Genomic DNA, 72,089 nt, shown 5'->3' on the forward strand with positions numbered 1-72,089 from the left:
GATTTCGCTGCCGTCTGTGATTCCTTTCCGGATGAGCAACTCTTCCAGACTTCTCATACAAATCTTCCATGGTTTGCAGATATTGTCAACTTCCTCGCGGTCGGTAAAATCCCAACTCATTGGTCCAAACAAGAGAAGGACCGGTTCTTCTCCCAAGTCAAGCATTTCTTTTGGGAAGATCCGGAACTATTCAAATATTGCCCAGACCAAATTATCCGGCGATGCATTCCTGAAACTGAGACCACAAGCATCCTCAATTTCTGCCATACTCTTGCTTGTGGAGGCCATTTCAGTGCCAAAAAGACCGCTCACAAAGTTCTTCAAAGCGGATTCTTCTGGCCCTCCTTGTTTCGAGATGCATATAATTTCTGTAAATTATGTGAAAGATGCCAAAGGCTCGGATCCATGTCCCGAAGAGACATGATGCCCCTCACTCCCATCTTAATAATTGAAATCTTTGATGTATGGGGAATTGACTTCATGGGACCATTTCCACCTTCTTTTGGCTATGAGTACATCCTTGTAGCAGTGGATTATGTTTCCAAATGGGTAGAAGCCGTGGCTACCAGAACAAATGATCATAAAGTCGTGATCGCGTTCATTCAATCTCACATCTTTAGTCGTTTTGGTACGCCCCGAGCAATCATCAGTGATGGCGGATCACATTTCAGAAATCGTTATCTTAAATCAGTCCTTTCTAAATATTCCGTTATTCATAAGGTTGCCACACCTTACCATCCTCAAACGAGTGGTCAAGTAGAGGTCTCTAACCGGGAGATTAAGCACATTCTGGAAAAAACGGTTCGGCCGGACCGCAAAGATTGGTCGCTAAGACTAAACGATGCACTTTGGGCTTACCGGACAGCTTACAAGACACCCATTGGCATGTCGCCATACCGACTTGTCTTTGGCAAAGCATGTCATCTCCCGGTAGAATTAGAGCACCGTGCTTTTTGGGCCATAAAAAGGCTCAATTTTGATCTCAAACAGGCCGGCTCTACTCGTGCATTACACCTAAATGAACTTGAGGAAATCCGAAATGCTGCATATGAAAGTGCAAAAATCTACAAGGCGAAGACTAAAGCCTTCCATGACAAACACATTGTCAACAAGTCTTTCGCCCCGGGACAAAAGGTCTGGCTTTTCAATTCCCGCTTGAAACTCTTTCCCGGTAAACTCCGGTCAAGATGGGATGGTCCTTACCTCATCAATACTGTTTTCCCTCATGGTGCAATCGAAATTCAGAATCCGACTGATGGATCCCTATTCAAGGTCAATGGCCACCGGCTTAAGCCTTGCATTGACGGCATAGTCCCAACTCGAAAAATTGAGAAAGTCCTCTTGACGGACCCAATTTATAAGGATTAATGCCTGCTCTAGCTTCGTCTAGCTATCGACTTTAAATTTAGCAAAGTAAGAGAAGCAATTCTTTCTATTGCCCAGCTTTTCTTCTTCTCAAATTGCTCGTGCCTTGCAATTTTCTGGAAAACGGTTGAGAAAGCCAAAAATTTAATTTTTCTTTGGGGACTAACTTGAATTGTGCTCCTGCAATTCCAAGTGGTTGTCTTAGTCATTTTAAGCCTTTGCTTTCATTCTCGGAGATTTTCAGCTCTATCCGGCAAATTCATCGGTCCTTCAACATGGTACTCTTGCGCATAACCTCCTTCTTTCAATACACCAAATGTTCAAGGTTTTCCAAGTCCATCCGAGTGTTTTAATCCCTACATTGACTCACCCGGGGACTTTGTTGTCACTACCATGTAGCAAAAAGTTCATTCCAAGCTTTTAGGGGACCTAGGAACATCAATGCCCTGAAGTTCAAGCCTTAAGGAGCCTACTGCCAGAAGTTCGAGCGCTCGAAAAAGGGCCTTCGAGCGCTCGAAGCTTTCAAGGAGCACACTGCCCAGATTTCGAGCGCTCGAGGAGCCTCCTTCGAGCGCTCGAAGCTTCCCCTCGCAGCCACGCCACCCCACTGCCCAAATCTCGAGCGCTCGACGCCACCCTCGAGCGCTCGAGGCAACCTGCACCCCTCACTGCCCGAATCTCGAGCGCTCGAAGCGCCTCCTTCGAGTGCTCGACGCCTCCTGATGCCCCACTGCCCAATTCTCGAGCGCTCGAAGCGCCACCTTCGAGCGCTCGAAGCGCCCTCTCTCGACCACATTGCCAGAAGCTCGAGCGCTCGACGCCACCTTCGAGCGCTCGAGCAGCTTCAGTTTTTTTTAAAACCCACCCTTTCCCTCTCCCAACTGCCTAACCTCTCCACTACCCCACCACCTCTCCCACTCCCTCCATGAACTTCCTCCATAACTCCCCACCACCTCTCCACTTCCCCCATTCCAGCACCCCCATTCATGTCTTCCACCCCTTTAAATACCCCTCTTCACCACCCTCCTCCCTCAATCCATCCATCATCTTGCTCCCAAGCTTCCTCTCACTGTAAGTATCCTCTTCTTTTTCTTTTTCAGTTCATTTCTATTGTGCCATTTTGAGGAGTGTGGGGATGATAATTTTGGAGGAGTGTTGGGTTTGTTGATGTTGCTCTAGGATAGAGAGCATAGGTTGTTAAAATTTTTTTTTGGGTTTTTCATCCATTGCCATCTCTTACACCTTCTTCTTCTTGTAATGCACGCTAGGTGTTCGCTGAAATTCCCCATCCACGTCCGCCTCTCCAAATGTCTCGTGCCGGCCCTTCTCGTCATTCTAGACCATCTGTGGATGCCCCAATTGCTGCTCGTGAGCAGCCCCAGCCCCCTTGGCTCGACAGAAAGCTCAATTATGAGCTTCTCTTTCCGCTCACGGATGTCTTTGCCGCTCTTCCCACCACCTCTTGGGCAGTGTCCGACCTAGCCAACCGGCGCATTCAGCACATTTGCCGGCCCTTCGCTAGGACCACCTATCCTCGAGTGGTGCAACTCTTCTACCAGAATCTCACTTGTCCTGAAGAGTCGCCCATCATCTCTCTCGCCACATCTATTGATGGTGTTCCTTTTTCGTTCACTTTGGCCGACATTGTTGACATTTCCGGTTGTCCTCTGGAATGTCCCGATGACCTCTTAGACCCCACAGGCCGGCCATTGTATGAGCAAGTCGATGATTTAACTGTCGAGCAAGTGGTGGCTGCCATTTGCAATATTGATGACCCTCATCGACCCCGGAGCTTTACACTCAAATCCACTCTTCCGGAGCGAGTGTGGTTCCTTGACTCGGTTCTCAAGCACAATGTTTGCCCCTTGGTGCACAGCACCGAGCGTCGAGGCTTAATGTTGCAAGCTTTGTATGCCATGGACCAAGGCCAATGGTTCTCTATCCCGGAGCTCATTTGGGACACATTTATGCGGTTTTGGGACGAATGTATCAATGCGCGGCATCAGCGCGTTCAAAATCGGCCATTGCCATTGCCTTTCTTCATCATCCGGCTCTTGAAGCGTAAAGGTTTCATTGTTCCCCCTCATGAACCTAAAGGCAAAAAGATTCAGACTTTTTCTCTCCGCCGGTGGACCAATGTTCTTAGCCATTCTCAGCCACTTCAGCTTGCTGACCTTCCAGTCCCCCGCTCTCCATCTCCTCCTCTTTCCGGGGATGATCCCATGGCTGAGGCTGCTGGCATGGAGGTGCCCCCTGTTGACCCTCCACCTGACTATGCTTTTCTACAAGCCAGCATTGCCGGCATCCACACCCGCCTGGACCATTTTGAGGCCACCCTTGCTGACTACAATCGGACCATGCGTGAGGACTACCACCGTGCAGAAGAAGACCGCCGTATTGCTACTGAAGAGCGTCGCATAGCTCAAGAAGAAAGGCGTGAAACCAACTCTCTCCTCAATGCTATCCTTGCCCGTCTTCCCCCTAGCTCGTAGTTTATTATTATTTTTTTTTTTCCAATTGTGTATGTTTGTTTTTATTTTGAACTTGGCAAGTTGTTTTTGTCTTTCTAGATCTGGTTTGGCATGCCCCCTTTTTAGTTCTTTTTGTTCTTTTGTCCACCTGCTTTTCAATACATATTTTCTTTTACTGTTTCATTATTTTTGTCATGTTTATTCCCATCTATCTTTCTAACTGTTTCTTGCAGCTTGCACAATTCAAGTTTGGGGGCTTGTTTTTGTGAGACGTCGCATGGGAGCTTTTTGTCATCCCGTCATGCTCTCTCCTCATTCTCATGGTATTGTTGTTCCTGTTTTTGTTTTTCACTTTTTGTTGACGTCACTTGTCTTCACACATTGAGGACAATGTGTCATTCAAGTTTAGGGGTGCAATTGCATTTTTGGTATTTCATTTTTGCCTGCATAATGTATTTTGATCCATGTAAAGCAATAAAGTCAACTTTTGTAAAACAATGATATGACAATTTGAAACTTGTCGGAGATGATGCTCATGTTTAATACCTTGTGTATAAAAGCAATTGTTAAGTCTGGAAAATAAAGAAAAAATTTTTGAATTTGAAATGATCATGCGGATGCAATTCAATCTGTATAAATGCTTTAATTAGATTCTCGTTGGATCTTATACTCTTGTATGCTTCACAATGCACAGATGCACACCGGAAACTTGACTGTGAGGCATGTAACTGGATTGACCTTGTTCTTGACCTAGTTAATCTGAATTGATGAACCTAATGGATGGATACCTTTGGCATGTTAAAAAAAAAAATAAAAAAAAAAAAGAAAGAAAGAAAAAGGAAAATAGAAAGATAATGACTAGCTTAAGTTCGTAGCCTTGCTGACTCGAGTTATTAAGCCCTAGGAGTGTTCTCTCACTTAGCACCCTAAAACCGTCCGGTTTGGGAGTTGCTGGCCTAACGCTTGCTACATGGGTTGGTTAGAAAGCTTAAGGGACTTAGGCATTGCACGGTCATTCACAAAAATAAGAATAAATAACTGTGGTTCGTTGGAGTTCGTAGCCTTGCCAATTCGAGTTATTAAGCCCTAGGAGTGTCTTTTCACTTAGCACCCTAAAGCCGTCCGGTTTGGGAGTTGCTGGCCTAACGCTTGCTACATGGGTTGGTTAGAAAGCTTAAGGGACTTCAACATTGCACAACCATATTATGTATCGTTTTTTTGTTTTAATAAATTGTCAACAAGCAACAAAAGTTGTTTTGTGAATAAATTCGTGCCTTAGGGACTTCAAAAGTAAGGGAATTCAATGATTTGAAGACTTGTGTCTTGGAATTGGAAAAGAAAAGGTTAAAGCCACATGTTAGGAAATCCGGTTCACTTTCACTGAAGTTAGAGTTGATTTCCATTCAAGAGATGACAATTGAATTATTTATATTGACCACGATGTTGATGCATGTATTTGAAAATGTGTTTAGCAAATTTTCAAATCAATGCTTCGTATATGCAAGGTAGTCTACCTAATGATAGCATCTCTGACCTTTTGTCTGTTTCAAGTTGTAATTAAGCTATGCATGTTTCCTTTTCACCATGGTTGATGTCTATGGGAAGCATTTCATTGGTTGTCATTTCATTAAGTTTTTTTTTCATTCTAGTTTTGCTAAGGGACTAGCAAAATGTAAGTTTGGGGGTGTGATAAGCGCCGAATATTACATATTCAAGCGCCCTTATTTGCATTAGTTAAGTCCATTAGTTGTTTATTTTATTTAGATTGCCTTCATTTGCATGTTCATATTTATTTTCAGGTTCATTGGCCAAAAAGGAGCAAGAATGAGTTTTTGTTGAAGCCTTAAATGTCATGGTGCTCATTAAGGAAGTTCTGGCAGCAGTGGGAAGTGAGTTTGATCGCCATTTTTGACCTAGCAAACTCGAGAACTGGACTTTCATCAAAACATATAACATGAAGAGCTATGAATCAGCTTTCCAAAGACATAAATTTTGCTTCATTTGGAGTTCAGAGCAAAGAGTTATGCTATTTTCACCAAAGGTGCGCAGAACAGCCTGGCAGCAATGGATTTCGACCTTGCTCCTCATTTTTGACCCTCCAACCTTCAGAACTGGACTTTCATTATAACATGGTTTATGTAGAGCTTTGAATTAGCTTTCCAAATCTTCAAACGGTTCGTCATTTGGAGTTCGGAACGGGAAGTTATGGTCATTTTGCCAAAGTGGCTCAAGCTGGAAAGTAGCTTCGAGCGCTCGAAGAGCCACCTTCGAGCGCTCGAAAATTGGGCAGAATGCCCTCCGGAAGTCCTCATTTTCAGCCCACTTGTGCCTTGTCACCCTCATCTCTTATTTCCTCTTTTTGGAGTTGGTAGAAGATGTGTGGAGGGCCTTGTTTTGAGGGGTTTTGGTTGGTTTTCTTGCCTACAAAAGCTAAAGGAGCATTTCATTATCAAATATCTTGGAAGGGCAGAATTTCTAGAGAGAGGGAGGAGAGCAAGAGAAGGTTTTCTTGAAGCCACAAGAAGGGAGCTCGAAAATGGAGGGAAAAGGCATGGTTTTTCCTTCATCTAAAGCTTCTATGGGTAACTAACTCACCCTCTAGGGAGGTGATGAAGTCCCTCCCTTGTAAGCATGATCTAGTTTAGCTTTATTTTGGGGATTACAATGTATATGCTATGGTCTTTTCATAACCAAGAGCACTTCATTTGTTGTAATGAATGTTAATATTGCTATGAATGATTTATTTGAGTTGTTTATCTTGTTTTAGATGACCTCTTACATTAATCATGTTGCTTGAGTTTTCATGGTGAGAATGGAAACTAGGTTATGGAATGGTTTAATGACATGTTGATAGGTGACTTTGATAGATCATTGCTTAGGGAAGCCCTTTGATGGTGTATGCTTAATCCCTACCTTCATGTGCTTCATCATTGTGTCAAGGGCTTGATAGTCTTTCATTTAAGTATATGTGTTTAAGCTACACTCTAGTTTAGGTAGTCTAAACATATTCACCTTTGATGGATTATTCTTGTTTGTGATTCAATGTACTTCTTGTTAATTATATGGCAACCATGAGTTGCTATATAATTCTTGGCCATTATAAATTGTTTTTCCCCAATTTAGCTCTAATCTAGCATGTGTATAGGGATGGAGACGGATTCACTCCCCTAGTTGTCTTTAATCGAATTTCATCTCATTTAAATTCTTGCAAGTTTTTAGTTCATGCATCTTAATTTCATAACTTAAGTGACAACCAACAAATCCTCTATGAACACTCCATATCACTCTAAAATGATTCTAGATACTTAGGTTGCCGTAGATTAGCGCAGTCCCAGTGGTTCGACTTACCCGACCAATAGCCCTATTTTACAATGATTCGTGCTATTGCGAAGGTTGATTAAATTTAGGTCATATTATCAACCGATCAATTACTGAAACGTTAAACAATCTTCTGAAATTGTTTTAGCAATTTATTGTCATTAATAGGATTATTTAACCTATTCACATGCATGATAGAGTCCTTGACATATTAAATTTGGTCTATGCATGCTCTGGATGTTAGTTATTGATTTATTAAATCGTCTCCTGCAACTATATGGTTAGATTCTTGGATTTAAATTGCTGAAACTTTAAATACTTTTCTGCAATTATTTGGATAGTGGTTTTGGACTGTAGATTACTTGTTCATTATGTATAAATTGTAATTTACCTGGATATGGAGAATGGTATATGCCGGTATGGGACAGTGACAAACTAGGAACGGTTTAGCTCAAAACGCTTAAACCTAACCTAACGGATTAAAGGAATGGATTTATAAATATTGAATCCTAATTTTGGTTAAGATATATCAACTGCAACTAAGTTGAGTAGCTTCCTGGATTAATGGACGGTAGTTGTCTTTTCCCGGTTTCGTCTTTTTCCCGTTTCTTTCATTTTTCCTTGCATAACCTTACTTGTTGTGCTCGGATTTGATTCCGCTTTTGCATGCATTCATGATATTTAAATTCCATGACATCTACATTTTACTTTTGTAGAAATGCATATTAAATGCTTACTTTCTTTGTAAAAGCCATGAAAACAAGACTTTTTGTAATTATTCATAACTTGAGGGGTTTTTGGGTAATTAAGTAAAGTAATTATTTTTCGTCTTAGGGACCATTTTGTAATTTAATTTGGAAGATATTTTCAAAAAGGACTTGTTTGCAATTTCCGGAAAGTGTAACAAGTGTCACACTCTCATTGGTCCACTTGTTGACATTTGTGTGGAAACACTTTGATGCGTTGGATGATGACATATGGAGGGTGGAGATTCACCCACTTGTTAGCCTAGGATTGGTACACTTGTTGGTATGGATGGTTGATAAATGTAGGTTCAATATTAAGTCTTGGAAGTTCACATAGGATGGTGACAAGTGTAGGCTTGAGATTAAGCCAAGGAATGAACCATAGATTCATGACAAGTGTAGGTTCACCATTTAGTCTTGCATTATGTGTGTGAGAGAGGTAGTGTAAGAGCACATAGTGAGTGGAGGATTTCTAGCCCTTCCACTCACCATTTAACACTTTATCATTTTCATTTTCACTTGTCTTCAAGAACCATAACCTAGCCACCATTGGAGAAAAGCTTGGTTAATAGTTTTTTTCTTCATTTTGGCCTCCTTCCACTCACCTTAGACATAAAACCTTGGAAGACAAAAGCTTCCTCTCACTCCCCTCTTCATTAACCCTAAACTTGTTTTCCATTTTGAGCTTGGTTGCTTGGATTATAGAGATTCAATTCTCTATTGAGGTAGGGGGTGTTATCATTTATCTTCCAAGTGATTTTATTTGTTCCTATAGTGATATCTAAGTTATATGTTTGTCTTGTATTAAAATGAGAAATAAATGATTAATTGTGACTTGTATGTAATTCACTTTAGACTTGATAAATAACATGACCATGGCTTGATTATGAACTTATGTTAATTTGAGGTCATTTAGAGTTGTTTTAAAATCTAGAGGGATTAATGAATTAAATTTTTATTTATATGCTCCCATGACTTAAATCAAGTTTTGAAGTGATTTATATAATAACCATGACATGTACTACAACATATATTAAATTGAGCATGTTTGGATGAGAAGTGAAATCTAGGGAATTTAGTTGTTTTATTAAATTGTTTAAATTATGATTTTTAACTTATATCATACTTGTGAGGTTATGTTCTTGTTGTTGAATGATATTATTGTAATTAGTGGCAAATAGCATAATGATCATTCAATGTTCTTCATACCATTTTAGTTGAGAACTTAAGGCATGTATTGTGTTTCCAAAATTGATTTGTGCATGTTGATGGCTTTACATTGTATATATATATGTTATGTTGATACATATATGTAATGTGCACAAAATGTTGATTTTGGAAACTTGGGGTTGTCATTGTTATGACTATGACTAGGGCATGGTTCTAGTACGGGGGAAAGTCCCTCTACAAGTCTAGTGCGCACATAGGGAGGTTACCCATGGGCTAGTAACCCTAAAGTAACCACATTGTCAGTTTGATCCGGCGTGACATCCAAGTATCCACTTTGGTTTGATTTTGCATTTAAATTCCAAACTTTGTAAAATTACATCTCATTGTGTTATGTTGAAAGTTCTATTGTCACTTGATAGCATAAATTAAATGGTATTGGATTGTAACTTGGTACAAAGATAAACCCATGCATTCCCTATGAGTAAACTTGTTTACTCACCCCTAAGTTAATGGGTGTTTTGCAGGTAAAGAAGCCTTAGTGTGGGATGCACAGCATTCTTTGACTCACTAGAGTTCTTGAAGTATATTTTGATGACATAGAGTATGCATATGTTAGCATATCTTGTCCTACTTTTGCTTACTTTGATAAAACTTGTACTTATTGTCTAAGTTATGTAATATGCACTTAAGTGCACCTTTTGACACTCTTAGAATGTGGTTGTAATGAGGCCAAGGGCCAAATACACTTATGTGAAATGTATGCTAACTTTGAACTTCATTGTTACCTATGGAAGATATGTGGATTAAAGCATTGAAGGGTTCTATTTTGCATATGACATGCCATGAGGCCATAGGCCATTGTAACACATCTATTTTATCACATTACATATGCTTGCATGCTCACTTTGGCAAACAAAACCATCCTTGATGAAACAAAGACTCCAAGTAGCATTTTTAGGGAGTTTTACCCTATTCTGTTCTAGGGGAATTTCGGGTATTTCAGAATGTGTTTTTTTCATTTTTCTTTGCGAGTCACATAGAAAACTCAATTTTGAGGGGGGTTTCTTCTTTGTGTTTTTCCAGAAACTGCCATCTTGGGCCTCAAAAATCGATTTTTTTCGGAAAAATCATTGCTGCCAGGTTTTTGCTGACTTTAGTGCAAATATACTTGGTACTATTCATCAACTTTTTTTTGAAAAGCGTGACGACCGATCCAAAACTTCTGGGGGTCTTGTGGGTGTATTTTAAGATTGTATTTTCAATTTAGGCAATTTAAAAACCTTCCGAAGCCCCATTTCCTTTCTTTGGGCAGTAGCTTGGAACGATTTTTGACCTCTAGACCTGATTTTCTTGAGGGTATTTTGGACCTTTTGCAATGCATTTTTTTGGTTTCAATTCACGTGTCACGTAGAAAACTTGATTTTATGGGGGGTTTCTTCTTTGAGTTTTTCCAGAAAAGTCCGTTTAGATGCCCGTTTTTACTCTCAGTTGCAGCAGTAGTGACGGCACTGTAGCTGTCACGGCCTTCGTCGGGCCGCCGCGACGTCGATTTTGTTTTTGACCTTTCTCCCTCATCCGGACTCCAAATCAAGTGAGTTTTTTTTTTAAATTAATTTATTTTTCATTGTCTTCCCAGTGGTGTGCTCGATAGCACTTGAATCCATTTTTTTGCAAAATAACCATTTTGCCCCTAGGTTCCTTTTTGTCCGTTTTTGAAACGACTTTTCCGCATTGGTTTTCCTTTGGGTTCCATGACCTCATTAAGGGTCACATTGGTGTCTTAGAGACGTATTGTATCTCTAGAGACCGTTGTTTCACCTTTCGCTTCCGCATTTCGGATCCGTTATCGGGTCATCTTTTGGTCATCATTAACGCACCGGGTTTACAAAACTTGGGCCGTCACAAGTGGTATCAGAGCTCCTAGGTTCGAAAACCTTAGGACGATGGGTTTTGGGTGCATAGCAAGCTTTCGTTAGTGTACTTTGATTTATTAGCATACATTTGATAACATGTTTTTGGCATTATAACATGATTACATGTTTCTTGGTGACATACTTGTTATTATGATATGTCTCTATGTTTGTATGCTTATATGTTTAAGAAGCATCCTTGTTTAACATATTGCTTAAGTGCTTAACTGTTTAAACAGCCTTCCTTGATTGCCTTATCATGACCGTATGTTACATACCTCATCTTGCTTCATATTTCTTACTTTCATAGTACGAGTTGCATTCGATCATAATAACTTGTGTTATTGTTGACCTCTTTCATTGCATATGCTTAGCATCATGGTTGTCACACGTGGGGAGTCTTCGCGTCAGGGCGTTGAGGAACAGGTGGATGACACCGAGTTTACGAGGGGTCCAGGGAGGCCTAGGATTCCAGCTTGTGGCACGGGTCTAAATCCACCACGAGCTCCGACTTACGAGGAGCAGATTGCACAGGGAGTGGCTCTGTGGATGTCAGAGTCCATTCAGGCGATGTTTCGCCAGCAAATGGCGGGGATACAAATTCCAGTACCGGCACCAGTTGCTAACGAGGCATTGGACTACTTCATGAAGTTACAGAGGGTTAAGATCGACCAGTTTGCAGGGAGTATGGATCCGCTTGCTTCAGAGGCATGGTTTGATATCATGGTACGCAAGCTCGATAGCATGGCAGTACCTACAGACCGATTGAGGATCTCCTTGACAGCCTCTATGTTCATGGGAGATGCCGATATCTGGTGGAGGTCTATGACCAATATCCACGATGTGGAGGTGATGACTTGGGAGGAGTTCAGGACATTGTTCTTTGACCGCTTCTTTCCAAGGGCTATGAGGCATGATATGAGAGTACAGTTTACAGGTCTCTATCAGGGCAGGATGAATGTCATTGAGTATGAGACACGCTTCACTTCTCTTTCCCGCTATGTACCAAAGATGGTAGCCACCGATGAGCTCAGGGCGAAAAAGTTTCAGGATGGGCTACATCTTGATATTAGGCCACGAATTTCAGTATTGGATCTGAGGACTTATGGGGAGGTAATACAGAAAGCTATGCTAGTTGAGGCAGAGGACCGAGATCAGCTTAGGATCAAGGGTTCATATAAGCAGCCACGTAGAGAGGCTTCATCAGTATCCGTTGGGGGTCAGTGGAAGAAGGCTAAGGTTGGGGACAGTTCACGCACTCAGGGACAGTCACAACAGGCTCGGTCTACATCTGTAGGTCTAGTATCTTCGGGGTCAGCCCGGGGAGTCATTTTTCACCACTGTCAGCAGCCGGGGCACATTAAGCCTCGTTGCCTACAGTTGCAGTCTCAGGGCAGTCGTTCTCAGACTAGTAAGTCTTCAGCTTCGACGCAGGGACTTCAGGGGGTTTGCAATTACTGCAAGCAGCCTGGATATTTCAAGAGGGAGTGTCCGCGCCTACAGAACAGGGCACAGAGTGGCGCAGGCCCATAGGCCACACCGGCACAGTCGATAGTTGCACAGTAAGGTTTCAGGGTGCCTCAAGCACCACAACCAGTTGCACCAGTTAGTTCGTATCCGGGTAGGAACCTTACACCTACTGCTTCGGGACATCAGTCAGCTCAGCAGGGCAGTTCACAACAATCAGGGGCTCAGGGACGAGCTTACGCACTGCCACAGGCCGATACCTCCGCAGGGACTTCTACAGTTCGATGTATCTTTCCAATTTTCAGTTCTTGGGCTAGAGTTCTTGTTGACACAGGTGCATCACATTCATTCATATCTGCATCATTTGCACATTCTTTGGGTCTAGAGGTCACGCAGCGGGATGGTTTCCTTTGTGTTAACACATCAGTTGGTGGTCCAGTGTTTTTGGACCGTGTTTGTCGGGGTTGTGCTATCGAGATAGCTGGACGGACGTTGGAGTTTGATTTTATTGTTTTCGATATGACGGGTTTTGACGTCATTCTTGGGATGGACTGGTTGTCATTCTTTCGTGCCACGATTGATTGTTTCCGTGGGCGAGTGTCTGTTTGCACTCCCGCGGGGGATTGTTTTCACTTCGTGGGAGATCGGAGCAATTCCCACCCGACGATGATTTTCAGTATTGGTGACTGGAGTCGCCACAGGTCCTACTTGGCTAACCTGTTAGTTGACGAGGGTAGCAGTCTGGGCCGTGTTTTTCCGACAGTTGTAGACGAGTTTCTGGATGTCTTCCCGGAGGAGTTGACAGAACTCCCTCCTCTTTGGGAGGTTGTCTTTGCCATTGATGTCATTCCCGGTACTGCACCTATTTTTATGGCACCGTACCGTGTGGCACCGGCAGAGCTTGATGAGCTGAAAGCTCAATTGGATGATTTGAAAGCTAAGGGCTTTATTTGTCCTAGTGCTTCACCCTGGGGAGCACCGGTTCTTTTTGCGAAGAAGAATGATGGGTCTTTGAGACTTTGCATCGATTATCGTAAGCTGAACCATGTCACAATCAATAACAGGTATCCTTTGCCTAGGATTGATGACTTGTTTGATCAGTTGAAGGGAGCGACATGCTTTTCAAAAATTGATCTGAGATCGGGTTACTATCAGTTGAGGGTTAAGGATGAGGATGTATCCAAGACCGCTTTCTGCACACGGTATGGCCATTATGAGTTTCTAGTAATGCCATTTGGTTTGACCAATGCTCCAGCAGCTTTTATAGACTTAATGAACAGTATATTTAGTGACCATCTTGATCAGTTTGTTGTAGTCTTTGTTGATGACATTCTTGTATACTCAGCTTCGGTGGAGGAGCATGAGTATCATTTGAGGACAGTGTTGCAGATCCTTAGGGATAATCGGTTGTACACCAAGTTCAAGAAATGCAAATTTTGGCTACCAGAAGTGAAGTTCCTTGGACATGTTGTGTCAAGGGGCGGTGTTACAGTGGATCCAACGAAGATTGAGTCAGTGATGGATTGGGAGCGTCCAAAGACAGTGTTTGAGATTCGGAGTTTTCTTGGCCTAGCCGGCTATTACTGGAGATTTGTTCGGGATTTCTCTCGTTTAGCAGCACCTATGACTTGACTTACCCGCAAGGGGGTCAAGTTCGTATGGAACGAGGCATGTGAGTTTGCTTTTCAAGAGTTGAAGGTCAGGTTGACATCGGCTCCAGTTTTGATCATTCCTGAACGTGGTTTAGGTTATGTGATCCTTTGTGATACTTTACGAGAAGGTTTGGGTTGTGTCTTGATGTAGACAGAGCGGGTGGTTGCTTATGGGTCTCGACAGTTGAAGACTCACGAGTTGAACTATCCAACACATGATTTGGAGTTAGCAGCAGTTATCTTTGCCCTGAAGGGGTGGAGACATTATTTGTACGGGGAGAAGTTTGAAGTTTTCTCCGACCACAAGAGTCTCAAATATCTTTTCTCTCAAAAGGATTTGAACTTGAGACAGCGCAGATGGGTTGAGTTTATGGAGGATTACGATTTTGAATTACAGTATCACCCGGGTAAGGCCAATGTGGTGGCCGATGCATTGAGTAGGAAGTCACGGGGAACTCTTGCTAGCATTTCCCTTCATAGATGGAAGATGTTAGAAGAGCTTGCAGATCTTGGTTTACAGTGTTATGAGGATGTTTCACTAGCTATTTTGTTTAGCCTTGTGGCTCAACCGGCACCTGTCAGCAGAGTTATTGAGGCACAGTTGGAAGATGGAGAGATGAAGGCCATCCATGTTCGGATTTCAGGCAGCGAGAATGTAGAGGGTTGGACCTTACATTCAGACGGTGGTCTCAGGTACAAGGGGATGATGTTTATTCCATTGTCTTGTCGTGAGGACGTTCTTCGGGATTTCCACCACTCTAGGCTCGCAGTTCATCCTGGTGGTACAAAGATGTATCACAATCTACGACGACAGCTTTGGTGGCAGGGCATGAAACGGGATGTTTCACAATTCGTGGCTCGATGCCTTACTTGTCAACAAGTGAAGGTAGAGCATCAGCGACCGGTAGGATTGTTGCAACCATTACCAGTAGCTGAGTGGAAATGGGAGCATATCACTATGGATTTCGTAACGGGACTTCCGAGGTCTCAGGCAGGGAATGATGCCGTTTGGGTCATAGTTGACAGGTTGACTAAGACGGCTCACTTCTTACCAATGGCAATGACAAATAGTGCAGAAAGATTGAGTGGACGGTATGTAAGATTGTCAAGCTTCACGGGGTTCCTATATCCATTGTTTCGGATAGGGATCCGCGGTTCACCTTTTACTTTTGGCAGAGTTTTCAAGAGGCTCTTAACACGGGGCTTCATTTTAGTATGGCATTCCATCCTTAGACTGATGGACAGTCGGAACGCACCATTCAGGTATTGGAGGATATGTTGTGGGCTTGTATCTTAGATTTTGGGGGTAGTTGGGAGGACTACTTACCTTTGGTTGAGTTTGCCTATAACAACAGTTACCAGGCCAGTATTGGCATGGCACCTTTTGAGGTGTTATATGGTAGACCTTACAGATCTCCAGTTTGTTGGACCGAGGTCGGTGATACTGTTGCCTTGGGTCCCGACATTGTTATTAAGACTACAGAGAAGATCAAGTTGATTCGGCAGCGGTTGGCTACCGCACAGAGTAGACAGAAGAGTTACGCTGACAGGAGGAGGCGATCATTGTCTTTTGAGGTAGGGGATCATGTCTTTCTTAAGATTTCTCCGCGTAAGGGGCTCCTGAGATTTCGGCAGACTGGCAAGTTGTCGCCTAGGTTCATCGGACCATTTGAGATTTTGGAGCGTGTCGGTGAAGTTGCTTATCGTTTGGCATTACCGCCAGACCTAGATAGGGTTCACAATGTCTTTCATGTCTCTATGTTGAGGAAGTACGAGCCGGACCCATCACATGTTCTGCGGTGGACTGATGTGGTTGTTGATGAGGATGTGACCTACGAGGAAGGTCCGGTCTAGATTCTTGATTCACGGGAGCAGGTCTTGCGGACTAAGACCATTCCATTGGTTAAGGTCTTGTGGAGACATCACGGTGTTGAGGAGGCTACCTGGGAGCTCGAACAGGAGGTTCGCTCACGGTATCCCCATTTGTTCTCCTTTTCAGGTACGACTTGATTTCGGGGATGAAATCCTTTTAAGGAGGGTAGGTTGTAATGACCCAGCCTTTTTCCTCATTTTCTATTTTTGGCGATTTTCTTTTTTCGTCTTTTTCCTATTTTGTCTTTTCCCTATTTCGTCTTTTTCCCGTTTCTTTCATTTTTCCTTGCATAACCTTACTTGTTGTGCTCAGATTTGATTCCGGTTTTGCATGCATTCATGGTATTTTAATTCCATGACATCTACATTTTTACTTTTGTACAAATGCATATTAAATGCTTACTTTCTTTGTAAAAGCCATGAAAATAAGACTTTTTGTAATTATCCATAACTCGAGGGGTTTTTGGGTAATTAAGTAAAGTAATTATTTTTCGTCTTAGGGACCATTTTGTAATTTAATTTGGAAGATATTTTTAAAAAGGACTTGTTTGCAATTTTCGGAAAGTGTAACAAGTGTCACACTCTCATTGGTCCACTTGTTGACATTTGTGTGGAAACACTTTGATGCGTTGGATGATGACATGTGGAGGGTGGAGATTCACCCACTTGTTGGCCTAGGATTGGTACACTTGTTGGCATGGATGGTGGACAAATGTAGGTTCAATATTAAGTCTTAGAAGTTCACATAAGATGGTGACAAGTGTAGGCTTGAGATTAAGCCTAGGAATGAACCATAGATTCATGACAAGTGTAGGTTCACCATTTAGTCTTGCATTATGTGTGTGAGAGAGGTAGTGTAAGAGCACATAGTGAGTGGAGGATTTCTAGCCCTTTCACTCATCATTTTACACTTTATCATTTTCATTTTCACTTGTCTTCAAGAACCATAACCTAGCCACCATTGGAGAAAAGCTTGGTTAATAACTTTTTCCTTCATTTTGGCCTCCCTCCACTCACCTTAGACATAAAACCTTGGAAGACAAAAGCTTCCTCTCACTCCCCTCTTCATTAACCCTAAACTTGTTTTCCATTTTGAGCTTGGTTGCTTGGATTATAGAGATTCAATTCTCTATTGAGGTAGGGGGTGTTATCATTTATCTTCCAAGTGATTTTATTTGTTCCTATAGTGATATCTAAGTTATATGTTTGTCTTGTATTAAAATGAGAAATAAATGATTAATTGTGACTTGTATGTAATTCACTTTAGACTTGATAAATAACATGACCATGGCTTGATTATGAACTTATGTTAATTTGAGGTCATTTAGAGTTGTTTTAAAATCTAGAGGGATTAATGAATTAAATTTTTATATATATGCTCCCATGACTTAAATCAAGTTTTGAAGTGATTTATATAATAACCATGATATGTACTACAACATATATTAAATTGAGCATGTTTGGATGAGAAGTGAAATCTAGGGAATTTAGTTGTTTTATTAAATTGTTTAAATTATGATTTTTAACTTATATCATACTTGTGAGGTTATGTTCTTGTTGTTGAATGATATTGTTGTAATTAGTGGCAAATAGCGTAATGATCATTCAATGTTCTTCGTGCCATTTTAGTTGAGAACTTAGGGCACGTATTGTGTTTCCAAAATTGATTTGTGTATGTTGATGGCTTTACATTGTATATATATATGTTATGTTGATACATATATGTAATGTGCACAAAATGTTGATTTTGGAAACTTGGGGATGTCGTTGTTATGACTATGGCTAGGGCATGGTTCTAGTACGGGGGAAAGTCCCTCTACAAGTCTAGTGCGCACATAGGGAGGTTACCCATGGGCTAGTAACCCTAAAGTAACCACATTGTCAGTTTGATCCGGCGTGACGTCCAAGTATCCACTTTGGTTTGATTTTGCATTTAAATTCCAAACTTTGTAAAATTACATCTCATTGTGTTATGTTGAAAGTTCTATTGTCACTTGATAGCTTAAATTAAATGGTATTGGATTGTAACTTGGTACAAAGATAAACCCATGCATTCCCTACGAATAAACTTGTTTACTTACTCCTAAGTTAATGGGTGTTTTGCAGGTAAAGAAGCCTTAGTGCGGGATGCACAGCATTCTTAGACTCACTAGAGTTCTTGAAGTATATTTTGATGACATAGAATATGCATATGTTAGCATATCTTGTCTTACTTTTGCTTACTTTGATAAAACTTGTACTTATTGTCTAAGTTATGTAATATGCACTTAAGTGCACCTTTTGACACTCTTAGAATGTGGTTGTAATGAGGCCAAGGGCCAAATACACTTATGTGAAATGTATGCTAACTTTGAACTTCATTGTTGCCTATGGAAGATATGTGGATTAAAGCATTGAAGGGTTCTATTTTGCATATGACATGCCATGAGGCCATAGGCCATTGCAACACATCTATTTTATCACATTACATATGCTTGCATGCTCACTTTGGCAAACAAAACCATCCTTGATGAAACAAAGACTCTAAGTAGTATTTTTAGGGAGTTTTACCCTATTCTGTTTTAGGGGAATTTCGGGTATTTCAGAATGTGTTTTTTTCATTTTTCTTTCCGAGTCACATAGAAAACTCAATTTTGAGGGGGGTTTCTTCTTTGTCTTTTTCCAGAAACTACCATCTTGGCCCTCAAAAATCAATTTTTTTCAGAAAAATCATTGTTGCTAGGTTTTTGCCGACTTTAGTGCAAATATACTTGGTACTATTCATCGACTTTTTTTTGAAAAGCGTGACGACCGATCCAAAACTTCTGGGGGTCTTGTGGGTGTATTTTAAGATTGCATTTTCAATTTAGGCAATTTAAAAACCTTCCGAAGCCCCATTTCCTTTCTTTAGGCAGTAGCTTGGAACGATTTTTGACTTCTAGACCTGATTTTCTTGAGGGTATTTTGGACCTTTTGCAATGCATTTTTTTTGTTTCCATCGCGGGTCGGGTAGAAAACTTGATTTTATGGGGGGTTTCTTCTTTGAGTTTTTTCAGAAAAGTCCGTTTAGATGCCCGTTTTTACTCTCAGTTGCAGCAGTAGTGGGTGACGGCACTGTAGCTGTCACGGCCTTCGTCAGGCCGCCGCGACGTCGATTTTGTTTTTGACCTTTCTCCCTCATCCGGACTCCAAATCAAGTGAGCTTTTTTTTTTTAAATTGATTAATTTTTTATTGTCTTCCCAGTGGTGTGCTCGATAGCACTTGAATCCTTTTTTTTGCAAAATGACCATTTTGCCCCTAGGTTCCTTTTTGTCCGTTTTTGAAACGACTCTTCCGCATTGGTTTTCCTTTGGGTTCCATGACCTCATTGAGGGTCACATTGGTGTCTTAGAGACGCATTGTATCTCTAGAGACTGTTGTTTCACCTTTCGCTTCCGCATTTCAGATCCGTTATCGGGTCATCTTTTGATCATCACTGAAGCACCGGGTTTACAAAACTTGGGCCGTCACAGTAGTTAAGTCACATCAACTGAATAAGTTGAGTGACTAACTAGTTGGTTTGTTGTATGTCTTTTTATTAAATATTTGAACTACATATCCTGGATTTGGACGGACTTTATATATATGTTTATGGTACCACGAGCTGAGTTTGAGTCTCATACTCGTTGGTTAGGGTGCGTATATGCGGTGGATGCATAGCTGGTTATAATAGGTTGAGGTGTACCCTGTTAGGTTTAGGTACTCATGCCCACCTTTGGGTGCGTATTCGCATGTTGCCTTCTATTCAGGTTGAGACCCCTATTATTGACTAGTGAATGTCCCTTAGTGTGGATATATTTATACGTATGGACTAGATAGATATTATGAGATGTCTACGGTGTATCTGCGTATCGGGTCACTGTATGGATTGCAGTTAGATTAGAACTTGCTCGTGGGTCTGACCCACTCCTTTATTATTCTTTTCAGGTACTTAACTGTTCCAGCCTTAGAGCTTGATCGTGCTTGTCGAGGACAATCTCACATTTATCTGATTACGTAGGACTTCTCTCGATGTTTCTAGCATTATCTATTTTCAGTTTTCAGTTTCAGTTGAACTTTTAGTTAGGGGTCCATCAGTGGATTTCCAAGTTGTAACCTTGAAGTTTTGGAGGATTGGAGTTTCAATTTTCAGTTACACATGGAGGGTTTATTATTATTATTTCTTTCAGCTTTATTCTATCTTTATTGTTTCTTTTTGTCATCTGTGTTCATTTTAAAATACTTTAATTGTTTGATATTCCCTCGGGTTTGGGCCTGGGCCTGATCAACCCGTGTCTCGGATCCGAGGGGTATCACAACAAGTCAACAAGGTAAACATGATTGTCAACTTGGAATTGAATGCGAAAGCAAATAGTGGAAGACTTGGACATCACGCTCAGAATTCTGCCGAGACCTCAATGGTTATTCCGGGCACTAACCCGCAGGGAAGACCACCCTAAGTGCGCACTATCTCAATGACTTAGAGGACTCACGTCTCCATACTAGAGCCAAACCCTAGCCATCTCAGCTCAACAATGTTCCAAGATTCCAAAATAAGCTAAATAAGTTCATAACTTATACATATTACTACTACATAGTAACAAGTTAGCAATATAACTCTCAATTGTGCATACTAAGCATTTCATATCCATAATGCTATGAAATCACAAGCCAACAGTATATTCATATTAGAAACATACTCTCATGAATATAAATATAACAACAATGCCCTTCAATGCATATAACACAATCAAGTGAATACTTCACAAGTCAAAATTCATGTTCCTAAAATAAAAGCGACTTCTAAAACATTATTAGATCCATGGATAAACAAGATAGAATTTAATTACATCAAAATAATTAAACTCTCTAGATTTCAAATCATTTCCAAATAGTCTCAATTTAATATATGATAAAAGACATATCATGGTCATTACATATATTCACACAAAAGCTTAATCAAGCCCATGAAACCATAAAATAGATTTTAATTAATTCTCTTAATTAAAGTCTCTAGATTTCCAAACTCAACCAAATGCTCTCAAATTAAAGTATGTTAACAAACATGCCAAAACTTAATTTAGAAGAATAATACAACTCAATTTCATGCAAGGTACGGCCATGAACTTTAATCTTTCACAAAAGATAAATATTAATTAAAAAGAGCAATTCTTATTTAATTAATCCAAATTTAATATATGTTAACCAACATATTAAAATAAGATTTTCTACCATGCCACAATTCAAATCAAAGTTATATATCATCATGAATTTTAAATCTTATACAAAGAATTAAAAATTACTAACTTTCTATATTTGATACAAGGTACACATATAAGTTGTATAATCATACTAAATACTCAATACAACACACACAAAAGCCTAAAACATTCCCTACCTCCATTTGAGCTGAAATCTCAAATCCCCATTTGAGATGAAAACCCAAATCCCCACCAAAATAAATCGGCTCTGAATCCGACGAAACTCCTAGGTTTTGTCGGGGACAACACCACGAACATGAATCCCAAGGAAGCCCCATCAAAAACACAACTTGACTTCAAACCCGAACTCAAGAAATGGCCAAAACGAGATTCCAATCGGTTGGAATCGAAGGCCTCGCCGAGGGGAACAACAAACATAAAGGCATTACCACTTTTTAATGAAGGGAAGAAGTTCAAAAGAGGAGAGAAAAGGTGGCAGCCATGGGAGAAGCTTGGACTGGCCATAAGAGAGGAGAGAGAGAGAGAAAAATCTGATTTTTCTTTCTAAGACCTCCTATTTATAGGAAAACTCAAAAAGTGCCCCGAACGGGCCCCGCCGGGTCCAGAAAAGTGAAATTCGAGCAGACGCACTCAAACAGCAAAACTCTATGAACAAAAAAGATTCCAAATGAGATAATATGAACAACGGAAGAAACGGCGTCAAAAACCGAGTCCCGTGCAGAAAGTTATGACCAAAACAAGTTTGGCACAAACTAGGGCCAGAAACCCTGAAACTGGAAAACATCGTCCAGGAGAAAATTCTAAGAGTTCACGACTCAACGAAATGTGAAAATGAATCCCATACAAGGATCCAGGCTCAAAACAAGGCATTGAGTAATAACTTTCATTAATTGCACAATGGCCCCTCCAAAAAGTGAAAATTACAAAACTGCCCCAGAATGAAAATATCTTCCAAAAGATATTTTCTTAGATACCCCTGAAATAAAATATCTTCAAAAGATATTTATAAAAAATACCCCAAGAAAAGAAAAAGTTTCCAAAGAACTTTTCATTTATGCCCCTATGGGTACCGGGAGCAACCAGAGTACTTTCTTACAAAAGTAAATATACGTATTTCGTGGAAACTACTTAAAATGAAGATATGTGAAGTCAAAAACCAACTCCAAACACAAGAAGTATGGTTATGGAAACGGAGTGACAAACGAAGAAAAGACGAAATAGGGAAAATGACGAAAAATGAATAGTATCGAAAAACGAAAAATGTGAAAATGACTCGGTCCTCAAAGGAAGTTGTCAATCCAAAGAAAAGAGTCTCGGAAATCACTTCAGAGCACTCGAGACGACACTAATCGACAAGAAACTAAACTCAGAAATGAAAAAATTTATCCAAAAAATCCGGGTCATTTCAAAACCCTTCTCGTTGCAATACGAGTCAGAAATCATTGATCGAAGACATCACCGACAAAAACATCATTGCTGACCATAGGATGAAGAGTACAAGATTAAAGAAAAGGGGAAAAGGGATGTGCACAAGGTTGTGCTAATCAACGGCTGACACGTGTTTAGTCAGTTTTTTTCAGGTGAACAGTATTTGGGCCATGTAGCATCACTCTATATTATTTGGTCAACTTATAAATTACCTTTTTGGTAATTAATTATTGGGGAAGTGTTTTCCTATTTATTCCTTACTTTGATGGAAAGTGGAATTAAGGTTACTAAAAGAAAAACTGGTCCTCTCTCTACCTTTAAAAGTGCATACATCCCATCAATTATGTATACTAATGAAAACAACACGTATAATATGTATGTGTGCAAAAGGCTTAGAGAAATAAATTGGTTTCTATGCTTTGGCTATTATTTGAACTTGCAATTTAGCACGTTGTTTATTCCGCAGAAAAGGTCTCGACGTTTGGCTTGATCTCTACGAGATTTGCAATTACAGATTGAGGTATTTATATTTAACTATTTGTTTATACATTATAGATATGTGAACATAATGAAGTTATAAGATCTTAAGATTCATATTTATTTGTAATTAATGTTTGGCACGAATAATTATAGTTTACAATATATATATATATATATATATATATATATATATATTGGCAGCAAAGCTACCGTTATTTGCGAGTTGGACTGTTTTTTATAAAAGTGAGCTCTTTCCGGGTTAAAAACAGTTTCGTCGAAATCATCCGAAAAACTGGTGAGCCCGCCTGTTTCAAATTGATTGTTCGTTACCAACAAAAAAAAAAGAGAATCGTGTATTGTACAACATTTTAAAACTAGAGGGAGGTTTAGTGCACTAAGGCCTATAAAAAATATACATCAATTCTTCTCTCGGGTTAAAATCACAAAACCCCCCTCTACTTTCAAAATCACATATAAAACCCCAATAAAATTAAGGGTTAAAATCACAAAACCCCTCTCTACATTCAAAATCGAGTATAAAACCCGAGTAAATTTAAGGGTTAAAACCATAAAGCCCCCATCTTGTTTCTAAAAACGTCATATTACCCCCTCAATTATCAAACAACCCCCTAAACTAACAAAAACTATCACATTATCCCATTTCCGTGACGAAACCGTTAACTTGTTGCAAAAAGGTAATAATGCCCTGGATAACATATTACTCCCTCCGTCCCATATTAATAGCCCATTATATTATTTTTTTGCTGTTCCATTTTAGTTGTCACATTTCAAAAATTAATACACTACTTTTTATTACATTCCCAATTGACCTCTAAAAGATTAAACTAATTAAAATTTCAAAATAAGTGGACCCCATTAAAAATAACTTTTCTGTACTACCAATGATAAATCTATCATTATGCATCTTTTCATACACTACTTTTTAGAGAAGGTCAAATTTGGAAATGCATCTTTTGCCAATCTAATAAAGTATAATAAAAGTTGTTGCCTTAAAAACTGTGAAATGTGGAATTGGACTATTATAAAGAGACAGAGGGAGTAATATTTTATTAAATTGAAATTATAGTATAAGATGGGAAATTTTGTCATTACAAATTACAAGGTTATTTTGGTCAGTAAAATGATGTGCACGTGATTTTCACGTGATAAGATCCCGTTAGTTTTAGACAGGAAACTAATGGGAAAGGGGCGATATGATAGGAATTTTTTTAAAAAAAGGGGTAATATGATAGTTTCTTTAGTTGATAGTTTTTTAAAACAAGAAGGAATTTTATGATTTTAGCCCTAAAATTAAAAAAACCATCTGAACTAACAAAACTTATCAAATTACTCCCAAACTTGTTACCGGCCATTTAAATGGGTTATGAAATGTCAAATTTGACTTTACTTTTTAATATTAAATTAAAAGGTACAATTATTATTTTAAAATATCAAATTTGACTCTGCTATTTTCTTAAATTTTATATTATTTTTTTAATTAACCCTTGGATTGCATTGAAAGTGTATCTTTGCCGTGTCCCAATTTATTCGGCCAGCAAATAAAATATTTGCTATTTCAGATACGTCTAGCTCGTATTCACATTTCTAGTAGGTGCTCGGTATCATTATGATATCTTCAGAGAAGTATTCGTGCTTCCTAGTCGATATGTTCAAATGTCCGATACTCTCACCACACATTCAGAGAAGTATGTGTGCTTCCTAGTTAAATTTTATAATATTTTTTAATCAACCCTTTGATTGCATTGAAAGTATCCAAATCATATCTTTACCGTCTCACAATCTTATTCGGTGAGAAAATAAAATATTTACTATTTAGGATACTTCTAGCTAGTATTCATATATTTAGAAAATGTTTGATACCATCACGACATCTTGAGAAGCATATCTATACTTAGTTAACATATTCGAGTGACCAATACCGTCACCACAGGAAAGATCCCTGCTTCTAGTTTCCAAATTATATAAATAGTTGGTTAGTTGGTAAAAAAACAAAAAAACAATTGTGGATCAACATTTGCCACGTGACAGAATGAGAATCATTTGATTTTTTTTATTTTTTTATTTTTTATTTTATCTATTTGTTATTATTATTATTATTATTTTGGAACACATATAATGGAATGGATAATAATCCAAATTGTTGGGAGTTTGGGTGGTTATGAATCGTAAATCACATGAAAGATTTCGCGGCTAACACGCGAGATAACAGCTTATTTCCCAGTGTTCTTAAATCTTGGCTATCCATGGCTGTCCAATGCAATTTTCTTCCCTCCTGTTATACCTACAAACGCACAATCGAATCCATGCCCTCATTATCGTCTACCCATTTCACCTCAATCCACAATACTCCACTTTGTATCAATTCCAATTCATTGCAGCTTTCAACACAAAGGTCCCTCTCCGTCTCTCTCTCACACACACACATAAACATATAAACATGTATATAACTAATATATTTTTAGCATTTGTGTGTGTATATATATTATACTCTGTGACACTCATTTACAGGTTGGGTAGGGTGGTTTCTGCTGTGATATCTGAAGAAAGCCCCCTGGGTTCGAGTCTTTCTAACACTGATCTGTTCGCACTCACTTATTTGGAGGTGGGTTTTTAATTAATCTCTTGTTCTGGGTTTTAGTTTCCCTTTGATTTTCTTGTATATTTTTATTAGCAAATTTTGGAATTTTGGTTTAGGGCAACAGTTGGCTGTGGGAGGTGGGTGGGTTGAAAATTTTGGTTGATCCAATCTTGGTGGGCAACTTGGATTTTGGTATTCCTTGGCTTTATGATGCTGCCAAGAAGTTCTTAAAGAATTTTCAGGTACTTTTATTGTTATATATGGATTTTGACTAGTGCTTCTGATGTATAATATATAGATCTTGTAATTGGCTTTCTTTTGGAAATTGTTTAGCTTTTCTTGATCATGATATGCGATTTCTGTTTCAGCTCACTGATCTTCCTGAGATAGATTGCCTATTGATTACACAAAGTCTAGATGATCACTGCCATATGAGGACATTAAAGCCACTCTCTCAAAAGCTACCAAGTCTTAGAGTCATAGCAACTCCCAATGCTAAGAAACTGTTGGATCCCCTTTTCAGCAATGTAAGTATTGTTGAAATCTACTTCTTTCGGCAATGTGATAGTTTTTGAGTTTTGCCTTGGATCATGCATTATGAGCATTCTCTGGACATACCCATGAATTTTTTTTAGAATATGCACATTGGCATGATGATGGACTCCACAAGCACTTTGATCCGTAACTAGTCGTCCAGCTCAGTTGTTTGTTTGTTTGGAACTTGATGCAGCATTGAAATCCTTGAAATTGATTTTATGCTTCAACATTCATGAACACTCACCATCTATGTGCATGAATGATGAATAAAAGAAAAAGTCTAGCAATTGGTTTACTAGGATGCATTTTAAAATTCTCACATAACTACGATGCTCAATATATGCTCTCTGTCGTTACTGTAGGCTTGCATCAGCTTTTTGAAAGCATAGGTCTTACTTATATAACTTGGAGGTTGGATAACTTTAGGTTTAAAAGAGTTCAAATCAGATTTCGAAACTGTTTTTTTGCAACTCTTGATGATGAAAGCTTCGATTGATCGAATCTAGTCCAGTGAGTCTCGATCAATCGAACTCCTAGTCCAATAAGGATTTAACTTTCTAAAATAGATTCATGCATTCCAAAACATGTTTTTACGGATCAAAACATGCGATTTAAAAACCCTAACATGTTTCATAATATAAATGAATGCATATGAATCCCAAATTGGTGAGTGCACAATATTGATAGTTGAATTTACCCTGTTGCCTTTGTTGAAGTTTTGAATTGTCAGATTTGCTCTTGGACAGAGGTAACTCTATTAACTTACCTAACTTTTAAAACATAAGCAAAAACTAAAAATCCAAAATAGGAACTCCCCTTTGAACGAAATTCGCCAACCAAAGTCCTATTGACCTCACATCCTTAACACTCTATACATCAGTTTGTGTATCCAACTGATGGAAGATAAATTGGCAATTGTGCTTTTGGAATTTGGGTTATGAGGAGTATATTGCGTACTGTTCCAGTATGTCTAGTACTGGTTCTTTAGCCTAGGAGGTAATATGCATGGACTAACATATACTTGGAGAACCGGGCTGCGCTCAGGGGTGTGTGTGTGTGAGAGAGAGAGAGAGAGAGAGAGAGAGAGCTGCAGCATCTTCAAGGATTCATGGTTGTTCACCTTGTATAGCGTTCCTAGAGACATGATGATCAATTGGCAGGCTCAAAGTCGATCACAATGCAGTGAGGCCTGCCAGCCCGCAGGTTTGAATCACTGGGCTTGCAAGCTGTGGCAAACATTGTGTCATAAACTGGCAATCCGTCTACAAGGATATATGCCCTATGCAATCCCCATGTGCTGGAGATAAGGTAGGCTCTCTAATTTCTAAAAATGTAGGATGCGTATTATCATCCCAAAAGGATGGGATGTGATGACTCCCAACTTCAGTCACCAATGTACTATGAGTTCCGAGAGCCAATACTCTGGTATGGTACCATAATGCCAATAAGCACCAGGCCATGAAAGATTCCTGGTCCTACTCCTGACCTAAGTAGGGCTAAGCGTCAAAATGTCGTCCCAGTAGACAGGCAGCAGTCCCCATCTTCCATTTAAAGGTTATGCAGTTTCGGCCCTTGCCCCCACAGTGATCAGTGTGCCTTATATTTATTTTGTCGAGGGATTGTTATGGTGAATGGACCAATGGCCTACATAATACCTGGGACATGTGGATGAAGGAGACACTGAATCATCCATGTGGTTAGTAGTCATTGGGAATTTAGTCAGTACACCCTAAACACGATGTCAATTCTTTCTTACGAACTGGAAAAATATTCTTAAGGTTGAGGACAATGGCAGGTAGACTCACGACTGCCATCTGCATGTATTTTGTTTGCTCTCCCTCACTGAATATAGAAATTCTTCTGGTTTGGTAATTCCATTTGCTACCTAAAATGTTAATTATAATTATCAATAGATGTTACCCCATAATAATCTGATTTCTTTCTGCTAAGATTTCCTGTTTATCCCCGAACTAGAAGCATGATGGACAAAAATCTCTTCTGGTGGGTATATGCTTAGATTTTAATACGTTGAGATATCTTCCATATCAGCCCAAACTTAGTATTGAAAATTTACAGGTCATATATTTAGAACCTGGTCAGAGTTCTGAAATTGAAGCAAACAATGGTTCTCGAGTTAAAATTCAGGCTACTGCAGGACCAGTTCTGGGTCCTCCTTGGCAGCGCCCTGAGAATGGGTACAGTTTTGTGCTACAATTTGCCAATGTAACACTATTTTTATCCCCGTCTCCTTCATTTCCTGACAAATATTTATTTCCCTTTATCAAATACGTGCTCCAGGTATCTTGTTGTTTCTCCGCAAGGCCAGTTGACACTTTATTATGAACCACATTGTGTCTATAACAAGAACTTTCTGGAGAAGGAACGAGCCGACATTGTAATTACGCCTGTTATAAAACAGCTTCTGCCAAGTTTTACGTTGGTTTCTGGACAAGAAGATGCAGTTCAACTTGCAAAGATGCTCCATGCCAAGTATAGTACTTTTTCCTTGATGTCGGAAGCTAAGTCAATATATTTTATAGAATTGATATTTAAGTGATTAGCTTTCTTGTAGGTTTATTGTGCCCATGAAAAATGGAGACCTTGACAGTAAAGGGCTTCTTGCAAGTTTAATTCAGTCTGAAGGAACAATTGAATCATTCAAGGTTTGATTTCTGTTATCAGTAAAAATAGGTTCAGGTTAGATTTCTTTTAATTGAAGTATAGGAGTACTATGTGAACATTAATGCAGTATAAATATCATAGTTCCTTTAATCTGACTAATGCATACAATGTGATGAGGTATGTTGAGCCACCTTATTATAAAATAAATGAATAAATAATTCTTGCACAGTATGAAGGAATTCATATAATTACTTATCAAAAAAAAAAAAATAAAAAAAAAAAATGAAGGAATTCATATAATTAAGTTTTGGTGAACTTTCGAATGTGTCATTACAAAAGTATTGCATTTTTCTTGTGTTTAAGACATTGTGGTAGTGAATGCTTTCTAGAATCTATTCCCTATATTTCTTCATCTTCCATAACAAATAAAAAGAAGTTAAAACTTTAAATTTAATTTTTTGCACATGCAGGACTTCTTTTTTAAGTATAGCCTTGGTATAAGCCCATCAATTACAATTTATGACTTGAATACAAAAATTACAATGGGAATGTATAGTATAACATGACAGTTTATAGATAAGCTTGATGCAAAAGAAATAATTGGTAAGAAAAAAAAAAAAAAAAAATTCTAGGCTGAAACTTTGCCCTCTAGCTCTTGGGTTGGAAAGAAAATTTCTAAAGCTGAAACAGTGTCAGTGACAGAATCAGATGCCATGTTGGAAAATGGTAAACAAAATCTTATTCCTTCTGATGCAGTCAATAAGAAGCTTAAGAAAAACAAATTCTAAAAGGAAGAAAGTATGGAAAGTTGCTCTGTCTAGTGGACAAGGTTTTGAATGTTCTACTTCCTAGATTCAGTGTGAGGAAAAATATTGTTGGCTGGGAACTAGTAATGCGCCAATCTCTTATTAATTTACTACTTGGAAATAACAAGAATATACACGAGTTCACCCTTCTCATATTGGTACTAACTACTAAACCAGTCCCTATAGAAGATAACTTAATCGGCTTTTATTAAGGAATCAGTTGTCTGTAAGGAGCTAAGTAACAGGGGGTTGACCATTCTAAGAATGTGACATTTGTGGGTATAAAAAAAAGAAAAAACGAAGGAAAAAAAAAAAAACAAGAGATTTTACTTTGAAGTCCCAAGCTTTTCAAGTTCTTTCATGGAATAATTCTTGTCCATGCCCAGATCAAATTCTGTAATAATTGGCTAGTGATTGTTTAAGTCATTAGGAAGAGTGAAGATCTAGTGGATCTGAATTCATTTAAGGATAGTTCATATGCTTCCACAAAGGCTAGAAAGAGGACAAGCGTTCTTAAGAATTCTACGTATTCAATAGATTTGTAAGGCCACAGTTACAATGCTCTAGAATTACTTGCTGGTACACCTTAAGATAGTATGAAGAGTTGGAGTGCATTTGATGAGATCCTGTCAATGAACCATGGGGACAAATTTGACACATTGGTCCAAATCAGAAGTGGGAATAGTTTGTGCAAGTTTTTGTTGGTATCATAACAAGGTCAAGAGCTGGTTTTCATCAGGCATAGTGTAGGGGATGTTAAGGTGTTCACATCAAGTATATTACAACCAGAAAAATGGGTTGTCTATTAGGATCTCTCTCTTTTGTTTAAGCACATTGACAGGAAAACAAATGAGGCAGTAAATCTGTTGAATATTTGGGACATTGAGCAAAGGAAAATGTTGATGTAAAGGGAAGGTCCAGAAAATATCATAAGATAAGGGGAAAGTAGAGTTAAGGGTATTGTAGTTATTCGGGTAGGAGTCTGATTTAGAAGTTGTCTAAAAACATAATTATGTTTAACACCATTCTATATGGTGAATAAGTAGGGGTAATGTTCAGAGGTCCTGGTAGTTGGAAGTATTGGCATTGCACAAGGGAGGTCTTTTCCATTTGAGTGAGTTGTGGGTTTCTTGCTCATGGATACACAGTCCTGCAAAAGGTAAGGTCTTTCTCTGGCCATACACCATCCCCGCTATAGACGCTAGGGGAAATTTCCATCCTCCTTTGGTAGCTTTCCTCTGCTTGTTTAATTGGTTCAGTTTTCCATTTTGTTTGTGTAAAAATGGAGATTTGTATAGAAAGAGAAGAGAGAGAGAGAGAGAGAGAGAGAGAGAGAGAGCTTAGACCAGAGAGTTTGAGGCGCAGCCCACATTTCTCATTTCTTACTTTAACCCTAAAACATAAAAGGGGGTTATATACAATACAAGAAAGGCCTATTTACATAATGGCCACAAACCCTATATCTAATTACAATAGGACCCCAGCATAAATACATATATACATATAAGTGTTTTAACACTCCCCCTCAAGCTGGAGAATATATATCATATAATCCCAGCTTGGAACAAATCGTTTTTAACCGATTATGACCAAGAGCTTTAGTAAACATATCAGCTAATTGATCTTCAGACTTCACGAATGGAGTATAAATGTTTCCACTCAATATTTTCTCTCAAGTGAAGTGACAATCAACTTCAATGTGCTTGGTTCTTTCATGAAACACCAGATTGGATGCGATGTGAATAGCTGCTTGGTTATCACAGAACAGTGGAATAGGAGTCTTGACTATTAACCCAAGTTCTTCAAGAATGTTGTATCCACGTTAACTCACTAAAGGTATGGGCCATCGCCCTGTACTCTGCTTCAGCACTAGACCGTGCTATAACTGTTTGCTTTTTACTTTTCCATGTAACAAGATTTCCACCAACAAATGTACAATAGCCTGTAGTAGATTTCCGATCTGAGGGAGAACCCGCCCGGTCAGCATATGTGAAACCTGTCACATTAAGATGACCATTAGGTTTATATAGTAATCCAAAACCTTGAGCTTGTTTGATATATCAAATAATTCGAAGAACAGCATTCCAATGTGGTACTCTAGGAGCACTCATGAACTGACTTACAATACTAACTGCATATGAAATGTCAGGTCGGGTGATAGTGAGATAAATTAATTTCCCAACTAGACGTCGATATCTGCCATGATCGTCAAATAAATCACCCTCATCAGGTAATAATTTTATATTTGGGTCCATAGGAGCATCAGCAAGGCAAGTACCTAACATACCTGTTTCTTTTAACAAGTCCAACACATATTTCCTTTGAGATAGACTTGTACCTTCCTTGGATCTAGCAACCTCAATACCTAAGAAATATTTGAGTTTACCTAGATCCTTTGTGTGAAATCGATTCTGTAAGAACAATTTTAACTTTGAAATGCCGTCAGAATTATCACTTGTTATAACAATATCATCTACATATACCACAAGAAATATAAAGCCAATTTTAGTATGTTGGTGAAATACTGAATGATCTGTCTGGCATCTGTTAAGGCCAAAGGAGAGTACCGCCTCGAAGAATTTTCCAAACTAAGCCCTTGGAGATTATTTCAATCCGTACTGGGCCTTTTTAAGACGACATACAGCATAACGAGACTCCCCCTGAGCAACAAATCCAGGTGGTTGCTCCATGTAAACCTCTTCATGTAAGTCACCATGTAAGAAAACATTTTTCACATCGAATTGAAACAACGGCCAATTACAATTGGCGGCAATGGAAATAAGGATTCGGATAGAAGAAATCTTCGCAATAGGGGAAAAAGTCTCATCATAATCAATACCATAGGTTTGTGTGTATCCCTTTGCAACAAGGCGAGCCTTCAATCACTCAACAGATCCATCATGGAGATATTTGACCGTGTAGACCCACTTACAACCAACCGTTTTGGAACCGGGAGGTAAGCGAACAAGGTCCTATGTCCCATTATGATGAAGAGCATCTATTTCATCTATCATGGCTTTGCACCAAGCTGTATTAGATAGAGCATCCTGCACAGTTTTCGGAACAGCAGTAGCAAATAACGTGGATAAAGGTGGGGGGGGGGGGGGGGGGGGGGGGTGGGGTACTCATGATCGACGACTATACACTTGAAGTGGCGGTGGCACATGAGGTGGTTGTGGTGGGTCACAGGGTAATGAATGTGACACAACAGGCAACGGAAGCAGCAGCTCGGTATCTAAAGACAAACTATTTGAATAAAAATAAGGAGTATCCTAAAAAAAAGGTAACGTCCATGCACACAAAAGTATTACGAGTGCTAAGATCCTAACATTTATAACCTTTTTGAGTCTGAGACTATCCAATAAAGACACACTTAATGGCACGAGGAGACAATTTATCAGTGCCAGGGCGTAATATGTGAGCAAAACACACACACCCAAAAACACAAGGCGGCAATGCAAATAACGATCGAGTAGGAAAAACAAAGGAATAAGGACATTTTCAATTAAGAACGGAAGATGGCATACGATTAATTAAATAACAAGCAGTTAAAATAGTATCGCCCCAAAATGCTTTTAGAAGATGCATATGTATCATCAATGTCTGAACTATTTCAAATAAATGCCTATTTTTCCGTTCGGCTACGCATTTTGTTGAGGAGTATAAGAACAAGAAGTTTGGTGCAAAATACCACAAGAGTCGCAAAAACTAGAAATAACACCTTTGACATATTCCATAGCATTATCAGATTGTAAAGTGCGTATAACACACCCAAATTGGACAATTTCTTTTAAAAATATTTGAAATATGGAAAAAATTTCAGAATGGTCTTTCATTAAAAACAACCAAGTCATCCTTGAATAATCATCAACAAAGGTACCAAAATAAGAAAAACTTAAGTGACTAGTGTGACGAGCAGGACCCCAGTTGTCCGTATGCACTAATTCAAATAAATAAGATTGACGATTAACGATACGAGGAGGGAAAGGCACTCTATAGTGCTTACCCAACTAACAAGACTCATAATTTAAAGTAGGCACCGACTCAAGGAAAGGCAAAGCAGACTTCAAATACTACAACGAGGGATGACCTAACCGATAATGCCACTGGTACACAGACATCTGGGAATGTAAAGCAACAGTGGAAGGTTTGCAATCCAAATAGTATAGGCCATTTCTGTTATGCCCCCACCAATCGTCTGTTTCGTGTTGAGGTCCTAAAAGACACAAAACGAAGAATAAAATGTGACAAAACAATTCAGTGCTTGAGTCAATTTACTTACAGATAATAAATTAAAGAGAAAATTTGGAACTAATTGCACAGAGGATAAAGAAATGGATGGAGTTAATTTAATTGTTCCCTGGCCAATAATGGAACATGTCCTACCATCAGCCAGAGTAACAAAAGATGAGGAACTAGACTTCTGAAAATTAAAAAATAGAGAGGCATCACCTGTGAGATGGGTAGAAGCCCTAGAGTCAATAATCTAAAGGGATGTTGAAGTCTGTAAATCGGACAAGCATGCAATATTACCTGATTGCGCAAAATTAACCACATCAGTAGAGTTAGGACGTGTCCGGTTGACCAATGCACTGAACTAAGCTCGTGATAATGATAGTGTCACGGTGTCACTAGTAGATACAGGTGATGATAATACAGAAGTCTGACCAAGAGCGTGATGAGACCCCGCAAGGGCAGAGGAAGACACTGCTTGATTTACCCATGCTGGTTTCCATAAAGAGTCCAACAGTTCTCAACAAAATGGTTAGTACCCCGACAGTGGCTGCAGATGCAAGTATCACTACGTCCACGACCACGGCAACTGAGACGAGAACTACCCTAATTTCCACCATACCCTCTGTTGCCACTAGGAGTATCACCTGAATTTCCACCATACCCTCTGTTGCCACTAGGAGTATCACGACCTCTAGAGGACTGTGGAAAAATAGAAGGAATCATCATAGCTGAATTTTCTTTCACTCCAGTGGGTGTCACATGTGATTGTTCTGAAACCTGAAGTAAGCAGGAATAAATGTTACCCAAAGATGGGAGTTCTCCATCACCGGCAAGGATCCGATCTCGAATATTATGAAGGCTCGGGTGCAAACCAGCAAGAAAAATGGAAACAGAAAATTCCTCACATTGTCGCTTGAGAATGTCAGGATCAGTAGTCAAGGGATGGTACTGATTCAACTCATTTAACAGGCTTTTGAAAGTACTGTAATACTCACCGAGGCTTTGACCAGAGAAGTCAGATTGACGAGAATGGAATATCTTTTCATACAATGAATATATGCGAGAAACATTCGTGTCCATAGAGTAAGTTTCTTTAACTGCATCCCAGATTGCCTTTGCAGTGTTGACAAACATAAAAGTGGATGCAATGGAAGGTTTCATACTGTTCCACAACCAGGACATAACCATATAGTTATCAGTTTCCCAATCCTCATATGTTGCTGATGTTTTTGATGGAGGATCAGTTGTAATAAACTTCAGCTTTAGTCGCGCACCTAAAGAGAACTTTACTACTTGAGCCCATAGTAAGTAATTGGAATTACTTAATTTCATAGATGTAATTTGCAGCCCGACAGGATCAACATGTGTTGCAGAAGATTTAACTCCAGTAGACCCAGAAGCAACATTTCAATCATCCAACATGGATATATGAATATGTAAAAAAGAAACTTATTTGCGTTGAGTTAAGATGCCAAATCTATATCAAAGAACCAAAGAAACTGTTGCACCCGAGAAGGCCAGAACAGAGTTGAACCGAGAACAGAAGAAGACTCGGAGCAGAACAGACCCGGTCAGTAAATCGGGTCGAACGGGCCGGACCTTAAATCGGGTTGAACTGTAAATCGGGTCGGAACAAATCCGGTTTATGTTAACCTGGATTGGGATAGCGAGAACCTTGTAGCCAAACACCGTTGTTCTTTACAAAATCTTAGTTCTCCAGCAAGCACGCAGCGGCAGCGGCGACGGCAATGGAATCAACAAGTTGTGACACAACTCGCGACAGCCGCCGGTGACCAAGCAACGAGCAGCGACGACGAGAGAAGGCGGTAAGTTCAATGAAACGGCAACAACGCGAGCAACCAAAATGGGCTTCAGATCTGAGACAAAGCAACGAGCAGCGACGATGAGAGAAGGCAGCGAGCTCGTCGACAACCAAAACGGCAACAACTTCACCACCGTCACGAGCTCTGAACAGATCTATACAAGAACTATACAACTGCAATTTCCCACACTCACAATTTTGATCCGCTCTGATACCATGTAAAATGGAGATTTGTATAGAAAGAGAATAGAGATACAGAGAGAGAGAGAGAGAGAGAGAGAGAGCTTAGACCAGAGAGTTTGAGGCGCAGCCCACATTTCTCATTTCTTACTTTAACCCTAAAACATAAAGGGGGGTTATATACCATACAAGAAAGGCCTATTTACATAATGGCCACAAACCCTATATCTAATTACAATAGGACCCCATCATAAATACATATATACATATAAGTGTTTTAACAGTTTGTGAAGGATAGCTCGTCTTTACCTTGTACAACTTCCTTATCTTTATAAGTTATCTTCATTTTCTAAAAGAAACAACAATTATTATGTTTAAGCTTTTCTTGTTTTTGTTTTATTAACAGTTTATGCTTTTTTAGGTTTTCCGTATCAAGAGTATGTTAGTAATTCTGTTTTAGGATGTTGAGTATCCTGCCATTATGGTTTTTTTTTTTTTTTTTGTAGTCAACTTATGTATAGAGGAAGTATCCATTTGCATGTGGTTTAACATTTTGTTCTTATATTCCTTCGTATTCTTTTCTGTGATCACATTCACTGAATTAACTGCTCTTCCTATGAAAATCATATTTGCAATGTTTCAAGTCAATTGAAGATCAACTGATGTGATATTTATACACTTGAAATCATATCAAAATATAATTATAATCTCAAGCATGACATGGATGCTACTTTCCAACAAACTTGACATTTGTTGAGCAGAACGACTACAGGAAGAACATTCAATCCTAGCGAAATGTGAGTCACACAAAAATTACATGGATTGCCATTCTACTAGTGAACTTGCTACCCATCTGCGAATCAATAAAACATAGATTTTTGATGCTCTGGGTCATTGGATGGGTCAAAGTCAAATTCAGTTGGTTAAGTGTGTAGACCATAATAGACGTGAGCGCACAACGTTATTTCACCCTCTTGAAGAGCAAAACTAGTGGCGCGTCCCCAATGCTAAAATTTGAAGGTCATAATATGTGAACCTAAAACAATGTTGGAACACACCATCTAAGAAACTACAACCTAGTTGCATCAATTGGATGCTTTAATTTTTACTAATTTTTTAAAGTCAGACCATTTTTATTAAATACATATTTCCTTCAAGTCAGTTGTTATGCATATATTGGAAGCTGTGCATCCCCAAGTAGTTGGGAAATGGCTTTGTTTATTGTTCATTTTGTTATTAGTTAATCTATGTGTATTTAGATATTATGTGTGCGTGTTTATAGGCACTCTAATGATACTCCTTCTCTTCTAAGTTTTAAAATATTATATATTCAACGGTCTCGCTCTTGCTTCCACTTTTGTTCTGTGCTCTAGTTAATTAAGAGTGTTCCACTAGGTGTAAACCCTTATTATGAGGTTTTATTTAATAGCTGGTCTTGTGGGTTAAAATAAAAGTCCATGTCGGATTCCTTGGCCACCAAATTTCCTTGGCTTCCAAGATAGAGCCCGACGTATTAGCTGTTTTTGGAGCAGTGAATGAAGGCATGATTTATAGCCTGTTCCTTGTGATGTGTGATGTATCTTCTTCTCTTAGGCATGTCAGCATAAGAATCTAGGTGCGATTGCCTTGGACTTTCTTTCTTATTGTCTCCTTCTCTTATCCTCAAGTTCTCAATCTTTCAGTAGATATGTCATAATCCTTTTAAGATTGCCAGATTGATGAAAATGTCTTATAAATATAATTTACATAGCTATTGAAAGCAATCAGATTTGTGTGCAGCGTTGTGAAAGGCGCACCTAGGTGTGCGCCTAGGCTCCAAGCTCATACAGGCGCAACACTCATGCCTGTTGTGTGCCTAGGTGCGCCTTTAATATGGAATATGATTATGCTTTAATAGTAATTAAAATTTTCCATTGTGCGCCTTGCTTCACTCAGGCTCGTGCCTCGCCTTGCACCTAGGCTGCAAAGGACCTCTAGCGTCTTGAGCCTTTGATAACACTGTTTGCGTGCGTGTAGTGATAAACACTCAATTATAGTAAAGATTCACTTATAATCTGTCTCCTGCCAAGCTAGTTTGCGTTTGGGCGTGCTGACCGTCTGTCTCTACAGCTTCCATGGGATAATTTACTTCCTCTTTCTTTTATCACAGCAGGCTCTTAACATAAAATTTTTACGAAGTGATTCGTGGAAAAATTGAATGCATGTCCTTGTTGGCCCAAAATTTTACCATCACATCAAACAATGATCCCTTGATAAACTACTTCTCTTACTCGGAATTACTTGCGGATTTAAGTAGTGTTCCAGATTTCTTGGTTATTGTAAAAATGGCTTGTAGAAGAAACATGTTTAAGCATGATAATAGAATCAATAATCTATATTAATTTGTTCAACAATCCATTTGACTTGCTAATGTTTTACAAATAATTGCGAATTCATTGTTTTGTTATGCAGGAGCTTTTGTTGAAGGAGCTGCCAGATACAGAACTACTGGCGCCAATCCCTGGTGTACCGGTAGATATTTCAGCTTCTTTAAATAGACCATAGTGCAAAAATTACAATGTTTATGGGAATACAAATTTCACCCATATTTTGTATATTTCCATGTCAGCTTAGATATATGATGTGGACAACATTTTAAGTTCAATAAGTCCGTTTTCGACCAAAAAGTATTTTTTTAATTTTTTATTTTTTGTGTGGAAATGGCCCACACCTTGCATTCGATATAAAATAGTTTTATAATAGGGAGTTGATATTGGCCCTCCACTATAATTTTTAGGCGCTCCACTTTCTCTTTCTTTTAAAATGGAATTACAAAGGAGCCCCTACACCATAGAAGGTTTGGTTCTTACCTTTTATAATACGATAATTGCCCTCTTCGTTAGGGTTAGGATTTATAGCACCAAATATAGATTTTTTTCAACTTCTCTCATTCCATCTCTCCGTGCAAAAGCAAAAAAAAATTGGTAGATCTCGCCCATGAAACTCAAATTCTGTAATTCAACCCTTCTAATGAATCACGAACATGCATATTTATTTGGACATTGTTCAACTGTCTCACTTCTGGGATGAGGTCTGGTATCCAAGAACATGCAGTTCGTGGCAGATTTTATATTATAATATTTGAGAATGGATTTTGGAGTTTTTTTATTTTTCCTGGCAACACCAACACGAAGGAAAAAACAACAAAGCTAACAAACACTATCAGCAACATCGAACTCCAGAAGGCTAAAGAGGCAGTGAATGAAGCACCAAATCCGCGTTCATATCATGCCTTGAGAGCCGCGCAAGAGCATGCGCCACCCGATTACCTTGCCGTCGACCATGCGAAATCGAGAACCCCAAAAAAAGTTGAAGTTCATTACGGATATTAGGTACCATTGAAGCATTTGCAACATCACTATAGCCAGCCCCTTCGATGGAATCCACCACCAATTTAGCATCCGACTCAAAGCATACAACTCGAAAATTAAAAACTCTGGCCCAATAAACAGCACGGCAAAATCAAAAAGTCTCTACCTCCAGCATAGACGAGGAAGCAAAAGGATTAAATATCACCGGTTGAAGAACAGAGCCAGATGAGTTCCGAAACACCGCACCTCCACCTCCCAACTGAGAAAGTTTCAAAAAGCTAGCATCAACATTGCATTCAATAACACCGTGCAAGGGACAAGTCCAGCGAGAAGGGGATTCTATCTGCTGCGATTTGGAAAGGAGCTGCTAGCATTTCTTCTGCACATTTACAAATTCCCAAAATCGACTCGTAGCTAAACTTGCGACCAATAAAGGAACCTATTATGAGGTACGTGGTGAAGTCAATCCCTAAGATCTTCTCTCTCTAATCTCATTCCTTTATTTAGTTTAATTTTATTTATGCTAGTGACACACACCAAATCAAACAATGTTCTTCTCTAAATTAAAATAGAATTAATTGAAGGCTTGATAATCTACCATAGTCCCTAAGGTTCGACACTCTCTAAGTAGTCCTACCCTGCAAGGGATTCGTTCTATTGTGAGTGGTAAATAAATAGACAAATTAGTGTGATCTTCTTATTGTTGATTTTTGGGGTTTTTGAAGATCCAAACAAAGCTTTCTCAAGAACATAGTTCAGGGTGCACGCCAGGTGTTCGACAAAATTCCCGAGAGAACTTAAAAGCTTCAAACCAAAATTCTTTGTGAATCAAATGGCCCCGAGAATCTCTAAAGAGGCCAAGGGAAAAGGAATTGCGGTTCCAAGGGCTCCAAAGAGAGCGAGAACCGGCATCTCTATCCGTGAACCTCAAGAAGGTTCAAATGCTCCTAGGGACACTCCATCGTCTCCAATAAACTCGGGCTCTCCTATTATTGAGGTACCAGTTGGGTATCCATCAGTTTCTGCTACCGGGAAGATAGAGTTCACCCGTGATCACTTCTATAATGAGCACCCTTAGAAGGCGTACACAAAAATATATGCCACTAGTGTGAAGATAAATGAAACCATCCCACCGAAAAACCACTCGGAGCCTAAAGAAAGAAGAAAACTTAGTCTACAAGAAGCTGGCAGAGCTTTAGCCATTGGACCACAGTAATCTATACACAATAAGCCTTTTCTTTTTCTTGTTCGTCTGGGAGAAAGTAGCTGGATGGGGGGTTCCTTATTATAACCCTTTCGAGTTGTTAATAAGCCAAGGGAACATCATATCTCACATCTGAAATGGATACGTGATTGAATAATGATCCGGCCTATTCGGACCAATCCACAACTGACCTATAGTACCTTACCAATATAGGAATAGCTATGTCTGCAGAGAAGGCTCAAGCTTCTCTTCCTATCTTTCCGTATTTCTTTATATAGATCTAATTCTTCATAAGTGAATGAGCACTTAGTTAGCTTCCCTTATTTACGGTGAATTTCTTGCAAGAATCTTCATTCAACAAACAAGATTCTATTATTGTTCCAGTGCACCTTAGCACAGTATCTCAAAAGGCGATCAAATCCGAAAGGAATGTGAATTTGAAGAAGCTCAGGAATAGTACGAGACATAAACTTGTGGCATACATTGAGAAGAACAGTTGGCTTTCCTTCACTACCATGGAGCACAGCTTCTCTCCTGACATGGTACACTATTTCTACTCCAATATCCGTCGAGTTCATGATGATGGATATTTTGAGATTTCTATATTTGGGACTGACTATCGCGTGAATGAAGATGTTATCTATGGCATCTTAGGCGTTCCAAAGAGGGTGAGTAGTATTGGCTATATCCTACCTCTTATTGAGTTAGGGCCTAAATGGCAAGAGATCTATGACACTTTGTGCATTCTAGGTCCTCTGAGATTTGCTGACCACATCCCATCTCATTATCTCACTGATGAGGCAGCATTTCTTAATTTGTTTGACATGGCCAATCTTGGATATTTTGGGAAGAATGACGCGATTGCTTTATATCGGGCTCAGGTATTGTATCTTCTTACTATTAGAGCAAAGATTCATATTGCCCTTTCTATTTTGAATTTGATGGTTGCTCACTACAAGAGCAATACCAAAAGGAAGTCCTCTTCGTTCCCTATGATCATCATGGGACTTTATAGGAAGTTTCAGATTATGCTTCCCACAGAATTTTTCCAAATTGGTTTAAAACCTTTCTTCATGATTATGTCAAGTGGGAACCAGTACCAAACTTGGGAACCGGTTCAAGAACCATAGCTTCGAAGAAACCATTTTGTCCTTTGAGAACCGGTTCCAAAGTTGGCTACCGGTACCACCTGCTGATACAGTTTAGGATTTCAAGTTTCTTGTTCTGTTCAAACTTCCTACTTTGGTTTAGAATACTACCAAAAGTCCTACACACGAAAATTACCTTTTCTTATACATATCTATGTCTTTGAAAATTCTATATAAACCTTTATATTCATCTAGGTCGATACGGCTTTTAATTTGTACTACAACTTCAGAATTTCTAAAAGCCTATTAGAGAGATATTTTTGCAGAAAATCAAATCTGATTTTTCTGTCATTCTTTCTAGAACACAAACATAAACACAAGAGTAAGTTTAGATTGTTGTTGATCAAATCCTGATCGTGATCAAAGTCTTGCATTTACAATGATCAGAAAACCAAATCTACTTCTTCTACATCAAATCCAGATCCTGAAGAACATAGATGAAGCAATCACACTTTGAAAGAGTCAAAGCATTTGAGGAATGTTATTTGATCTATCAACAATCCTTCTACAGAAATCAAGAGTAAGCCTGAGGTCAAGAGCTGTTGGACAAGACGTCGCAAAGCTAGAGGATTGTCAACGATTGGTGTTTGGTAGAACGATAGAGTGTTAGCCTGAGTCAAAGTTCATTGTACTTTGTTTCAAGCATAGTGGATCGGTTTACTTTGGACTACACAGTCCACGAGGTTTTTTCCCGCGCAAACATTGGTCTATTTTACCAATTGGGGTTTTCTCACTAAAAATTCTGATATCATCTCTATTACTTTACTTTATTTAATTTTGTATGAGATTAATTGATTAATTGCAAAAATAGATAAAGTTAGAAAGGCATAGATCTGTTTTTAAGATACAAAACTTTCTATGCAAGTAATCTTCCACTGCACAACTCACAGTGCCCCCTAAGCCTATGCTGGCTTGGTCCCTGCCTCTTTACATGCTCTCTACTCATCATTGATGGTTGGATTTCAAAAAATATATATATATATACCATTTCCTTCACAAAGAGGTATATGTAAGGATTTGTTACAAAATTTCTACGTCACTCTTAACACAAAAAGAACTAAAACATGGAGGAGGCTGTGGTGGTATGTGTGGAGCAAGAGGTAGCAGAGGAATTACAATGAACAGTGTCACTGCTGTGGGTGCCCCTTTGGTGTGAATGCAATTGCTTGGATTGCTTCATTCTGTCATCGCTATGGCTGCTCATATATTCCGGCTGAATGCAATTGCTTGCATTGTAGCATTTGTGGTATAGAAGCCGGTGCCTGTGACGGGGGTAGTGCTGGTGTTGCCACTGCTGTGTATTCTGGTGGTGGAATCCATATTCCTCCCACCACCACAAACTGGGGTGCTTGTGGGTGGTTGTGAATTGAAGGACTTGGTCTTCTTGTATGCAAACGAAATTTCTGCAACAAATTAAGAATAGCCTTTTATACCGTTGCTTATTTGAAATCATCAGTCATGTTTTGATTATAAGAGAATTGATGATGTAATTCATCAATATGAATAAAAGAAACTCTGGGCTGCCATTAATTGCATGATCAACTCATTTACCAGAGACCAAAACGAAATTCTTAAAAAAGAATTTTTGATTTTCAATTGAAATTAATAAACTCTTACCCGAAAATAGTAATGCTATCTAATTGATAAAGGATAAATATTTATTTCAAGAAAAGAAAAAAAAAAAAAAAAAGAAGAAAAAGAAAAAGAAAAAAGGTCAGGATAATGCTCACTCTCAATGTTAGTATTGCTATAAATAAAAAAAATGAAATGAAATAAAATGAGGGAACAAATAAATGACAATGACATATTATTATTTTTGGTACATTTAATTAAATCTTATACCATATACCAAATATTATTATTTGGTATATATATATATATATATATCCAGTAAAATTCTATACTCATCATATATACCAACCTGTAAATGGCTTTTCACTTCATCACTAGTAAGTCCATCAACCTTCATTAATTCCCTAATTTGCTTTGGCGTAGCAACTACATTGATCAAAACATAGTATCAATAAAATTCAAAATTTAAAATCAATTACATTGAACTAAACCTAAATTTTGATCCTATAATCAATCAGATGATACAAACCTTGAGAACCACCAAGCTGTTGAAGAGCATGTAAGAATCGCCTATGCAACTCCGGCAACCAACGCCTACGCCTTGCCTTCTTTTGAGAGTGTCCCCCTTTCTCTTCTCTTCTAGTTTCATCACCACTACCACCATCACTGCCACGGCCTCTTTCTGCGCTTGACATTGCAGAAGAAGGTGAACTACCCATTAATTCTGGGGCTATCCCAGAACTTTTTTCGGCACCATCACCACCACCACCACCATTTCTCTGAACCTCCGTGACTAATACCTTTCTTGATGAGTCCTGGACCACCAAAACTTCAAACTTTTAACCATATAAACCAAAACATATACCAAATAGATGACCAATAAGTTATTTGATTATAATGCATATTATGTACAATTTTTGAGTAATGATAGGTAGTTCAGCGGTCAGAAAAATTCAATTAATTTTATGTGAATAGGGCTGATTTCATCGTCACATCAGGACTATTAAATGAATCCGGATCGGAGTTGTCCGACTGCTAATGTACCTCTTTGGTGGTTGGATTTGGTGTTTGATCCCACAGTTGAACAGATTGAAGCCAGTCAGATTTCGTCAAGGAATTGTCACTAATCTTCTTATTATCTCTGTTTTTGTTGCTACAATTACCATCAATATTATTGGGTTGGTGAGATTTTTCATCCTCTTCATCTTCATCACAAGATATGGTCTTCTTTATAGGAATGAACTCTTCCAAAACAGGCCCATCATCAGTTGATGTTTGTTCAGAACATTCAGAATGTTGCCCGGACTCCGTAGTCGTCCCAGCCAACTGCTGCCTGCACGCACCAATCGCTGAAATCACAACCATGCCATGCCATGAGCAGCTAGCAATTAATCTAGAGAAAGAATCTCCAAAAGGATTGATGGGTATGTGAATGAATATGTGCTTATATAATTATTACCTTGAGTTACAAGCTCTAAACACAGAGGAAGCTCGCGTTCGAAGACCTGAATCTTGCGACGCTCTTCTTCAAGAGCTTCAATATATTCACGGCATTTTTGCATTCTCTCATCTGTATGATTGTTGTTCATGGTTGATCTCTCTGACTCTGATAAAAGGTTTGAGAGACTTGAGAATATTGTAAAAATGTTTGGAGGAGGAAGGAGAGATTAAATTGAGAGGTTTTGTCTCTAACATAGAGAGATCGGAGAGAGGACAGGGTCGCAAAAGCATAAAGGAATCACAAAAAGAATAAACTTGGGATACAAGTAAAAAACCGTGTTTCGAGAGAGAGACAGTAAGGGTTAGACGGGCTTGGAAGATATCGGGCCGTCGCATATAAAACGAATCTTTGATCGGTTTTGAGAGAGAGAGAGAGAGAGGGAGAGAGAGAGAGAGAGAGAAAAAAAAAAAAAAATACTTGTTTGAATATTTTTTTCAGGTATCTACTAATGTAGTAAACGGCCAATAAAGACCTCTCCAATTCTCCATTCTGTTAATAATAAAAAATAATAATTCACCATTTGCGGAGGATTAGATCCTGGCACCTTGTCTGTGTGTGAGAGTAGGAGAGAGAGACAGAGGTTCAACTGAATATTCGAGGGTGAGATTCCTCGTTGCTTGCATGTGGGCTGGCAGTGACTACAACCACTAAAAAGTGACAAAATCAAAGGCCCCTCTTTCGTCATATATATTGTTTGTGAGTATATACTATTGCGCGCTCTGCCCCACTCTCTCTCTCTCTCTCTCTCTCTCAAAGTTTAGTATTATTCAACTCTCTCAATGGATTAGTCCGAGCTGCGCTATGCATGGACGAGCTCAACTCTTCGAATTATGTGAATTCCATCGTGGACTCACATAATTTAAGGGTCGAGCTAGTTGGGATGTGTCTGCACTAAACATTTTTTATTTGAATATTTTTTTAAAAAAATATTAGATACTTGAGATATCAATAATATAGTATTCTTGGGCATTCATCATTATTATCAAAAAATATTAGATACTTGAGATATCAATAATATAGTATTCTTGGGCATTCATCATTATTATCTTTGCCATATTTTTATATGCATGGGGTTGCATAAATTTTATGTCTCCATTCTTTTCTACTATTCATTGTTGTAGCGAAAACGCAAAAAAACAACATTATTTGAGGAATAAAACACAAACAATCACGAAATATAAAAACAACAATCACATACAAGAACACATGATATATATGGTCCACCCAAAGATTAGGGCTACGCACCGAATAACTTCCACTATTAAAAAGATGAAGAATTACAATAGTGATGGGTTTCGTCAACTATTAATAATAATCAACCCTTTGCAATAGCACAAATTATTATAAAATAGGGCTATTGGACAGGTAAGTCGAACCACTGGGATTGTTAGTTTATGGCAACCAATATCTTTAAATTCACTTTTAGTTTGATGAAAGGGGTATAGAGTTTTGTTTGGTTTGTCACTTGATACTTGGAATTAAATTGTGCATTAAACAATAAAGTGAAGGAAATTAAAAGGAAAGAAACTTAAGTAGAGAGGATTAGGGAAGTGAATCCACTACCTACCCTATAAACATGCTAGATTATGATTAACTTGGGGAGACAACATATATATGTGACCATGGAATGCAACAACACAAGATTGCTACATTACCTTCAAAAAATTTATGAAATCAATAGGCAAGAATAATCCATCAAAGCTTTACATGCTTGAACTACCTAAACTAAGGTGTAGCCTTAGACATGCTCACTAAGCTAGAGATTATCAAACCCTCAATCCAATGATAAAAGCACATAAAATCAAGAATCAAGATTAATCCATCAAAGGGAGGTCCTAAGTTATGGACTAACAAATTTCTCATAAAACATGCCATTAAAACCATTTCACAATCTCATTTTCATTGTCACCATGAAAATGCAAGCCATACAACCATGAGAACATACAATCTAAGAGAAGATAATAGATTCAACATGATCATTTACATAAAATTAGGTTCATTACATCAAAATGAGTACTTTATTTTGTAAAACTACCACATATATACATCATTCCCCAAAATAAAATCAAAACTAGAGCATGCTTACAAGATAGGGCTTCATTACCTCCCTAGAAAGGGAGTTAGTTACCCATAGGAACAAGGAATGAAGGGGTTGAGATGCTCGTCCTCTCCATTTTTGTGCTTAGAGCAAGCTCCAACCCAAAACCCCTCTAGAACAATATTTCTCTCTCTAGAAATATCCTATAATGTGAGATATATCTTTTACAAAGTCTCAAGCCCCTAATATCAACCTTAGCCTTCCATCTGCTCCAAATTCGTGGTCCTAAAGCCCTCAGAAATTTTCAGAGCACTCTCTTAGTTAAAGGGATAACATTAGGTAAAGATGAGGGAGCCCATGCTTGTTTGTCTGTAGAATGGCGGGCGCCCGCGGCTTCACTAGGCTATTGGCCATTTTGGGGGGTGCCCGCGGCTTGTCATGGAGGAGCGCCGCGCAACAGGCAGGCGCTCGTGGACTGAGGGCAGGCGCCTGCGATTTTTCAATGATTCTGGTCATTTTGGCAGGCGCCCGCGAGTGCTTTTGGGCTATGCACTTCATCTTGAACAGCTCATTCCTTGGCCCGATGAAGCGATTCTTCATCCTAGAACCTTTTACACAGAGCGTCATGAGTCCCATGGATCATTAATCTTAGCCAAAACAAAGGCCCCTGACAACGGCGTACTTTGATCTTCAAAAACATATCAAAGCGTCACTTTTAACTTTTTTTGGGGAACCAACCTGAAAATAAACAAAAGTATGCAAATAAAGCTATATATACAGTATAATCAACTAATGGACTTAACTAATGCAAATAAGAGCACTTGAAAATGCAATATTCGGTGCTTATCACACCCCCAAACTTACATTTTGCTAGTCCCATAACAAAACCAAAAATGAAACTCTTAACAAAATGACACATTTGAAATGCGATCAACATGCAACAACTATGGCACAAGAAAATAGACACACAGCTCAAATGCAACTTGGAACAGAAAAAATATTGGAGACGGAATCATTTTGCAGACTACCTTGTGTATATGAAGCCTTGATATACAAAATGGCTAAACATATTTCAATTCTCATGCATCAACGTCATAGTCTATATAAATACTTCAATTGCCATCTCTTTAATAGAAATCAACTCTAACTTCAATGAAAGCGAACCGGATTCCCAATATGTGGCTTTTACTTTCTTTTTCCAATTTCAAAACACAAGCTTCAAATCATTAAATTTCCCTTTTGAATGAGGTCTCTGAGCCATGAATTTATTCAAAATATAACTTTTGTTGCTTGTTTTTTATTATTATTATTTTTTATGATACATATTATGGTCGTGCAATGCCGAAGTCCCTTAAGTTTTCTAACCAACCCATGTAGCAAGTGTTAGGCCAGCAATTCCCAAACCAGATGGCTTTAGGGTGCTAAGTGTAAAGACACTCCTAGGGCTTAATAACTTGAATTGGAAAGGCTACAAACTCCAACAAACCATATTTATTTATTTTTATTTTTGTGAATGACCGTGCAATGCCTAAGTCCCTTAAGCTTTCTAACTAACTCATGTAGCAAGTGTTAGGCCAACAACTCCCAAACCGAATGGCTTTAGGTTGCTAAGTGTAAAGACACTCTAAGGGCTTAATAACTCGAGTCAACAATGTTACGAACTTAAACTAGTCATTATCCTCATTCATTTTTCATCATTCATTTTTTTTTTTTTTTTTTTAGATTCAATGCCAAAGATATCCATTCATTAGGGTCATCAATTCAAATTAACTGAGTCAAGGTCAAGGTCAATCAAGTTACATGCCTCACAATGAAGTTTCTGATTTGCATCTGTGCAGTGTGAAGCATAGAAGAGTATGAAATCCGATGAAAATCTAATTGAAACATTTATACAAACCGGTTTGAATCAACACGATCATTTCAGATTTTTCTTTATTTTTAAAATTATCATTTGCTTCTATACACAAAGTATTAAATACATGCTTCAATCTCCAACAATTCCAAGATTACTCTATCATTTCTTCCCAAAAAAATGGTTTTACAAAAATGTAATACCAAAAATGCAATAATGTACCTTCAAACTTGAATGTCACATTGTCCTCAATGTAAGAAGACAAAAAATGGAATTGGAATTGAAAAAGGAGGGTACAAGAGCAATAATACCAAGTGGAGGAAAAATTAATGGCGGTGTAAACAGACCACCATGTGAATTCCAAAAGTGGCGCCCCCAAACTTGGTTCGAAAAACCTGTCAAGACACACCGATGCACAACAAGCATCATATAAATCTAGACAGAGAAAAAAAAAATAAACAACTGCAATTTATTTAACTAAAAACAAAGTGTTCATGCAAAATAGCAACACCATTGCAGTTATGAGTTCAAAAGACGAACTAAAAGTAAATGCCAAAAGTGGCCCAAAATAAATCCAAATAGTACTACTAGAAGCAAAATAGATATGGAAAGCATAAAATCACTCCATCGGAGCGGATGATGAACCATCGGTGTCGCCTGGAGCACGGTCAATAAGAGTCTGGAGCATGGTCTGCAAGACTTGCTGTCCATCTTGAGTCTGCTTGACATAGCGCTCGATGTTCCGGACTCGCATGTGAAGTGCATCAATACGAGCATTGAGAGAGACATAATTGGCATAGGACTTAGCAAGCGGAGGCGGCGCAACAGGAGCAGCTGGAAGGGCAGCCGAAGCAGGAGCAACAGGGACAGCTGGAGCTCTCCAATCAAGCACATCACCAATGCGGGCTTGACGAGACGTCTTAAGCTGGACAATGCTAGACTTCCAAACCCCAAGGTCAAAATTAAACACATCCGTCAGCTTCTCCTCATGACGGGGTGGCCGGAACCCTTGGTTCTTCAAGAGCCTGGTGACAAGATATGGGAATGGAAATGCCCAAGTGATGGCATTGCTCATCTACAGCACAATTAGGTCATTGTAGACCTTAAGAAATTGTTCCCAAACAAGCTGCGGGATAGAAAACCAATGCCCCTTCTCCACCTCACGGAGGGAGCTCAGAAAAGCCTTTTTTGCTTTCAGAATGCTTAAGGACGGGGAGGACATTTTTGGCCAAGACGGAGTCCACGAACCAGAGTCGGTACGGAAGGAATGATTTATTTGTGCTTGTGGTTCGAGTGCCGGTATACTGGTTGTGGCAAATTTCCTCCACAATGTCTGCTAAATTCAGATTAACCGGAGGCTCAACGTATAGAGGCAGGCCCGCCTCATCCACCCGGGACTCCAATGGACATGCCAAAGCCATGGCAAGGTCATGAATGTTGAATTCAAAAATGGTGCCATCAATAGTAGTCTTAATGATGTCCGGGTCTGCACATGTATAAAACATGTTTGAGAAGAATTGGCGGACTATGCACGGATAGTACGAGGTAGCACATGGCTTGAATAGAGATTAGAGGCCACGGTCCATCAATTCTTTGACCGCCCACGCCGTTTCTAGATGGTCTTTGAAGCTGTCTTTAATAACAAATTTGGCCTCGGTTTCGATGGGCCAATCAGCCCAATTTGGCGTAGGGGCTTCCCCAGAGGGTCCCTCGGATGAGTGAGCATGCTTGGTAGAGGTTTTGGGTGCCATTTAAGTGAAAAAGTTGGTTCGGGCAATTTGTCGAACACCTGGTGTGAAAGACAAAAATGAAGAGGGCCAAAGGTGGATTAGAGATAGAAAAACCCAAAAATTTGACCCTGTAAATGACCATATACAACTTCCAAACAATCACCAATCCTCCAAATATACAATCCCGTCCTCCATTGATCCTTTAATTGAAAGAAAGAGAGAGTAGAGGACTTACCAACAATGGAGAAACCAAAAGGCCCTTGTGCTTGGTGATGGAAGATGAGATTAGATGATGAGGATGAGGAAGATGGATGTTTGATGGAGATGGTTGAAGGAGAGGAAGAATGAGAGGAGAGGAAGAATGGTATGGCTGGAGCAAGGGAATAGGGAAAGAGAGAAGTTTAGAATGTTAAAATGGGCTTGAAATGCCCATTTTAATGATGCTGGCAAGGGCGGCGGGCACCCGCGATAACAAGGCGGGCGCCCTTGGATTTACGATGCGGCTGCCCATTTTGGTGGGCGCCCGCAGGTTAATGGCGGGCACCTGCGGAAGCTTGATCCTTATTGCCCTTTTGGGCGGGCGCCCGCGGGAAATTGGCTGGCGCTCGCAAGGGCTTGGGCAGACTCCTCCTTTGACTGAATTTTTGCCTAACGGGGGCCAGGACAGGATCGAAAAATTCCCAAATTTGAAATTTAAACTCTTATTGACCCTAGACACCTTGACAAACCTTCGGAACGAGAATCGGAGCTCATTCGAAAAAATGCCATTTTTGATGCCCGAATTTCCCGTGATTTTTGGATTAGACGAGAAAATTACGGTAATGACCTCAAAAAATTTTGAAAATGGTACCGAGACCTTAAAATGACTAAGAAAACCGCATGTGACTTTTAGAATGCAATTCGAGACAATTTTGTAAGAGGACACATTTTGGCTATACTTAGCTAATTTCCGGAAAATTCTTAGCCAAGGCAACTTGAAGGAGGGAAGCTTGGAAATTGAAAGAATTGCTTCCCATGAGTGCTAAATTTAATGTTGATAGCTCGACGAAGCATGATGGCGCATCAGTCCTCGTAAATTGGGTCTGCCAATAGGACTTTCTCTACCTTCCGGATCAGGACTATGCCATCAACATAAGGCTTAAGCTGTTGGCCATTAACCTTAAAGAGAGATCCATCGATAAGATCTTGGAGTTCAATTGCACCATGAAGAAAGACGGATGTGATGACATATAGACCATCCCACCGCGAACGGAGTTTACCGAGAAAGAGTTGCAAGCGAGAATTGAAAAGCTAAACTTTCTGTCCAGGGGCAAAAGACTTGTTTGCAATGTGTTTGTCATGAAATGCTTTAGTCTTTGCCTTATAAATTTTGGCACTTTTATATGCATCATTTTGAATTTCCTTAAGCTCATTGAGCTGCAATTTGTGATTAGAGTCGGCTTGTTTAAGATCAAAGTTGAACCATTTTATGGCCCAATAAGCACGGTGCTCTAACTCGACTGGGAGATGACAAGCTTTGCCAAAGACAAGTCGATATGGTGACATGTCAATGGGCATCTTATACGCTGTCCGGTAGGCCCAAAGTGCATCGTTTAGTCTTAATGACCAATCTTTGCAGTCCGGATGAACCATTTTTTCCAGAATATGCTTGATCTCACGATTAGATACTTCCACTTGACCACTCGTTTGAGGGTGGTAAGGTGTGGCAACCTTATGAATGATGGAGTATTTAAGAAAGACGGATTTGAGATAACGGTTTCGAAAATGAGATCCTCCGCCACTGATGATGGCCTTAGGCGTACCAAACCGACTGAAGATGTTTGATTGAACAAACTTGACCACAACTTTATGATCGTTGATTTTGGTAGCTTTAGCTTCAACCCATTTTGACACGTAATCCACCACTATGAGAATGTACTCATAGCCATAAAAAGATGGAAATAGTCCCATGAAGTCAATTCCCCACACATCGAAAATTTCTATGATTAAGATGGGGGTTAGGGACATCATGTCTCTTATAGACATGGATCCGAGCTTTTGGCAACGCTCACATGACTTACAAAAATTGTAAGCATCCCAAAACAAAGAAGGCCAATAGAATCCGCTTTGAAAGACTTTGTCAACGGTCTTCTTGGCATTAAAGTAACCCCCACAAGCAAGAGTGTGGTAGAAATTTAGGACACTGGAGAATTCAATTTCAGGAATGCACCGCCGGATAATTTGATTCGGGCAATACTTGAATAGCTCCGGATCTTCCCAAAAGAAATACTTGACTTGGGAGAAGAACCAGTCTTTCTCTTGTTTTGACCATTTGGACGAAATTTTGCCTATCGCAAGGTAGTTGACAATATCCGCAAACCAAGGAAAATTTGAGTGGGAAATCTGAAACAGTTGCTTATCCGAGAAGGAATCACGAACTGCTGCAAATTCAGAAGATTTCTCAATGAGTAAATGAGAGAGATGGTCAGCGACAACATCGTCTGTCCTTTTTTTATCCCGGATTTCAATGTTAAACTCTCGGAGTAAGAGTATGCATCGAATTAAGTAGGGTTTGGTCTCTTTTTTAGAGAGCAAATGCCTAAGAGCGGCATGGTCTGAAAAAACAATGACCTTGGATCCAAGAAGATAAGAACGGAATTTATCCAAGGCACATACCACAGCTAGCAATTCTTTTTCAGTGGTGGTGTAATTCAACTGAGCATCAGAAAGAGTTTTACTAGCGTAATAGATGGCATGCGGAAGCATGATCTCAAATGGAAGAGACCAGTTAGGCGGTTTCATGATGAGGGCAGATGAGAGAAGAGTGCGTAGCTTCTTGAAAGCATCCAAACAGGCTTCATCAAAATTGAAAGGAACATCCTTGGCAAGAAGATTACACAAGAGCCGAGAGATTTTGCTAAAATCTTTGATGAAGCGGCTATAAAAGCCAGCATGTCCAAGGAAGGAACGGATTTGACGGACAGAATTTGGAGAAGGAAGGTTAGAGATCAACTTGACTTTAACTTTGTCAACCTCAATTCCCCTTTTTGAAATGACATGTCCCAAGACAATGCCCTCTTGGACCATAAAATGACTCTTTTCCTAACTTAGAATCAGATTTGTCTCCTTGCATCTTTGAAACACAAGGGATAGATTGTGGAGACATGAGTCAAAGGAAGATCCAAAGACGAAAAAATCATCCATGAATACTTCCAAGAACTTTTCAACCATATCGGAAAATATGATCATCATGCACCTTTGGAAGGTTGCCGGTCCATTGTATAGCCCACAGGGCATGCGTCTGTATGCAAAGGTTCCAAAGGGACATGTGAATGTGGTCTTCTCTTGATCTTGAGGATCAATTGCCATTTGGTTACAGTCGGAATAACCATCAAGGAAACAGTAGTAGCTTTGGTTGGCTAGCCTCTCTAGGATTTGATCAATGAATAGAAGTGGAAAATGATCCTTCCTAGTGGTAGAGTTAAGTTTTCGGTAGTCAATGCACACATGCCACCCGGTGGTGGTGCGTTGTGGCATGAGCTCTCCCGCTGAATTTTCAACAACGGTGAGGCCGAATTTCTTGGGAACAACTTAAGTAGGGCTCACCCATTTGCTATCAGAGATAGGGTAGATGATTCCCGCATCTAGTAGCTTAATCACTTTTTTCATGACCACTTCCTTCATGTTGGGATTCAACCGGCGCTGCACCTCTCTAGAAGGTTTAGCGTTGTCCTCCATATGAATGTGATGCATATAAATAAAAGGGTCGATTCCTTGCAAATCAGCCACTGCCCAGCCAATAGCTTCTTTGTGCTCTTGTAGCACTGCTAAAAGGCTATTTTATTGGTCCTTTAAAAGGTCTGATGCAATGATGACTAGAAGAGTTTGATTTGCACTAAGAAACACATACTTGAGGTGGGCCGGGAGCGGCTTTAACTCAAGTTGTGGTGGAGATTTCAAGGAAGGGACCGGATGAATAGTGGAAAGTTGAGGATGTGGTTCTTTTGGTACCTTCCAATGAGGAAAGTCCATGATAGCACCAATTTCGAGCAAAGAATTCACTTCTTGGATGGATTGGTTGATATCAAAGTTTGCAAAATCAAAGTGAGACATGCAAGTTTCCAAAGGATCTTTGCTTAGAATGAAGGGGAGAGATTCTTCGACCACTTCATCTACCACATCGATGAGAAAACAATCATCCTCTTCGAAAGGATGTTGAGTTGTATGGAAAATATGGAATTTGACTTGCTTATTTCCAAAGGCAATATCCATCACCCCGGTTCGGTAATTTATCGAAGCATTAGCTGTAGCTAAGAAAGGCCTACCGAGGATCACAGGAATATGTTTCTTTGGATCATGGACCGGTATCGTATCAAGAACCACAAAGTCTACCGAGAAGTAGAATTTGTCCACTTTGATTATGACATCTTCAAGAATGCCTCGTGGATGCTTAACCGATCTGTCGGCAAGTTGCAAGACCACGGAGGTTGGCTTAAGATCTCCTAACCCAAGTTGTAAATAAACTGAATATGGAATCAAGTTCACACTAGCCCCTAAGTCAAGGAGGGCCCTCTCTATCTTGTTGTCACCAATGACACATGAGATGGTTAGGGCACCAGGATCCTTATACTTTGGAGGTATGCTGTGCTGAATGATTGTACTCACATTTTCAGTTAATCTTACCTTCTTTGGCAAGTAATTTTTGGAAGTGCGCTTTTGAGTGCACAAATCCTTGAGAAATTTTGCATAGGAAGGGATTTGTTTGATAGCATCCAAAAGAGTTAAGTTGATCTTTACTTGCTTGAAGACTTCCCACATGTCTTGAATTTTACAATTTTTGTTCCCAAAATGTGTTGACTCTTGGAGACGTTGAAGAAACAGAGCCTTAGGCTCATAAGAAGTCTCCACATTTGGCGTCACAAGTTTGGAATTTTCAGTGCGAGACTTTGGATTTTCAGGAGTGAAATTTGGATTAGATGAGCTTGAATTTGTTTTTTTAGGAGGAAGAACTTTTTCATCTTTTCCTCCATCAACCTTGTTGTCCACAATTTGACCACTCCTAAGGGTGGTGATTGCTTGGACTTGTTCATGAGTAGGCCCACTAGGAGGGGGGCTTCATTAATCACATGCATCCCTCTAGGATTCTCAAAGGTTTGAGCGGGAAGCTTTCCCTTATCTCTTTGAAGAAGTTGGTTCATTGAAGTAGCTATTTGTCCCACTTGATTCTCAAGTTTAGCTATGGACTAAGTGTGATACCCCCGGATTTCCGGATGCGGGTTGGCCAGGCCCACGCCCGACTACCCGAGGATATCAAAACAATTAGCAATTTAATGAACACAGAATACAATATAGAAAACAAGAATGAATAAAATTTTGCTGAAAAGAATCTAGAATGATAATCCAATAATTGAAAACCTCAGAATAAATAATTTCATTGATAATTAAAACTATTTTTGATACAACTGATCCACCACGAATGGAAATCGTTCTCCAATTTATACAACTCGGGAATCCATCTAGTGGACCCCTAAAAATATCCAATGGTACTCAAAAGACTGGAACAAAACTCAAGTCTTAACATGAAATAAAATCCTACGCCATCAGTAGAGTGAATAACTGTATCTGCTCAGCACGATCAAGCTCTACAGCCCAGAACTGACGAACACCTGAAAAAAAATAATAATAAAAGGGTGGGTCAGGCCCACTAGCAAGTTCTAATCTAACTGCAATCCATACAGTGACCCGATACGCAGATACACCATAGATACCTCACAATATCTATCTAGTCCATACATATATATATCCACACTATGGGACATTCACTGAACTACAGTAGGGGTCTCAACCTGAATAGAAGGCAACATGCGAATACGCACCCAAAGGTGGGCATGAGTACCTAGACCTAACAGGGTACACCCAACCTACTATAACCAGCTACACATCCACTGCATATACGCACCCTAACCAACAAGTTTGAGACTCAAGCTCAACTCGTGGTACCATAAACATATATATCTAAACTCCGTTCCTAACCATTCACAAGAAATCCAATAAGTCATTCGGCGTATTCAACCGTACCGACTTATAAATATATAAGGAGGATTTATTTAACAACCCGTTCCCTTATTCCAAACCAGGTAGGACTGAGTATTTAAATCAGTCTGTCTCTAGTATGCCACCGTCCCATACCGGTGCATACCATCCACAAAGTCCATATAATTGATAGAACCAGTCATACTGTTCACCAATTAAAATCCATAAGGTAGGAATTAGCATTTTGAGCTAAACCATACCTAGTATGCCACCGTCCCATACCGGTGCATACCATCCTCCATATCCATGTAAATTACAACATTCAAATGATAAGCAAGTAATTTACAATGCAAAACCAAACCCAGATAATTGACAGAATTTTAATGTGAGAATTCAGCAATTAAAATCCAATACATAATTCCAAATAATTGGTCAAATTTAATATAAGAATTCAACAATTATAATCCAATATATGATTCCAAATAATTGACCAAATTAAGTATAAGAATTCAGCAATTATGTTCCAATACATAATTCCAGGTAAATTACAAGGCATAAATAATAAGCATGTAATTTATAGTCCAAAACCAACCATCCACATCGTTGTAGAATAGTATTTAGTATTTCAACAACTTAAAACCAAAACCATGTAAATTACAGACTACGAATGATAGTACAGCAATTTAAAATCCAAAACCAATATCCAATTAATTACAGAAGATTTTTAAATGTTTCAGCAATTTAAATCCAAACAATTAACCATACAGTTGCAGGGGATGATTTAATAAATCAACAACTAACATCCAGAGCCTGCATAGATTACATCTAACACATCAATGACCCCATAATATATTTAAGACCATTTAATAAATATATTACATCCCACTGGAATGCCTAAAAATAAGCTTAAGCATTTAAAACTTCATTCATCCACCAACCGTATACAATTTTACATAAGTGTTATACAGTTTGATCCGTTAATTTAGAATTAACCTTAAATTAATTTAGGGTCTTAATAACACCCAAAAATTAACTATTTAATCCCCCGTGAAGTCTTATTAAATTTCTAAAATTTAATCAAGCCATTTAGTTCCTTTCTCTGTTAGTAGCATACACCGTGGTATATTTTTACACTGCTTCATCCTTTGTCTTAAAGACTTAAACCATGCAACATTAAGTTTAATAACACTTAAAATTAACTACTTAGATCCTCTGTTAAGTCCCTACAGTTCATTAGAATCACTCAGAAGCCCAAACAGTGCTCAAAACACCAAACAGAGCCCTAAAACCACTTTCTGGACGTAAAAATAAATTGGAGCCGGCTCTTGGAATGGAGGAGCCGGCTCTTCCCCTATTGGAGCCGGCTCCAATCCCCTAGGAGCCGGCTCTTGCTGAAGGGGAGCCGGCTCTTGACTTCCTAGAGCCGGCTCTCTCCCTCTTGAGAGCCTCCAGTTCAGTCTCTGCTCCGTTTTCGTCAATCTGCTCCTTCTCCGATCAATTCCTACCCCTCAGCTTGTTTCTTAAACTGATCTAAAGGATCTAATACCCTCCTGATAGCATCCCCAAGGTTTGATTATAGCAATTTAAATCAATTAACAGAAGTAAACTTGTGCAAAAACTGAAACCTCCTGCATAGATTACAACGAAGCTAAAAGCAACAGAGATCTAAAATATTAATAGCAACCCTCTTATGAGATTTACATAACTCCCGTAGTCTTTCCATACGTAGTTTACAGTAGTTGCAATAAAAAAACAGAGACAAAACTACGACCAGAACCCTCATGCTTAAAGGACATAAAACTGAACCAACTTGCATGCACTGTAACAGATATTGCAGAAATCATCACAGAAATAATTCAAAGCATACATATGATTAATTTGATGTATAACATACATGAATGATTTAGTTGTTAATTTCCTTAAAACCCTAGAGCATATCTAGGTGCACAGAACACGGCTCAAAGGGAAAGAGGAAGATAGAACTTGCCTGAATAGGTTTGCAAACAAACCCTTGTTGCCGTTGGTCTCAGTTTTGTTTCGACATCCACTGAACTTGTCTAACCTCCTAGAACCTCTGCTCATTCTTTCTCCTTGGTTAAACCTTGGAACCCCAGTCGAAATTCTCACAAACTACTCTGTTCTCACCAAAACTCCCTCTGTAACTTTCTCTATTTGGTAGACTTTTCCGTGTAAAAGCTACGACAATATGTAACCCTAGGTTTAACATATACTGAGGTATTTATAATTGCAAGATTAAAACCCTAATCCACAGAGCCCTAACTTCGTCGGCCCACAAAGTAACCCAGTTTAGTTACATATCAGATGCTTATAAGGCGGCTCCAAAAACCCTAACTAAAACGTATCTAAAACCCTAGTTAATGGGAAATACATAATTACCCTGTTCAAAAATTAAATACTTAATAAATAATTCATTTAATAAAACCCATTAATTAAATCAAATAAGCAAGCAACGAATCACTTAAAACACATAAAATAAATAAAACAATTAATTAAAATAAACCAACAAATAAAGAATTACACCCTTAATTAAAACAAACAAACAATTAAAAAAAATAACACAATGAATTAAAATAAACAACAATTGGACACATAAGCATATAGATACAAAATCAATTTAAAATGCACACAAATAAAATTTAAATTCCATTTTTATCCCTTTTGAAATTAGGGGTATTACACTAAGTATGTGAATGAACCACTTGGAGAGTGGACTGCAATGATGTCAACAGCTGCTTGTTTGATTCTATCATTTGCTTATTTAGAGATTCAATCATTTGCTTGTTCAGAGCGAGAATTTCATCAGTTGGAAACACAGAAGCTGGAGTAGAAACATTTGGATTATAGGGTGGGCGGTAACTTGAAGAGGCCTGAAATTGCCTATTTTGAAATTGAGAAGAGGACTGATTTTGATGCCCTTGATTTTGAAATTGTGAATTTTGTGGGGCTTGTTGCCTCCACGAAAAATTCGGATGATCTCTCCATCCCGGATTGTAGGTATTGGAGTAAGGATTGTTTTTGGGCCTTGAAAACATCGCATTTGCTTGCTCTTAATTGGGACTAGAAAATTGCTCCAGTGTGGGGCAATCTTCCGAGAGATGGAAAGGACTAGTGCATGATGCACACACAACACTGGCTGAATTTTGAGACAAGGAAGGAGAGAGATGTGGTGCCATTAATTGATATAATTTATGAGCTATGGCATCTACTTGAGAAGACTCTTCCCTCATTGTCTTCGGTTGACATAGGTTGGTGTTCTTTGCGTTGGTTGAGGTTGGAGCACTACAAGAATTATGTTACAATGAGTTTTCACTAAAATTCTTAAGTAAGGTCCACGCCTCATCCGCACTTTTAGACAAGAACATCCCTCCATATGACGAGTCAACCATGAATCTATGTGGGTCGGTTAACCCAGCATAGAAAGCTTGCACCAATTACCATTTTGGAATTAGGTGGTGCGGACATTTCCTAAGGAGATCTTGAAGTCTCTCCCAAGTCTCATGGAGTTGTTCCCCATCGCTTTGTGAAAAGCTAAGAATGGAACGCCTAATTAGGTTGGTTATGTTAGTCACTAATTGACTCTACAGGGGGGGTGAATAGAGTCAATGGCCAATTTTTGCAATTTATAAAATATGAAATCTAACAAACTGTTACGCACAGAGGAATTGAAACATTCAAGCAGTATATGGCACAAGTATAAGAGAGATAGAGATGAGAGATTGTAAACTATGACTCGGTGATTTAGCGAGGTTCAGAAACTCCTACTCCTCGGCTCAAGGTCCCCCTTGAGACTTCCCAAATTCACTAGAGCTTCTCCTTAATGGTGGAGAGCAAACCTTCAATTTGAAGCAAAACCTTGCTTCTTTTTCCTTGCTAGGAGAACACCTTTCTCCTAGGCTTCTTTTGGGTCACACCAACCCTTTCAAGATTGTAGCAAAGTTTGTAAATGAAATACAAGATTGAATCTCTCTCAATAGATGTACAAATGTAAGCTCACAACTAGAGTTAATAAGAATATTAATGAAGCTCAAGTTCTAGGATGAGAGAATGTAGAAATAGATGAATGAAAGCTCAGAGAAAGAATTTATGGCTATTGAATGCTCTTGAATACTCTTATTGAATGTTCTTTCAAGTGGTGTAATTGGTTCAGCAGAGAAGCCCTCTGTATTTAAAGAAATCCGTAACTCAATATATCTGTTAGAAGTGGTTGGAGGAATTAAATGCAAAAATTGACGTTAGAATTTCAGATCTCTCAAAGGAGCCGGCTTTTTGTAAAAGTGGAGGAGGCTCCAATATTAAGTAGAGGAGGCTCCAATATTAGTAGAGCAGGCTCCAATATTTGGGAGGCGGCTCTTTCCAAGAAAAAATTGTTCTACGAGCCAATTTAAGCTACTGGAATAAAGAGAGCAGGCTCTATCTTGAGTGGAGCCGGCTCCAATACTGTGCAAGACTAAAAATAAAATAAACCGAGTCCTGTGCACTTCCTATTGATATGTAGCTTGTATATATAAGGTTCAGGAATAGATTTTAGGTATTTTAAAAACTGAATTTCGAATGAGTATGCATGAACCTAAAAACTTGAGCTTCAAAAAATATTCAAATAAACTTTAACATTAAGTCTAAAGCTCTCACCATCCTATCTACCATTTTCTTCATTTCTTGAACATGATTGATTAGGCTTGATGAAGACTTGATGTCTTCCTTTGAAATGCTTGAGTGATATTTGAAGCCTGAGATTTTCTTTGATTTCTTGCAACTTTGAAGCTTCTTTGAATCCATTGCTTGAGTACTTGAAATGCTTAAATTGATCTTTTAGCTTATCACTGAGGATTGGATATTAATCATCTATACATCACTCAATGAAAATATTAGTTCTTAAACATCATTAATGGTTTGTAATCATCAAAACATAAGATTGACCTTTAGAAAAAAAATTCTTAGGCCAACAATCTCCCCCTTTTTGATGATGACAAAACATTGATGTGTTTATTGACAAAGTGGAGTTGCATTTGAAAGAATGCTCCCCCTATCAATAAGCATATCTTGAAAATCATATCATGCTTGATTCTACAACAGTTATTTTGGACAATTTGATAGCATTTAAATTTCACAGACCTTTTTAGAGGTCTCCCCCTATCAATATGCTTCTATCAAGATATTAACAAGCAATAGAATAGACACATAGCATAGTAACACATAACACATCTGTCTCCCCCTTTGTCATCTCAAAAAAAATTTCATCTATGAAGGGCAAATAAATAGCAAATATGACATTTTATAGATGGCAGAAGTCAATACAGAAGGAGAGTTAGGACACAACTACCATAGGTTATGATAAGGACTTCAATAGTAAATGACATAAGTAAATAAAGCATAGCAAAAAAAATGCTTCTCCAAAGCAAATATAGCAAATAAGTGCACACACACAAAAAAAGTTTGAAGCGGGGGGATACTGATCTAAGGAGAGGAATGTCCATATTTGTTTAGAAATACTGTAAAATCCTCATTAAGATGAGCGATTGCATGTGCATTTCGTCAAGTTAAGTTTGTTGTTTTTCAAGAGTGGCTTGGTTTTGACGAGTGCCTTTGAGAATATCCAACAAAAGATCACGATTGGTGCAATTTAGAGCAGGAACTTCCTCATCTTCAGCACTATCATCACTTTCATGATCTTCTTCATCCCCATCATCAACATCCTCAATCTCTTCTTCTCTAGCTCTAGCCTCTTCGAACCTTCTTTGCCTTGGATAAAACCACATGCCATTTGAATCCCTTTTTAGCCCCATTGAGTCCAGATTGAAGGCATCGAGTATATCTCTTGGGCCTAGTTTGGCTGATTCAGTTTTGTCAAGTGGAACATTTTTATCCATGAAAATGTGAGTGAGAGCCATGGCATAATAGAGTGGAGTCTTTTTCTTGTTCTTGCATGCCAACATGTGATGAAAGATGATGTATGCCAAATCAAAGACTTTTCCATTCAAGACACACCAAATCAAAAAGATTTCCATGTGAGAGACTTTTGAGCGACTGCCGGTTTTAGGAAGAATGGAGTAGGCAATGATTTTGTGGATCAAGCGAGCTTCCATGGTTAATTGTTTAGATTTGACCTCTTTGGTATTGGTAGTGCAGGAATCATAGCTCATTTGACGAATTGCTTCTAGTTTGTCAAAACCTTTCCCATTGAACCATCTTTGGGGTGAGTAGAATTTAATACCATCCATGAGATGAAAAATTCTGGCAATGCTGCTAACATCTAGATGGAAATCCATTCCAGCCACATAGCATTGGAATTTCTTTACACCGGGCATTTTCTCAAGGTGGGTGTAGAATAATTGCACAAGTCTGGGATAATACTTGTTGTTCATCCCAACAAATGAACCAAGGCCAATAGCATCAAAGAGTTTATAGGTGTTGAGGTTGAGGTCGTCACAAATTGTGTGTGATAGAACTTTTCCTTTGGCCACTTTCCTAAGAAGAAAATCTTTATCATATGACTTCTTATATGTAGGATTTCTATACAACATTGTTGCAGAGATTTGAATGGGTCTTGGAGGAGGATTTGGTTCACTAGGGCCGGATTCATGATCATGGGTAAGTTGAGTATTCCTAGTTTGGCCACGAGGAGGATTCTTTCTACGTGAGGATGAAGCCATGGATACTCAGAGTAGAAACATGTGAAGATCCCCAATGAAAATGAAAGAGTTTCCTAGCCGAAATATTCTCAGGAGGTAGTAGCCGAAATACTTTCAAGAGGCAGTTTTGTTATGCCCAATAGTGAAGTGCCGAGAATGAAGAATGCAAATAACAACCTTCAGTACTCTTGGAGATGAAGGATCCAGCGCATAAAGGATATTACTTGAAAAATGGTGCGCCCATGGAACAAGCTCTCTGGAAGGCAACTCTTATGCCTAAATTGCTTACTGCCGAGAATAAAAGAGAGGTTATAGGATTGGAGCTGGCTCAATTGTTTGTGGAGCCGGCTCTTATATGATTTTGGAGCCTGCTCAAGAAGTTTTGGAGCCGGCACTTAAATTTTTTGGAGCCGGCTCAAGTAGTTTTAGAGTCGGCTCTGTTGAGCTTTTGTGAGATCTCGAGAGCTGATGCTTGAAGGCAGTATAGGAGCCGGCTCTACCTATTCTAGAGGCGGCTCTTCCTATTTCTAGAGGCGGCTCTACCTTTTTGTTGAGCCGGCTCTTGAGATGCCGAGAGCATGAAGTTTTGAGTATTTTGTATGTAGGTTGGGGAGCCGGCTCTTGTGTGAGTTGATCCGGCTCTCATTCTCTATAGAGGCGGCTTTTATTTTGATAGAGCCGGCTCTGCTGCTGCTACTTCACTGCATGACATTCTGCTCTGTGATCATTCCAATTTCTCTTCTAAGCAGACAAAATCTATCCTCTCGGAGTGGTTTAGTGAAAATATCAGCTAATTGTTTTTCTGTATTTATAAATATAAGTTCAATGTCGCCCTTAGAAACATGATCCCTAAGAAAATAGTACCTTATTTCAATATGCTTTGTTCTTGAATGCTGAATAGGATTTTTGGAAATGCATATTGCACTTGTATTATCACACATAATAGGAATGTGATCAAAGTATAGACCCAAATCTTCAAGTTGTTGCTTAATGTAAAGTGTTTGAGCGCAACAACTACCTGCTGCAATATACTCGGCTTCCGCCGTTGATAGAGCTACGGAATTTTGTTTCTTACAAGACCAAGATACTAATGATTGTCCAATGAAGTGACAAGTCCCGCTAGTACTTTTTCTATCAACTTTGCATCCTCCAAAATCAGCATCCGAGTAACCAACAAGATCAAATGATGTATGTCAAGGATACCAAAGTCCCAAGAATGTAGTACAGCTTAAATAACGAAAGATCCGTTTAACGGCACATAGATGAGATTCTTTAGGACAGGATTGAAAATGAGCACATAAGCATACACTAAACATGATATCCGGTCTACTTGCGGTTAAATATAAGAGACTCCCAATTAACCTCTATATTTTTTAATATCTACATTGGTGCCCTTTTCATCTTTGTCAAGTTTCAAAGATGAGCTCATTGGAGTATTGGCATGTTTGACTTCCTCCAAGCCAAATTTCTTTAACAAATCTTTAACATACTTAGATCGGCAAACAAAAATGCCATCAAGTGTTTGTTTGATTTGCAACCGTAGGAAGAAGGTTAGTTCACCCATCATGCTCATTTCAAATTCATTTTGCATACTAGAGGCAAACTTTTCACATAGTACACTATTGGTTGATCCAAAGATAATATCATCAACATAAATTTGAATGACCAACAAGTTGCAATCAATGGTTTTAGTGAAAAGAGTATTGTCAACTTTTCCTCGACTGAACCCTTTAGCAAGCAGAAAACCACTAAGTCTTTCATACCAAGCTCTTGGAGCTTGTTTCAAACCATACAGTGCTTTTGTCAATTTGAAAACATGGTTTGGACAATTATAGCTTTCAAAGTTAGGTGGTTGTTCAACATACACTTCTTCTTCAATGAAGCCATTTAAGAAAGCACTTTTTACATCCATTTGATATAACTTGAAGTTTTTATGACATGCAAATGCAAGGAGCATTCTTATAGCTTCAAGTCGAGCTACGGGGGCAAAGGTTTCATTATAATCAATTCCTTCTTCTTGATTATAACCTTAAGCAACAAGTCTTGCCGTATTTCTCACAATTGTTCCCAATTCATCATTTTTATTTCTAAACACCCACTTTGTGCCAATGACAGTTTTATCTTTAGGTCTTGGAACCAAATGCAAAACTTCATTTCTTTCAAATTGATTAAGTTCTTCTTGCATAGCCAAGAGCCAAGATTCATCATTTCGGCTTCAAGAATATTTTTTGGTTCAAGTTGGGAAACAAAAGCTACATAGTTGCAAACATTACTTATTTGAGATCTAGTGCTTACTCCTTTAGATGGATCGCCAATAATTTGATTTATTGGATGATTAGACACTTGCTTCCAAGCCTTAGGAAGAGTATCTTCATGAGAGTGACTATCTTTTGGAACATCTTTGGAGTGATCTTCAATAGACGAACCATTTAAATCAAGATTTTCAATGTTCTTTTCAATCTCAATCACATCTTCATTATCATCCAATGAGCACCTAAGAGGGGGTGATGGTGATTCATCAAATACAACGTGTATGGATTCCACAACCACTAGTGTTCTTTTGTTGAACACTCTAAATGCTTTACTACGAGATGAATATCCTAGAAAAATACCTTCATCCGATTTAGGTTCAAATTTTCCTAGACTATCTTTGTCATTCAACACGAAGCATTTACACCCAAAAACTTTAAAGTATCCAATATTTAGCTTCCTTTTGTTCCAAATTTCATAAGGAGTTTTATTAAGAAGTTTTTTAATGATGACCCTATTTATGACATAGCATGAGGTACTAACGGCTTCGGCCTAAAGAGTTCTAGGAGATTTATGTTCATTTAACATAGTCCTAGCCATTTCTTGGAGAGACCTATTTTTCCTTTCAACAACTTCATTTTGTTGAGGAGTTCTAGGAGCTGAAAGATTATGATTGTATCCATTTTCATCACAAAATCTTTCTACATCTTGGTTATCAAACTCTCTTCCTCTATCACTTCTAATGGACTTAATCTTACACTCTTTCTTGTTCTTGACTCTCTTACAAAATTTAGCAAAGATTGCATGAGCCTCATTTTTGTGTGTAAGGAAAAATACCCAAGAGAATCTAGAGTAATCATCAACAATGACAAATGCATAGAGTTTTCCACTAAGACTAGCAATTCTCTCCGGACCGAATAAGTCTATATAAATTAATTTAAGAGGTCTTGTAGTTGTTATGTCCTTTTTCCTTTTAAATGACGTCTTGATTTGCTTGCCTATTTGGCATGCGCTACAAGTTTTATCTTTAGAAAAATTAGTCTTTGGGAGGCCTTTGACTAATTCATTTCTAGATAGTTTTGAAATCAAATCCATACTAGCATGACCTAGCCTTCTATGCCACAACCAACAATTTTCATTTGAGGATACAAGGCACTTGACATCTTGATCATGTAATTCACACAAAAGCAAAGTGTACACATTACCATTTCTTAGAGCATGAAAAACTTCATTATTATCCTTTTTGACAATGCATTTATCCAATTTAAATAAAACATCATATCCTTTATCACATAGTTGGCTAATACTAAATAAGTTGTGTTTCAAGCCTTTAACAAGTAAAACGTCATCAATAGATAAGGAAGAGGAGATACCAATAGTTCCAATGCCAATAACCTTGCCTTTTGAATTGTCACCGAATGTAACATTTCCTCCTTTGTGAGGTTTAATGGAGAGAAATTTTGATTGATCTCCCGTCATATGTCTTGAGCATCCACTATCAAGGAACCATTTGTCCTTAGATGAATATGAAGACTTCACGCAAACCTACAAAATGAATTTGAGTAATCTTCTTTTGGTACCCACATTCTTTTGGGTCCATGAGAGTTAGGAAGAAGCACATAAGTCCCTTTAACAACCCAAACTTCTTTTGTCCTACATGGCCTAATAGGACAGTGATTGATCTTGTGTCCTACCTTTTTACAATAATTGCATGTTGGACTAAAGGAGGAATTTTTAACAAAGTAATTGTTCAAGGGTTTTCTCTTTTTCAATAAACAAGAGTCTTTGTTGTGAGGATCAAATCCAAGCCCATCCTTAGCATAAACATTTCGTTGCTTTCCAAGAATGATGCCTAAATTCTCTCTACCTTTTGTAAATTTGGCTAAGGTTTCAACTTGATCCTCAATAATGACTTTTAATGATTCATTTTCAGAAATTAACTCAATTGAGGCCGCTTCTTTAGCTAATTCTTTTTCCTTTTTCAAAGTTTCATTTTCAAGTTGAGATTTTTCAAGGTTTTGAGAGATGATAAGCTTTTCTCTTCTAAGGCTAGCACACTTTTGAACCATTTTGCCTAATTCATCATGTAATTCTTTAAAAGCATCTAGCAAATAGTTATGTGCATCAACTAAATCATCATATGAAGTTTCTAAATCAAATGAGTCATGATTAGAATTTACCTCATCTTCATCGGCCATGAGACAAAGATTGACCAATTCATTGAGTTCATCGTCACTTTCGGATCCATTTGAATCATCATCTTCCTATGTAGCTCGTATGGCTTTGCCTTTCTTTTTCCTTTCCTTTTCATTTTTGTAGGCATGGCAATCGGATTTGAAATGCCCCAGTTTTCCACAATGAAAGCATGTAGGTGCTTCTCTTTTTTCTTGCTCACTTGATAAACCATTTCTTTTGCAGTTGTTACTCTTTTGGAACTTTTTCATTTGAAGGACTCTTCTCACGGTCTTGGTAATGAGAGCAACTTCTTCTTCTTCATCATCATTGGAAGCTTTATCAATTATGACTTCTTTGGTAGTAGCTTGAAGAGCTATATCCTTCTTTTGAGCTTCTTTGTCTTCATCTCTATCATTCATCTCTAACTCATAGGCCATTAATGAACCAATGAGTTCATCTATGGGGAGTGTATTGAGATCTTTGGCCTCTTGGATGGCGGTCTTCTTGGCTTCCCAATTTTTAGGCAAAGACCTAAGAATTTTTCTCACATTGTTGGATGATGTATATGATCTTCCAAGAGCCTTCAAAGGATTCATAATGTTAGTAAAACGAGAATACATTTCACTAATAGTTTCTCTGTTGCTCATGGTGAAAAGTTCTTATTTATGGACAAGCATATTCATTTTGGATTCCTTAACATGACTAGTCCCTACATAGGTAACTTCAAGTTTATCCCAAATTGCTTTGGCCGTCTCGCAATCCGAAATTCTATTGAATTCGTCTTTGCTTAAGGCACAATAGAGATTAGTGATAGCCTTGACATTACATTGTACAAGCCTAGGATCATTGAGGGTCCATTCAATATCAGGTGTTGGAACAGTTTCACCATTTACTATTTTGGTTGGAATATGGTCTCCTTTTTCTGTGGCTTTCCAGACATCTATATCAACACCTCTTATGAATGCTGTCATTTTGATCTTCCAATAGTTATAGTCATTTCCATCAAACCAAGGAGGTCTATTATTAGATTGACCTTCTTGATGAAAATTTGTATTGGTCATGGTCATTCTCTAAGATGGTTAAATCTTTTTCTAGAGATTAGGCTCTGATACCAATTGTTAGTCACTAATTGACTCTAGAGGGGGGGTGAATATAGTCAATGGCCAATTTTTGCAATTTATAAAATATTAAATCTAACAAACTGTTAAGAACAGAGGAATTGAAACATTCAAGTAGTATATGGCACAAGTATAAGAGAGATAGAGATGAGAGATTACAAACTATGACTCGGCGATTTAACGAGGTTCGGAAACTCCTACTCCTCGGCTCAAGGTCCCCCTTGAGACTTCCCAAATTCACTAGAGCTTCTCCTTAATGGTGGAGAACAAACCTTCAATTTGAAGCAAAACCTTGCTTCTTCTTCCTTGCTAGGAGAACACCTTTCTCCTAGGCTTCTTTTGGGTCACACTAACCCTTACAAGATTGTAGCAAAGTTTGTAAATGAAATACAAGATTGAATCTCTCTCAATAGATGTACAAATGTAAGCTCACAACTAGAGTTAATAAGAATATTAATGAAGCTCAAGTTCTAGGATGAGAGAATGTAGAGATAGATGAATGAAAGCCTAGAGAAAGAATTTATGGCTATTGAATGCTCTTGAATACTCTTATTGAATGTTCTTTCAAGTGGTGTAATTGGTTCAGCAGAGAACCCCTCTGTATTTAAAGAAATCTGTAACTCAATATATCTGTTAGAAGTGGTTGGAGGAATTAAATGCAGAAATTGCCGTTAGAATTTCAGATCTCTCAAAGGAGCCGGCTCTTTGTAAAAGTGGAGGAGGCTCCAATATTGAGTAGAGGAGGCTCCAATATTGAGTAGAGGAGGCTCCAATATTTGGGAGGCGGTTTTTTCCAAGAAAAAATTGTTCAACGAGCCAATTTAAGCTACTGGAATGAAGAGAGCAGGCTCTATCTTGAGTGGAGCCGGCTCCAATACTATGCAAGACTAAAAATAAAATAAACCGAGTCCTGTGCACTTCCTATTGATATGTAGCTTGCATATATAAGGTTTAGGAATAGATTTTAGGTATTTTAAAAACAGAATTTAGAATGAGTATACATGAACCTAAAAACTTGAGCTTCAAAAAATATTCAAATAAACTTTAACATTACGTCTAAAGCTCTCACCATCCTATCCACCCTTTTCATCATTTCTTGAACATGATTGATTAGGCTTGATGAAGACTTGTTGTCTTCCTTTGAAATGCTTGAGTGATATTTGAAGCCCGAGATTTTCTTTGACTTCTTGCAACTTTGAAGCTTTTTTGAATCCATAGCTTGAGTACTTGAAATGCTTGAATTGATCTTTTAGCTTATCACTGAGGATTGGATATTAATCATTTATACATCACTCAATGAAAATATTAGTTCTTAAACATCATTAATGGTTTGTAATCATCAAAACATAAGATTAACCTTTAGAAAAAAAATCCTTAGGCCAACAGGTTATACTCACTCGATAGTATTTTTTTAAGAATTCTTGTTGCAATTGAGCCCATGTAGTGATGGAATTTGCAGCAAGGGAGTTTAACCAATATTTTGCCCTTTCTTTTAAGGCAAATGGGAAGAAATGCAAATGGAGAGCATTGTCGGGGAAGCCCCTCAGCTTGATAGTAGAACATATTTCAAGGAATTCATCAAGGTGCTTATAGGGGTCCTCATTTTCAAAGCCATGAAAGGATGGAAGCATTTGAATGGTGCTAGATTTGATCTCATATTGGGCTACCTCAATGTTTGGTATTACTATACAAGAAGGAGAGGCATAAGTTGTATGGATGAAATAGTCCCTAAGAGTCATAGGCACAACATTTGGAATTTTTGCCCTATCAGTATGGATTCCCTTATTCCCAACATTTTCTTCATTACCGGCCATTGTATTAAATTCAAGTTCAATTCCTCTTATATTTGCAGATTCCCTAAGGTTTCTTCTAAAAGTCGTTTCAAGTGAATTTATATCAATTGGAGATTCAAGAGTTGGTAAAGTTAATGACCTACGACCAAACATCAACAACACACTTCATAACAAATACAACAATTCATCACGATAACCTCCATATACAATGTTCCATTTCTCCTCAATTATCAACAAAACAGAAAATAAATGGCCATGACAAGGACCGATGCTTTGTAAATAGTAAAGCAATAATAGCCTCAACAAGGGCTCCATAAGTTAAATATCTCTAAATTAAACACATGAAAGATATTCACAATTGTGATACTAGAACTTTGAAGAACTTAATCCATCAAAGGGAGGCTCTAACTTATGGACTAACAAATTTCTCATAAAACATGCCATTAAAACCATTTCACAATCTCATTTTCATTGTCACCATGAAAATGCAAGCCATACAATCATGAGAACATACAATCTAAGACAAGATAATAGATTTAACATGATCATTTACATAAAATTAGGTTCATCACATCAAAATGAGTGCTCTAGATTATAAAACTACCACATATATACACCATTCCCCAAAATAAAATCAAACTAGAGCATGGTTACAAGATAGGGCTTCATCACCTCCCTAGAAAGGGAGTTAGTTACCCATAGGAACAAGGAATGAAGGGGTTGAGATGCTCATCCTCTCCATTTTCGTGCTTAGAGCAAGCTCCAACCCAAAACCCCTCTAGAATAATATTTTTCTCTCTAGAAATATCCTATGATGTGAGATATATCTTTTACAAAGTCTCAAGCTCCTAATATATCAACCTTAGCTTGCCACCTACTCCAAATTCGTGGTTCTAAAGCCCCTATACAATTTCAGAGCAATCCCCTAATTAAGGGGATAACATTAAGTGAAGAGGAGGAGCCCATGCTTGCTTGTCTGTAGCATGGCGGGCGCCCGCGGCTTCACGAGGCTACTGGCCATTTTGGCGGGCTCCCGCAAGTGACGGGTGGGAGCTCGCGGACTGAGTGCGGGCGCCCATGATTTTCTAAAGATTTTGGTCATTTTGGCGGGCGCCCGCGGGTGTTTCTGGGCTATGCACTTCATCTTGAACAGCTCCTTCCCTGGCCCGATGATGCGATTCTTCATCCTAAAACCTTTTGCACAGAGCCGTCATGAGTCCCATGGATCATTAATCTTGGCCAAAACAAAGGCCCCTGGCAACGGCATACTTTGATCTTCAAAAACTTATCAAAGCTTCACTTTTAACTTTCTTTGGGGAACCAACCTAAAAATAGACAAAAGCATGCAAATAAAGCTAATATATACAGTATAATCAACTAATGGACTTAACTAATGCAAATAAGGGCGCTTGAATATGCAATATTCGGCGCTTATCAAATAGAGAATTTTATCTTAATCTCTCCCAATTGTTCTCTCAATCTTGTGTTAGTATAAATTAATCAATCATACAACACGTATGATAATCTTCTCATCATCAAGTCATACCCTATAATCTGATTAGGGTTGATATATATAGTTCCAAACAATGGAACTCAAATTGTCATATAAGACTTCCTAAGAGAGTTAAACCGGTTCAGTTCCACTTGAATCGATTCAACTTTGTTGGCTTACGTTGTGCAATTCACTCATTTTGTTGTCTTACGTTGTGCAATTCACTCGTCAACTTGAACCGGTTCAAGTGCCCCCTGAACTGGTTTAACGTTGGCAGTAGCCAAAGTTCAATTTTACAATTTC

At 38.7% G+C, this 72,089-nt stretch overlaps 2 protein-coding genes across 3 annotated transcripts; one reads left to right on the forward strand and one right to left on the reverse strand.

Moving 5' to 3' along the window:
• The first annotated feature begins 25,258 nt into the window (after window positions 1-25,258).
• On the forward strand, window positions 25,259-38,548 carry LOC132295288 (uncharacterized). 2 transcript variants are annotated; one of them, XM_059793487.1, is made up of 8 exons: window positions 25,259-25,512; window positions 25,629-25,722; window positions 25,815-25,940; window positions 26,067-26,225; window positions 28,312-28,430; window positions 28,534-28,725; window positions 28,808-28,932; window positions 38,353-38,548. In XM_059793487.1, exons 1-7 carry the CDS (start codon window positions 25,295-25,297, stop codon window positions 28,902-28,904), a joined length of 1,005 nt encoding a protein of 334 aa, XP_059649470.1. In that variant the 5' UTR covers window positions 25,259-25,294; the 3' UTR covers window positions 28,905-28,932; window positions 38,353-38,548. The 2 variants fall into 2 exon arrangements, with proteins under 2 accessions (XP_059649470.1, XP_059649469.1); XM_059793486.1 differs by having other exon boundaries at window positions 28,808-28,898.
• A 3,943-nt stretch (window positions 38,549-42,491) lies between these two features.
• LOC132295289 (transcription factor HHO3-like) lies at window positions 42,492-45,204 on the reverse strand. Its single transcript, XM_059793488.1, has 5 exons — window positions 44,635-45,204; window positions 44,220-44,524; window positions 43,705-43,990; window positions 43,525-43,601; window positions 42,492-43,006 (listed from the first exon to the last, which is right to left on the reverse strand). The coding sequence occupies exons 1-5, from the start codon at window positions 44,762-44,764 to the stop codon at window positions 42,794-42,796; spliced, it is 1,011 nt and encodes a 336-aa protein (XP_059649471.1). The 5' UTR covers window positions 44,765-45,204; the 3' UTR covers window positions 42,492-42,793.
• Window positions 45,205-72,089: the final 26,885 nt, after the last annotated feature.

Source organism: Cornus florida, unplaced genomic scaffold (assembly GCF_030987335.1).
Source record: "Cornus florida cultivar Cherokee Brave unplaced genomic scaffold, ASM3098733v1 CherokeeBrave_3.0.0_Hap2_Chr02, whole genome shotgun sequence".
In the NCBI taxonomy this organism is placed as follows: Eukaryota; Viridiplantae; Streptophyta; class Magnoliopsida; order Cornales; family Cornaceae; genus Cornus; species Cornus florida.

What these genes read in the sequence shown, in the direction of transcription:
- LOC132295288 (XM_059793486.1), top strand. Translation starts at nt 25,295, where the DNA reads ATGAAAGATTTCGCGGCTAACACGCGAGATAACAGCTTATTTCCCAGT. An exon ending in TTGCAGCTTTCAACACAAAG is followed by an intron (nt 25,513 to 25,628) that starts GTCCCTCTCCGT and finishes ACTCATTTACAG; the next exon opens with GTTGGGTAGGGTGGTTTCTG. An exon ending in AGTTCTTAAAGAATTTTCAG is followed by an intron (nt 25,941 to 26,066) that starts GTACTTTTATTG and finishes TTTCTGTTTCAG; the next exon opens with CTCACTGATCTTCCTGAGAT.
- LOC132295289 (XM_059793488.1), bottom strand. Translation starts at nt 44,764, where the DNA reads ATGAACAACAATCATACAGATGAGAGAATGCAAAAATGCCGTGAATAT. An exon ending in TTTAGAGCTTGTAACTCAAG is followed by an intron (nt 44,525 to 44,634) that starts GTAATAATTATA and finishes TTGTGATTTCAG; the next exon opens with CGATTGGTGCGTGCAGGCAG. An exon ending in CAAATCCAACCACCAAAGAG is followed by an intron (nt 43,991 to 44,219) that starts GTACATTAGCAG and finishes TTGGTGGTCCAG; the next exon opens with GACTCATCAAGAAAGGTATT.